The sequence below is a fragment of the Phyllobates terribilis genome, unplaced genomic scaffold (assembly GCF_046119375.1).
Source record: "Phyllobates terribilis strain yellow unplaced genomic scaffold, ASM4611937v1 Scaffold_7__3_contigs__length_470593459, whole genome shotgun sequence".
NCBI lineage: Eukaryota > Metazoa > Chordata > Amphibia > Anura > Dendrobatidae > Phyllobates > Phyllobates terribilis.
The window spans coordinates 418,026,434-418,098,522 of NW_027362767.1; the positions used below are offsets into that span (position 1 = coordinate 418,026,434).

Here is a 72,089-nt window from a genome sequence, read left to right on the forward strand (position 1 = left end):
GATGATGTCCTAGTATATATCACTCAATCACATATATCCATCCCTGCTGTTATGGATGAAATAGATCACTTTGTTACATGGTCAAATTTTAAAATCAATGCTGCGAAGTCTGAGGCCCTCGATGTCTCCCTCCCCAAATCCATGCAGGATACCATCCAGTCCAACATTCCCTTTGCCTGGCCCTCACAGGGTATCAAATACTTAGGAATTCCTATTCATAGAGACCTCTCCCATCTATGTTATCTTAATTTTGGGCCCTTTATTGAACAACTCCATACAGACCACGGTTGGCAAGTTAGAACTGTAAGATTCACTACGTGAACCACTGGTGTTTTGTGGAAAAGCACATGTACACTGTGTTCCAAATTATTATGCAAAAAGTGTTTAGGAGTGATAAGGGAAGAATTTGTTTGTTTATCAGTTAAACTCATTGATGGTGATGTGTGTCAGGGCTCTTTATATCACTGTAAGCAATTGCAGACACCTGTGCTAATTAGGGTGGCAGGTATGTCCAATGAAAGGCAAGACTACTTAAGAAGGCTGTCCCACATTATTAAGCAGCCTACATTTTCTGCCAAAATGGGAAAGAAAAAGGATGTGTCGGCTGCTGAGAAGCAACAAATTGTGGAGTGTTTAGGTCAAGGCATGACTACAATCAACATTGTGCGATGATCAGGATGAAGTGTCTTGGCAATCAAGAAGTATGTAGCTGATTCACAGTACACACGTGTGCGTGCTGATAAGGGCAAATTGAGGACTCTTTCCTACAGGCAATTACGTCAGGTTAAAAGAGCAGCGGCAAAAAAGCCTTGTCATAGCTGCAGACAAGTTTTTGAAGCTGCTGGTGCCTCCAACGTCCCCCGAACAACAAGATGCAGGGTCCTTCAGAGGTTTGCAGCTGTGCGTACGCCATCCTGTCAACCTCCTCTATCCACTTCACACAAGTAGAAACGGCTCCAGTGGTCCAAACATTGCATGAAGACTGATTTCAAAACTGTTTTGTTCACGGATGAGTGCCGTGCAACGCTCGATGGTCCAGATGGATGGAGTGGAGGATGGCTGGTTGATGGACACCCCACGCAAACACGGCTACAGCGCCAACAAGGAGGAGGTGGAGTAATGTTTTGGGCTGGAATCATGGGGAGAGAGATTGTCGGCCCCTTTAGGATCCCTGAAGGGGTAAAGATGAACTCCATAATGTATGTGGAGTTTCTCAAACAGCACTTCCTGCCATGGTTCAAGAAGAAGAACCGTGTATTCCACAGCAAGATCATTTTTATGCATGATAATGCACCGTCTCATGCTGCACATAGCACATCTGCATCTCTGGCTGATATGGGCATAAAAGGGGACAAGCTTATGGTGTGACCCCCATGCTCCCCTGACCTCTACCCCATTCAGAACCTCTGGAGCATCATCAAAAGGAGTGTCTATGATGGCGGGAGGCAGTTCACATCTAAGCAACAGCTCTGGGAGGGTATTCTGTCCTCATACAAAACAATTGAAGCAGAAACCATCCAAAACCTGACAAATTCAATGGACGAGAGAGTTCAGAAGCTCCTTTCGAACAAGGGGTCCTATGTGCAAATGTAACATCACCTAGAATAAAGTTTTGAGTTGAAAACTGTTTGATTTCAGTTTCTAATAACCTGCTAATGCTTATAATTTCAAAAATGACCATTTTTTTGGTCTTTATTAAAATGAAAAGGTTGATCGAAGAGTGTGGGGGATCTAAGATTGTGGGAACCCAGTAGTCAGAATTACTTCGAATTCTGACAATCTGAGGGTCATGTTGCAGGTAGTGCAGCAAGAAGGCACTTATGTGTCTTGCGCATCTCGGAGCCCCAAAATTATTTTCCGGGCTAGATGCAGCTAAAAATTATTATTAATTTTAAATTTGGTGGAGCTTAGTATAGATGGCATAATAGAATCAGTACTGCACACGGCTACAAAGCCCAAATTATTTTCCAGCCAAGATACAGATAAACATGATTAGTAATTTTCAATATGGTGGAGCTTAGTATAGATGGCCTATAGATAAACATGATTAGTAATTTGAAAGCTTAAAACGGTTGGTGAGGTGATTTTAACCAATCATCAAGCTTTTACTCTCCCCAGGATGACACAGGGGTAGAAAAGTCATTTCGGATCAATGATTTGTTCATCTTTATGAACGTGAGTCTGTCTACATTATCAGTGGAGTGCCGCGTGCGCTTATCTGTCAGCACACCACCAGCAGCGCTGAACACACGTTCAGACAGAACACTGGCTGCTGGGCATGACAAGATCTCCAAGGCGTAAGTGGCTAGCTCCGGCCATTTATCAAGATTGGAAGCCCAAAAAGAGCAAGGGTCCAGTGACACAGTCATGGCTTCAATGTTTACTTGGAGATACTCCTGTACCATCGTCTCTAGGCGTTGACTATTTGTCAGACTTCTTGTCTCCTGTGGCCTTGCAAAGGATGGGCTAAAGAAGTGGTAAAATGATTCCGCAAAATTGATGTAACCAGCAGATACTGTGTTTCTGTTACGGTTTGAGTGCTGAACACTCGACGGTCCCACGGTTGGCAAGTTGGAACTGTGAGATTATAATAATAATAATAGTTTATTTTTATAGCGCCAACATATTCCGCAGCACTTTACAAATTTTAGGGGGGACTTATACAGACAATACAGAATAAGCATATCTCATATCGAACGGAGTGAGGGCCCTGCTCGCGAGCTTACAGTCTATGAGGAAGTGGGGGAGACACAAAAGGTAAAAAGTACATATATTGTATAATGCAGCCTTGATATACTGAATAGGATAAATAATAATACATGGACTGGTCGCCAGCCAGTATGTGTGCAGTCCTGACAGAGGCTTTTATGTGCATGGTTGGTTTGAACCCGAAGTTGAAGAAGATTTTAATATGGGGGAAAGCTGGGATGGACAGAGTGTGTTTAGGTGATACGCCAGTCTAAAGAAATGTGTTTTTAGGGTTCGCTTGAAACTGTGGGTATTGGGAATTAATCGAACTGTCCTGGGTAGTGCATTCCAGAGAATTGGCGCAGCACGCGAGAAATCTTGGAGACGGGAGTGGGAAGTTCGGATTATGGAGGATTTTAGTTTCAAGTCATTTGCAGAACGGAGGGCACGTGTAGGGTGGTAGACTGAGACAAGGGAGGAGATGTAGGGGGGTACTGAAGCATGGAGCGCTTTGTGGGTAAGCGTGATAAGTTTAAAACGAACTCTATATTGGATGGGCAACCAATGCAATGACTGGCACAGGGAAGAGGCATCTGAGTAGCGGTTGGCGAGGAATATGATCCTGGCTGCTGCGTTCAGGACGGATTGGAGAGGGGAGAGTTTAGTAAGAGGGAGACCGATTAGTAGAGCGTTGCAATAGTCAAGACGAGAATGAATAAAAGCGACAGTAAGAGTTTTTGCCGAGTCAAAGGTGAGAAAAGTCCTGATTCTTGAGATGTTTTTGAGGTGTAGATGACATGAACGAGCGAGTGATTTGATGTGAGGAGTGAAAGAAAGATCTGAATCAAAAATGACCCCAAGACAGCGGGCTTGTAGCTGGGGAGTAATGGTTGAGCCACAAACGGAGATGGCAATATCGGGCACAGGTAGATTAATGGAGGGAGGAAAGACGAGTAGTTCAGTTTTTGACAGATTCAGTTTTAGGTAGAGTGAGGACATAATGTTAGACACAGCAGAAAGACAATCACTGGTCTTTTGTAGTAATGCAGGGGTGATGTCCGGAGCAGAGGTGTATAATTGGGTGTCATCAGGATAGAAATGGTACTGAAAACCGAATCTACTGATTGTTTGTCCAATAGGAGCGGTGTATAAGGAGAAAAGAAGGGGGCCTAGGACTGATCCTTGAGGAACCCCGACAGTAAGAGGAAGTAGGGAGGAGGAGGAGCCGGCAAAAGACACAGAGAAGGAGCGGTCAGAGAGATAAGAGGAGAACCAGGAGAGAACCGTGTCCTTGAGGCCAATAGTGCGGAGCATAGTGAGGAGGAGCTGGTGATCCACAGTGTCAAATGCTGCAGAGAGATCCAGGAGAATCAGCAGGGAGTAGTGACCATTAGATTTAGCTGTTAGTAGATCATTAGAGACTTTAGTGAGGGCAGTTTCAGTAGAATGTAAAGAGCGGAAACCAGATTGTAAAGGGTCAAGAAGAGAGTTGTCTGAGAGATAGCGGATTAGACGGGAGTGGACCAGGCGTTCCAGGAGTTTAGAGATAAAGGGAAGATTGGAAACAGGTCTGTAGTTGGCCGTGCAGTTCTGGTCGAGGGATGGTTTTTTAAGTAATGGTTGTATGCTGGCGTGTTTAAAAGAAGAGGTAAAGATACCAGATGAGAGGGAAAGGTTGAAAATTTTAGTTAGGTGAGAGGTGACAGCTGGAGCAAGGGACTGAAGGAGATGTGAGGGAATAGGGTCGCTGGTGCAGGTGGTAGGGCGAGAAGATGCAAGGAGCCTGATCACTTCATCTTCCGTGACTGGTTCGAAGTCAGAAAATGAGCAAGATACAATGTGGCGGGGGGGAGCATGCATAACATTTGGGGATTGGGAGAAAATTTCCTGTCGGATATGGTCAATTTTTTCTTTGAAATAGTTAGCCAGATCGTCAGCGCTGAGGTCGGTGGTCGGGGCCTGTGCTCTTTGATTGAGGAGAGAATGAAACGTGTCAAAGAGTCGTTTAGGATTATTGGAAAGTGAGATGATGAGATTGTTAAAGTAGGTTTGTTTGGAGAGGTGAAGGGCAGAGTTATATGTTTTCAGCATAAATTTATAGTGGAGGAAATCTTCGGGCAGATTTGATTTTCTCCACAGCCGTTCAGCGCACCTGGAGTACCTCTGGAGAAGACGTGTTTGAGGCGTGTGCCAGGGTTGTCGCCGTCTATGCCGAATTGTTCTTTGTGTAGGAGGTGCGGCTTCATCCAGGGCGCATAGCATTATTTTGTTATAATGCTTCAATGCAGATTCGGGACATGAGAGGGAGGAGATTGGGGCCAATGATGATTGCAACCTTTTTATAAATTTCTGGGTGTTAATGGCGCGTAAATTTCTATAAGTGTGGACGGTGGGAGTGTCTTGAGTAAAGTCACAGTTCTTGACAGAGAATGAAAGAAGATTATGGTCAGAGAGTGGAAGGGGAGAGTTAGTAAAGTCATGTACTGAGCAAAGCCGGGAGAAGATCAGGTCCAATGTGTTCCCGTCCTCATGTGTAGGAGAATTAGCAAGCTGTGAAAGGCCGAAGGAGGAGGTTAATGATAAAAGATGCGTGGCAGATGGGGAAAGAGGATCGCCAATTGGGATGTTAAAGTCTCCCATGATTATCGTGGGGATGTCGCAGGATAGAAAATTTGTAAGCCAGGCAGCAAAGTGATCCAGGAATTGACGGGGGGGACCTGGGGGGCGATAGACAACCGCCACTCGCAGGGAGAAGGGCCGGTAGAGTCTGACTGTGTGGGCCTCAAAGGACGGGAAGATAAGGGAGGGTACAGGGGGGATAACCTGAAAAGTACATTTTGTTGAAAGAAGCAGACCAACACCTCCACCTGATCTGTTGTCAGGTCGCGGGGTATGAGAGAAATGTAGGCCACCATAGGAGAGAGCTGCAGCGGCGGTGGTGTCCGACTGCTGGATCCAGGTTTCAGTGAGAGCCAGAAGGTTGAGGGAATTAGAGAGGAAAAAGTCATGGATGTAAGAGAGTTTATTACAAGCTGAGCGTGCATTCCAAAGGGCACAGTTGAATGAGACAGAAGATATGCAGGGAATATTAATGAGATTAGCAGGGTTTCTGAATGTAACAGGGAAAGAGTTAGTGTTATTATTACTGGAGGGTCCTGGGTTGGGAGAAATATCACCTGCGACTAATAGAAGGAAGATACAGAGAGTGAGCAGATGATTGAGTGATTTGTGAGAGCGTTTCCTGCGTTGTATGGTGGGAATGAATGGATCTGCGTGGTATAACATTGTGAAGAGAGCATGACAACTGTACATAGGAGAAGAGAGGAGTGAGGGATTAATATGGATGAAGTGTGCCGCATTTGTGGGTGAACGGTGAATGTGGATGATTGTAGCAACCAGAGTATAAATGGCACAGATACAAATGGTGAATACTGTTTGCCAAAAAGATGACCTGGAAGCAAGTTTGTTTAATTGTCTTGCATGTCTTACCTGTCTCCTGCCCTGTCCAACTGCCATTTTCTAACTGCCAGGGCACTTTGCTAAATTATGGCACTTCGATAAAGTATGCATAAATGCTATATGCATAAATGCCCCCGCATAAATGCCTCCCCTTAACTAAGTCTCAATATATAGGGACGTATCTGCTTAGATCTGCACAGATTTAACTCATTAACAATCAATCACTAGCTTAAAAGACAACAGGAGACCATAAAGTGCAGGGAAAAAAAAAAAAAAAAAAAAAAAAAAAAAAAAAAAAGACAGACTAGTAAACTCTGCATGGATCATAAACTCTTAAAGTAAGTGTGATGACCTTTAAGTATCATGGAATAAAAAAGCTAGAGGAGTGAAAAAATATATACCAGAAATTGATAGGCTGCAGAGCATTGCATGGAGATATAATGCAGTTTTCAGGACAGATCACACAAGCAGTGAAAAATATATACCAGAAATTGATAGGCTGCAGAGCATTGCATGGAGATATAATGCAGTTTTCAGGACAGATCACACAAGCAGTGAAAAATATATACCAGAAATTGATAGGCTGCAGAGCATTGCATGGAGATATAATGCAGTTTTCAGGACAGATCACACAAGCAGTGAAAAATATATACCTGTAAGAAGAGAAGAAAGATGAATATTAGCAATGCCATTTTCTAACTGCCAGGGCACTTTGCTAAATTATGGCACTTCGATAAAGTATGCATAAATGCTATATGCATAAATGCCCCCGCATATTCACTACGTGCACCACTGGTGTTTTGTGGAAAAGCACACGTAAGATTCTGCAACAGTCTCTGCTGATACTCCTGCATGCTTCCTTCCTCTGTCCTCTCCCCCCCAACCTCGCACAACAGAAATGTGATCAAGGTCTCCCTCATCTGATGAGTCTTCCATCAGTTCGTCCTCCACTTCTTCCTGGGCTCCTGCACCTTCCTCACTAGTTTGGCTGCTACCATGCGCCCTGGTAAAACCATCTCCCCCACCCTCACATGCCTGCCGCCTTGGTGCTGCCGACCGTCTGGACCTTGCAGATGTTAGCCCTTCCGCATACAACTCCTCCTCCTCTACTTCCTCCACCTCCTCTTGTGCCACCACCTGACTCCGAATTCTGTTTAACATGTGCTCCAGCATGTAAATCACCAGAATAGTCATGCTGATAATGGCATCGTCAGCACTAAACATCTTCGTCGCCATTTCAAAACTGTGCAGAAGGGTGCATAGGTCCCTGATCTGAGACCACTCCTCCAGCGTGATTTGCCCCACCTCTGGATCTCATTGGCCCAGGCTATACGTCAGAACGTATTGCTCCAGGACTTGTCGGTGCTGCCACAGTCGCTGCAACATGTGCAGAGTTGAATTCCACCGGGTAGGCACATCGCATTTTAGCCGGTGAAGTGGCAGGCCCAACGACTTCTGTAGAGATGTAAGTCGCTGAGCTGCGGGATGCGAACGGCGGAAGTGAGCACACAGCGACCGTGCCCTCTGCAGAAGGCCATCTAGTCCGGGATAGTGGGCTAAGAATTGCTGAACAACCAGGTTCAACACGTGAGCCATACAAGGCACGTGTGTGACATTGCCCCGGCGAAGGGCCGCACCCAGGTTTGCAGCATTGTCGCACACGGCCTTCCCTGGTTTCAGGTCCAGTGGAGACAACCATTCATGAAATTGGTTCACCAGAGCTGACCACAACTCCTCAGCTGTGTGACTCACATTTCCCAGACATTTCAAAGTAAAAACCTCCTGATGACGTTGAGCCCTACTGCCAGCATAGTAAGGAGGTGTGCAGGATCCCTTCTGCGCAGTTAGAAAGCTTGTGGCATGACCAGACAGGCTTTGGGTGCAGGTGGAGGACCGAGAGGAGGTTGAGGAGGCAGAAGCAGTGGAGGAACTTTGAGATAAAGAGGATTGACGCACAACTCTTGGGGACGGCAAGACTTGGACAGCAGCCCCTTGTCCTGCTGTCACCATAGTTACCCAGTGCCCAGTCAGCGACATGTAACGCCCCTGTCCATGCCTACTCATCCAAGTGTCTGTGGTGAAATGCACCCTGTCACACACAGAGTTTCTCAAAGAAGCGGTGATGTTGTGTGCGACATGCTGGTGGAGCGCAGGCACACCTTTCTTTGAGAAGTAGTGCCAACTGGGCATCTGGTACTGGGGCACTGCGACGGACATAAGGTCTCTAAAATCCTCTGTGTCCACCAGGAGGAAAGGCAGCATTTCTGTAGCCAAGAGCTTGCAGATGGTGAAATTCAACCTCTTAGCTTTCTCATGGCTAGGAGGAAATGGTCTTTTACTTGTTCACATCTGAGGGACCGAGGGCTGGCTGTTATGCTTAGACGGGGTTGATAAGGGGGTCCCCGGCAAACTGCCGGTCTGTGAGGAAGATGCAGGCGGACATGTTAGGTTTGCTTGATCCAAAGGTGGTGCTATCGATGTCGGACAGCGCTCAACACCAGCTGGTGTTACCACCTCCAAAAAAAATGATGACCTGCCAATCACGCTGGCTGTTGCAGGTAAAGAGGTGGCAGGTCTGTGTCCCAAAACAGGTGTGACTGCTGTCCCCCCAGTCACAGAGGATGAAGAGGCCGCGGATGCACTAGATATGGCAGATGGTGGTTGGCCTGGCCGGCTAGGCCGCATTGTAGCACAGTGAGCTTCCCACTGCAACTTATGCTTTATTTCCATGTGCCGGTTCATGCATGAAGTACTCAAACTATGTATTTTTTGGCCTCTACTTAGCTTTTGCTGACAAATGTTACAGATAACACGAGTTGGGTCATCTCTATCGATCTGAAAAAATGCCCAGGCTATGCAAGGCTTAGCACCCATGCGACCTGAAGAGCCACCACGACTTGTGGTGAGAGGCAGAATTGTGTTTGAGGATGCAGTTGTTGACGTGCTTCCAGTACTACGTTTCTGTCCAGGAAGGCGCAACCTGACCTCGTCGTCACTAGCATTCTCCTCCACCTCCTCTGCTGACCTCATCTCTTGGCTGACTGTGGGTTGACAGTAAGTGGGATCTCCAACCTTATCATCATCACCCTGTGCGTTATCACACCCGTCGTCCTCAGAGCCAACCTGTTCCTGCCCTGACAAAAAACTAAAGTTGTCGCTCCAATCAGGTATTTGAGTCTCATCATCGTCTTCCTCATTGTCTCCACCAACAGGAGTTACAGTTTGGGAATGAGGGTCTACATTATGGTCAGAACCTTCTGCGTCTGGTCCTGGATCCGATTCATAAAGATTCTGGGCATCAGTGCAGATCATTTCCTCGTCTGGATTCACAGAAGCGCTGGAGTCGACCTCTGATTCCCAGGCTATAGTATGAGTAAACAGCTCTGCAGACTCAACCATCTGTTCTACCTCATACTCAGACGGGCAGCTGGAGATTTGGGAGCTGTGAGGAAGCAAGTGCGATTGGGGTGACACCTTTGAGGACTGGAGTATTTGTGATGTTGAAGTTGATGTGGAGGAGAGCCCACTTAAAGGAGCACTTGATATCCGTTGAAGTACCTGCTGTTTTTGTGCCTCATCTGGAATTTGTAGCGATTGGCGTGGCCGTAAGAAAGGGATCTTATCACATTGTCCGCTAAAAGAAGTAGACATTTTAGTTTGGCTGGAAGATGGTCTTTCTTCTGCAGATGTTACTGTTGCTTTAACACTTACCCCACGGACACAACCTTTTTTCCCCTTCCCAACACGCCTATTCCCCTTTCCACAAGCAGCAGGCCTTTTTCCACTCATTTTGGTGGTTAACTAATTCAGAACTCTGGAGTTGTTTGCACAAAAAAACAATGGATGGGAACCGAGCAGAGCTGAGTGGCCAAACTGTGGTATTAGGCCAAAACTATTGGCTGGGTAAGATGCAGAAAAAAATTAAATTCAATTTGCAACCTGATGGAGGTCAGTATAGATGGACTAATAGACCAAGTCCCACACACTGCTAGAAGCCCAAATATTTTTTCAGAGCTAGATGCAGAAAAAAATTATATTCAATTTGCAACCTGATGGAGGTCAGTATAGATGGACTAATAGACCAAGTCCCACACACTGCTAGAAGCCCATTAATTTTTTCAGAGCTAGATGCAGAAAAAAATTATTTTTAATTTGCAACCTGATGGAGGTCAGTATAGATGGACTAATAGACCAAGTCCCACACACTGCTAGAAGCCCAAATATTTTTCCAGAGCTAGATGCAGAAAAAAAAAAATTTTAATTTGCAACCTGATGGAGGTCAGTATAGATAGACTAATAGACCAAGTCCCACACACTGCTAGAAGCCCAAATATTTTTTCAGAGCTAGATGCAGAAAAAAATTATATTCAATTTGCAACCTGATGGAGGTCAGTATAGATGGACTAATAGAACAAGTCCCACACACTGCTAGAAGCCCAAATATTTTTTCAGAGCTAGATGCAGAAAAAAATTATTTTTAATTTGCAACCTGATGGAGGTCAGTATAGATGGACTAATAGACCAAGTCCCACACACTGCTAGAAGCCCAAATATTTTTTCAGAGCTAGATGCAGAAAAAAATTACATTCAATTTGCAACCTGATGGAGGTCATTATAGATGGACTAATAGAACAAATCCCACACACTGCTAGAAGCCCAAATATTTTTTCAGAGCTAGAAGCAGAAAAAAATATTTTTAATTTGCAACCTGACGGAGGTCAGTATAGATGGACTAATAGACCAAGTCCCACACACTGCTAGAAGCCCAAATATTTTTTCAGAGCTAGATGCAGAAAAAAATTATATTCAATTTGCAACCTGATGGAAGTCAGTGTAGATGGACTAATAGACCAAGTCCCACACACTGCTAGAAGCCCAAATATTTTTTCAGAGCAAGATGCAGAAAAAAATTATTTTTAATTTGCAACCTGATGGAGGTCAGTATAGATCGACTAATAGACCAATTCCCACACACTGCTAGAAGACCAAATATTTTTTCAGAGCTAGATGCAGAAAAAAATATATTCAATTTGCAACCTGATGGAGGTCAGTATAGATGGACTAATAGAATGATGCTATGCCCAAAAGTTTTGACTTCACTAGGTGCAGTAAAAAAATTGGTATTCTATACACAGGTGGTGTAGCTTGCAACACAAATAGGCTACTCCACTGAGTAACACACTCTGCAAGGAATGGGGGAGGTACAATTGAACACTGCCCTGGGACAAGAACTTGCACGAGGATAGTTGCAAGTTTGCATCTTCTGAAGCGGCAAGGATCACTTCTGATGGGCACACTTTTAGGCAGTGACCTGGGTGTTAGAGATACTTCTAGGGGTCTTCCCCATGCTATTCCCATGTCTTTTCAGCACTGTATGCATCTGTCACAGAGCACATGGCCAGATAAGGTTGTAAAATGTTAAAATGACATTTCCCGGTGAATGCATTTGTCATGGTTGAAATCAATACAAAAGTGCAAAAACGCATAAAAAATGCTACTTGTGAACATAGCCCAAGGTGTGGAGGAGTATTGTTTTTTTGGTTATTTATTTTACCTTATACACAAGTCTTTACCCTGGAAAGGAACTTCCTTAACATATTTCACAGGAAATCACTTTCAGTTTTGTTTTTGAACATTTTATTGTGAGCCCTTAACAGTGGCTTAATACCTCTGACCACGTTTTTGACAGCAGTGACCTGGGGGTCAGAAATGCTTCCTGGGGCGATGCCCATGCTGTCCCCATGTCATTTGAGCACTGTCACTATCGTTTTGGGCACTTGTTAGGCTTTTAAAAGACTGCCGGGGGTGCCGCCGCAAAAATGCTCGGGTCTCCCATAGACTAACATTTGGCTCGTTGCTCGGGTCGAGCATCCGAGTATCACGGCGAGCTCAGCCTGAGCTTCGAGCACCCGAGCATTTTAGTGTTCGCTCAACACTAATCCCCGCATGTTTTTTTGGAGTGTCTAATAACCGTGAAACATGCAGGTAGGGACTCGAGCATTTCACTTGAGCACCCGTGATACATGGTGCATACCCGAGTACCCGATGCAAACTTAAGTAGCGAGAACTTGCGCTCAAGACTAATGACAACTTATTCAATATGATGACCTAATGTCATAAAATTCTGTGTCGTACCTCTGGGTTCAAAATGTTCACTATACCCCTTGATAAAAACCTTGAGGGGTGTAGTTTCCAAAATGGGGTCACTTGTGGGGGGTTTCAACTATTTAGGCACATCAGGGGCTCTCCAAACGCAACATGGCGTCCGCTCTCGATTCCAGCCGATTTTGCGTTCAAAAAGTAACACAGTGCTCCTTCCCTTCTGAACTTTGCCGTGTGCCCAAACACTGTATTTTCCCCGCATATGGGGTATTGGCGTACTCAGGAGAAATTGAACAAATCTTTTTGGGGTCCATTTTCTCCTCTTACCCTTGTGAAAATAAAAAAATTGGGGCTAAAACATCATTTTTGTGGAAAAAGTTTGATTTTTTTATTTTCACGGCTCCATGTTATAAACTTCTGTAGAGGACTTGGGGGTTCAAGGTGCTCACCACACATCTAGATAAGTTCCCTGAGGGGTCTAGTTTCCAAAATGGTGTCACTTGTGGGGGGTTTCCACTGTTTAGGCACATCAGGGGCACATCCGCTAATTATTCAAGCAAATTTTACAATCAAAAAGTCAAATGGCGCTCCTTCCCTTCCAAACCCTGACGCGTGCCCAAACAGTGGTTTTCCCCCACATATGGGGTATCTCCTTACTCTGTCACAGAGCACATGGCCAGATAAGATTGTAAAATGTTAAAATGACATTTCCCGGTGAATGCATTTGTCATGGTTGAAATCAATACAAAAGTGCAAAAACGCATAAAAAAATGCTACTTGTGAACATAGCCCAAGGTGTGGAGGAGTATTGTTTTTTTGGTTATTTATTTTACCTTATACACAAGTCTTTACCCTGGAAAGGAACTTCCTTAACATATTTCACAGGAAAGCACTTTCAGTTTCGTTTTTGAACGTTTTATTGTGAGCCCTTAACAGTGGCTTAATACCTCTGACCACGTTTTTGACAGCAGTGACCTGGGGGTCAGAAATGCTTCCTAGGGCGATGCCCATGCTGTCCCCATGTCATTTGAGCACTCTCACTATCGTTTTGGGCACTTGTTAGGCATTTAAAAGACTGCCGGGGGTGCCGCCGCAAAAATGCTCGGGTCTCCCATAGACTAACATTTGGCTCGTTGCTCGGGTCGAGCATCCGAGTATCACGGTGAGCTCAGCCTGAGCTTCGAGCACCCGAGCATTTTAGTGTTCGCTCAACACTAATCCCCGCATGTTTTTTTTTGGAGTGTCTAATAACCTTGAAACATGCAGGCAGGGACTCGAGCATTTCACTTCAGCACCTGTGATACATGGTGCATACCTGAGTACCCGATGCAAACTTAAGTAGTGAGAACTTGCGCTCAAGACTAATGACAACTTATTCAATATGATGACCTAATGTCATAAAATTCTGTGTCGTACCTCTGGGTTCAAAATGTTCACTATACCCCTTGATAAAAACCTTGAGGGGTGTAGTTTCCAAAATGGGGTCACTTGTGGGGGGTTTCAACTATTTAGGCACATCAGGGGCACATCCGCTAATTATTCAAGCAAATTTTACAATCAAAAAGTCAAATGACGCTCCTTCCCGTCCGCTCTCGATTCCAGACGATTTTGCGTTCAAAAAGTCACACAGTGCCCCTTCCCTTCTGAACTTTGCCGTGTGCCCAAACACTGTATTTTCCCCGCATATGGGGTATTGGCGTACTCAGGAGAAATTGCACAAATCTTTTTGGGGTCCATTTTCTCCTCTTACCCTTGTGAAAATAAAAAAATTGGGGCTAAAACATCATTTTTGTGGAAAAAGTTAGATTTTTTTATTTTCACGGCTCCATGTTATAAACTTCTGTAGAGGACTTGGGGGTTCAAGATGATCACCACACATCTAGATAAGTTCCCTGAGGGGTCTAGTTTCCAAAATGGTGTCACTTGTGGGGGGTTTCCACTGTTTAGGCACATCAGGGGCACATCCGCTAATTATTCAAGCAAATTTTACAATCAAAAAGTCAAATGGCGCTCCTTCCCTTCCAAACCCTGACGCGTGCCCAAACAGTGGTTTTCCCCCACATATGGGGTATCTCCTTACTCAGGAGAAATTGCACAACAAACTGCATAGTGCAATTTCTCCTGTTACCCTTATGAAAATGCAAAAGTGGGGGCTTAAAAACATTTTTGTGGGAAAAATTTGAAAATTTTATTTTTACGACTCAATGTTATAAACTTCTGTGAAGCACCTGGGGGTTCAAGGTGCTCACCACACATTTAGATAAGTTCCCTGAGGGGTCTAGTTTCCAAAATGGTGTCACTTGTGGGGGGTTTCCACTGTTTAGGCACATCAGGGGCACATCCGTTAATTCTTCAAGAAAATTTTACATTCAAAAAGTCAAATGGCGCTCCTTCCCTTCCGAACCCTGCCGTGCACCCAAACAGTGGTTTTCCCCCACATATGGGGTATCTGCTTACTCAGGAGAAATTGCACAACAAATTTTGGGGTCTATTTTTTCCGGTTACCCCTGCAAAAATAAAAAAAATTGGGTCTAAAGTAACATTTTTGTGAAAAAAGTTAAATGTTAATTTTTTTCTTTTACATTCCAAAGATTCATGTGAAGCACCTGAAGGGTTAATAAAGTTCTTGAATGTGATTTTGAGCACCTTGAGGGGTGCAGTTTTTATAATCGTGTCACTTTGGGGTATTTTCTGTCATAAAGACCCCTCAAAGTGACTTTAAATATGATGTGGTCCCTAAAAAAATGGTTTTGTAAATTTTATTGGAAAAATTAGAAATCGCTGGTCAACTTTTAACCCTTATATCTCCCCAATAAAAAAAATTATGGTTCCAAAATTGTGCTGATGTAAATTAGACATGAGGGAAATGTTATTTATTAACTATTTTGTGTGACATATCTCTCTGATTTAAGGGCATAAAAATTCAAATTTTGAAAATTGCTAAATTTGCTAAATTTTTACCAAATTTCCGTTTTTCTTTTCACAAATAAACGCAAGTGACATCGAAGAAATTTTACCACTATCATGAAGTACAATATGTCATGAAAAAACAATCTCAGAATCAGGGGGATCCGTTGAAGCGTTCCAGAGTAATTACCTCGTAAAATGACAGTGGTCAGAATTGTAAAAATTGGCCTGGTCATTAACGTGCAAACCACCTTGGGTTGTAAAGGGATTAAGGGTGCCACAAGACCTGAAATGCGTAGATGCTATAGCTAACCTTAGCATGAAAGTTTCACTACTTGTCCTCTGTTTTGTCTTTACCAAAATAAAAAAGATTGCATGGCTGTTGATTGGATTCTTCTTCCTTGTCCTCTCACTGTGCATAGTGAGCACAAAACGGCAGCTGCATTCCCTGCCTCTGCTTTTATACAGTCTGATAGTTTCTCCTTACTGGTTGTGCTATATAATGTAATGTGATAGTTGCAAGGCAATATGGGGAAGTTTACCTAAAGTCATGTGAACCTTATCTTCTGGCTGATGCTATCTTCTATTGTTTGAATTTACCAGCTTCATCGAATTCCTAAAAATTCAACAAGAATTTTATTTGCATCAAATCAATTTGCTCTTCTCTATTGTAAATAGTTTTTTTTATTTTTTTCATTTTTCACTCATGCACGGGTGAACACTGAAAAACTCAACATAATGCAATCCGTAAGCTCCCGCAGGTATGGCAATGGTAAGTCTAAGTTCAAAGGAAGTTCTAACAATAATTAAGAATTTCCTTAGAATTTAGATTCGCCATTGCCACTCCTGCGTGAGCTTACCACTGCAGTATGTTGAATTGTTCAATGTTCACCCATACATGAGTTACATTTAGAAATTAATATTTCTTCACTGCTAATTAAATACATGACTCAATAGCTGGTTATACGTGACAACAATTGGAGTTATCATTGCGTTAATTGGAATCAGCATATGAATAGCATTATAAAAAAAATTCCAGTAGTGACAAATTTCATCCACATTTTCTTGGAAGCCCAATTACCCGGTTTGGTTGGTTTTAATGCAAGTTCGTATCATTTTCTTATCTGTTGAAGTTTTTCCAAATCACATATTTTAATTTCAGAAGATTCTCTGTTTTGCCCCAAGACATAATATATTTTTGAAATGTCAAGTGATTTACAATGCTGTACCTACAGATCTTACCGATTGGGCATCAGAAGTCATTGGGCTGCTATATAATGATATTTGGAAGGCTTTTCATAAAAGTAACTCCTTAGAAAGGTTGTCAGATACTTGAATATTGAATACGTTTTTTGATTACCATGAATGTTTTTAAAATAATAAGCAGAGGAATACTCGCCCTTCAGCTCAGGCGTCTGAAGAGGTGATTGTCTGCAGTGGTAAGGTGACTAAAAAGTGAATCATCAGTGAAACCTCCAATGAGGCTCTCCTCTAGTCACCTGACTGCTGCATTACTAGATCTGCGAGGGTGCTGAAGGGAAAGTATAACATTATTGATTATTTTAAAATCATTCATGCATTGAAAAAATATATTCAATTGTTGGACAATCCCTTTAAATAAAGCTAGCACAGTGATAACAGATGCCATACTTTTTCTCTGTGGTGTTAATGTAGCATTTATTACATGTTGACTGACTATTCATTGCATACAGGCTTGGACTGGCCCATGGGTGAATAGGTGAATCTCCCGGTGGGCCACTGAACAAAAGTTGGCCTTCCTTGATCCTGTATGACTAGTAGTTGGCACAGTGCACTTGATTTTCTATCTTCAAACAAATGCTACATCTCATCATTCATTTAATAAACTACCCAATGTATTATTATATAGAAGCTTAGGTAAATTTTTGAATGAGGGTAATGCAATATTTGTATGTAGTTAAAGGAGTTGGCCACTACTTTTTATCATTGCCCCAATCTATGGACCTTGTGCCCCTAAGTGTTTTTCTAATTACCTCCTGCTGTCCTTCTTGCCTGTGAGCGGCGCTACCGCTGGCCGCTCGCAGGCATCACGTGACCCGCCACTGATGTCACGTCAAGTGAGGCGTGACATCAGTGACGCGGTCCCTGCGGTGGCTGATGGGCTGTGGGCGGGGTTACCCCGTGTGTCACACCCAACATCCACCACGTGCTTTCCCAATGAATGGGGAGAGGGAGAGCGCGCGGTGGATGCCGGGTGTAACGCGAGGGTAACCCTCCCCACAGCCCAGCATCCACTGTGGAACACAGAAGTAAGTCACCCCCGGATGCAGCCGGAACTTGACGTGACATCAGCGGATGTCAGACCCGGCTTCAGACGGGGGTCACGTGATGCCTGTGAGCGGCCAGCGGTAGCGCTGCTCACAGGCAAGAAGGACAGCAGGAGGTAATTAGAAAAACACTTAAGGGCACAAGGTCCATCGATTGGGGCAATCATAAAAAGTAGTGGCCAACTTCTTTAAATAGTGGACCCCCAAAGTCAATGTTTCCTATTGTCCCAAGATTGTTCCCAGAAGAGGGTCCCAATCCTCCGTATGATGTCTATATGTGCTAATAGGAGTTGTTAGCATATAATAGTTAAAACAATGTAAATTAAAATAATTTTCTGCTATTAAAAATCTGTAAAAAAAATCTGTAAATAACAGAAAAAAGGCAGGAAAGCAAACAAATTTTTTCAAAGTTTTTACAAATTGAAATATTAAAGAATGTGCATTCTTATAAACCCTATAATACAGATTAACAGAATAATGCTTTAAACCATATTAATGTTGTAAAAGAAAGCTTTAACATAATTTATGATAAATTACAATCGCTCTTTTCCCCATTTCATTCAAGACAAAATGTTATAGAAAAAAACCCCACTAAGCAATCATCTTATGTTTCACAGACTTGTACCATAAGTGTGACATCTTTATTGGTGCCTGCCCTTTCACCCTCGGCTTCTGTTGCCAAGTGGCACCGTGCTCTCGTGGGCGATTCGGAGTGACAGTTCTAGCTTTGTGTCTTCTGGGACCTGTAGTTCCATCCAGACTGGGCCATATAGAGTTCACTTCTGTCAGTGTTTGCTCTCTGCTGTGTGGCTGTGTGATCTTTGTGCTATTTAAGCTCCTGAAATCCTGCTGTCCACTGCCAGTTATAATCTGACTTGTTTCTGTTTAACTTATGCCAGTGGACATTTCTGATTTTTGACCTTGTCTCGCTTTTTGACTATTTTCCTTCTTTACAATTTTGTCCCTACATCATCCTCCTCGTTCTGACCTGGCTACTTGACTATCCTCTTGCCTCAGGTTCATTCCTCCGGATAATAAGTCTACCGTGGAAGCAATACAGTGGACCCCGTTTCAAGACCAGATCCTTGTTGAAGGTTGAAAGCCGGTGTTTCTCTGGAATCTGTCAAACGAAGTGGCTAGCTCCAAGTCTGTCCGAGGTAGTTTTTTTAAGCCTGCACCCTGTGACTGTAGCAATAACAAAGTACATGTCTTTCCACACAAAGCATTGCCTTACACAGTTAGGGCAACCGAAGAATGAAAAAAAAAATTAATGCACAGAGTATAGAAGTTAACAAAATAGAAAAAAATCTAGAGGTTAAAGGGATGTCCTATCATCATCGCAAACCTGAAAAACAGCAGCCAGAGTTGAATCCTTTTCCATCATGTTGAATTCATATGGGTCCAAGAAGATGACTTGTAGATAGTTTTTGGCATCAGCCCAACAGTAGAGACTTGGTGACTAATAATATATGCCCCTTTGCATAAACATGAAAAACGAAGATTTGTATCTTGAGTAGCATACAAGGACAAGTGCATATACATGCCTGGAATTCTAGCTTTCCTTCCAGATGAAGATAGCTGGGTTGTCTAAAGGGCATCAAGATTCCATTGAATATCCCATTGGGCATACAATGTTGGAGGCACTTGTGGGATTGTTACTAGTTTTATTAAAACACCTTACCAAAGTTTTATTATTACAGTGCTGGAGGGGTGCTACTAATATGTAAGGCCTCTCCACCTAGACTTATACTCACGTGTAGCCACCTTCATCTCTTCCCACACCTCCATCTTGTGATTGACCTTAAGTCAGAAGTAATGGTCACAAGCTCTCAAGGTACAGTGCATTGTGAAAGTATTTGGCCCCCTTGAACTTTTCTACCTTTTGCCACATTTTTGGCTTCAAACATAATGATATAAAATTCAAATTATTTTGAGGAAGAATCAACAACAAGTCTTGACAAACAAGGAAAGGGAGAAGGGGAGAAAAAAATCAGCTCACCCGATCGTTAACAGCTGGGACTATCATGTCTTGTGTCCTTGTATCCCGTGTATTGTCCTTGTGACATGGCTGCTTTGATATGTTCCTAATAAAAGTTTAATTTTATCGAAGATCCGCTGGAAGATCACATTTCTTTCTCCAATCAACAACAAGTGGGACATAATCGTGAAGTGGAACGAAATTCATTGGCTATTTTATACTGTTTTAACAAATTTAAAACTGAAAGTGGGGCGTGCAATATTATTCGGCCCCTTTACTTTCAGTGCAGCAAACTCACTCCAGAAGTTCAGTGAGGATCTCTGAATGATCCAATGTTTTCCTAAATGACTGGTAATGATAAATAGAATCTACCTGTGTGTAATCAAGTCTCTGTATAAATGCACCTGCTCTGTGATAGTCTCAGGGTTCTGTCTCAAGCAGAGAGCATCATGAAGACCAAGGAACACACCAGGCAGGTCCGAGATACTGTTGTGGTGAAGTTTAAAGCTGGATTTGGATACAAAAAGCTTTCCCAAGTTTTAAACATCTCAAGGAGCACTGTGCAAGCGATTAAATTGAAATGGAAGGAGTATCAGACCACTGCAAATCTACCAAGACCCGGCTGTCCCTCTAAACTTTCATCTGAAACAAGGAGAAGACTGAACAGAGATGCATCCAAAAGGCCCATGATCACTCTGGGTGAACTGCAGAGATCTACAGCTGAGGTGGTAGTCTGTCCATAGGACAACAATCAGTCGTACACTGCACAAATCTGGCCTTTATGGAAGAGTGGCAAGAAGAAAGCCATTTCTCAAAGATATCCATATAAAGTCTCGTTTGAAGTTTGCCGCAAGCCACCTGGGAGACACACCAAACATGTGGAATAAGGTGCTCTGGTCAGATGAAACCAAAATTGAACTTTTTGGCCACAATGCAAAATGATATGTTTGGCGTAAAAGCAACACAGCTCATCACCCTCAAAACACTATCCCCACTGTCAAACATGGTGGTGGCAGAATCATGGTTTGGGCCTGCTTTTCTTCAGCAGGGACAGGGAAGATGGTTAAAATTGATGGGAAGATGGATGGAGCCAAATACAGGACCATTCTGGAAGAAAAACTGTTGGAGTCTGCAAAAGACCTGAGACTGGGACGGAGATTTATCTTCCAACCAGAGAATGATCCCAAACATAAAGCAAAATCTACAATGGAATGGTTCAAAAATAAACGTATCCAGGTGTTAGAATGGCCAAGTCAAAGTCCAGACCTGAATCCAATCGAGAATCTGTGGAAAGAGCTGAAAACTGCTGTTCACAAACGCCCTCCATCCAACCTCAATGAGCTCGAGCTGTTTTGCAAGGAAGAATGGGAATGAATTTCAGCCTCTCGATGTGCAAAACTGATAGAGAGATACCCCAAGTGACTTGCAGCTGTAATCGCAGCAAAAGGTTGCGCTGCAAAGTATTAATTCAAAGGGGCTGAATAATATTGCACGCCCTTTTCAGTTTTTAATTTGTTAAAAAAGTTTAAAATATCCAATAAATTTCGTTCCACTTCACGATTGTGTCCCACTTGTTGTTGATTCTTCCCCAAAAAATTAGAATTTTATATCTTTATGTTTGAAGCCAGAAATGTGGCAAAAGGTAGAAAAGTTCAAGGGGGAAAAATACTTTCATAATGCACTGTAAGTGTATGAGAGCCTTGTTCTGGCTCTCATAGACCACATTGAAAGTGACCTGCTCACTCCAGCAAAAACTAGAACAATCCAGAAGGTCACAAACTGCTGGAGACCAACCGGAAAAACTGATAAAAGAAGATGGCATTACATTAGTAGCACCACTCCAGCGTTGCAATACAAAAAACTGCTGTAGTGGTGCTTTTACTCTGCCAATCCCCAATAATGTCAGAAATATTCTTGATATAAGTGTCTTTTGTGGAAATCGGGTGTTTGGTTCTAACAATGGCTTTGTGTTGTCCTACATTATCTTTTACATGATTTCATTGCTTTCAATAAAAATCTCATTTATGCTTTTGCAACTATCTTTTTTTTACTTAAAGTATATGGACATCTTCTGTCTCATTTTTAAATCTTAAATTCATGCATTTTTAGCTAAAAATCATTTTTGTAATAGTTTTTTATTACAAATGTTGAACTATTTCATCTCTATGTATCCCTGTATATACAGCGCTGCTCACCATTATTGCCACCCCTTCACTTTTTTCATAGACTGTACAATATTGTCAGAAATAATATCAAAGTGATATCCTCAGGATTTTTTAAATAGTGATCCAAAGTAATACAACAATAAAACATTGTTTTTCAACTTCCATGTTGCAATTTAAAAAAAGAAACAGAATAAACAGACTGTGCAGCAATAAAGGCACCCCTAACTAATACTTGGTTTCACACCCTTTGGCATTGCTGACAGCCTCCGAACATTTCTTGTAGCCATCTATAAGCTTCTTGCACTTTTCAGCTGGAATTTTCGCCCCCTCTTCCTTTGTAGTTTCTTCAAGCTCTTGAATGTTTGCAGGGTTCTTTTTTCCCAATGGCAGATTTCAGCTCACCCCAAAGATTTTCTATTGGATTGAGGTCAGGACTCATTGCTGGCCATTTTAAAACAGTTCATTTTTTCTTTTGCAACCATTCCTGTGTACTTTTGGATGTATGCTTTGGGTCATTGTCTTGCTGGAAGACCCATGATCTTCGACTCAAACCAAGTTTTCTTACACTGGGTAGGACATTTCGCTCTAAAATCTCTTGATAATTCTCTGATTTCATGATTTCTGTGATACGGTCAAGGCCTCCAGTACCAGACACAGCAAAGCAACCCCACAGCATTATGGATCCTCCACCATGTTTAACTGTTGGTAAGGTACTCTTTTCCTTAAAAGATTCTTTGTGCCATCTGTAAACAAATTGTTGCTTTGCATTGCCAAAAAGCTCTATTTTTGTCTCATCTGTCCACAGAACATTTTCCAAGAAGGATTGTGGTTTGTCAAGGTACTCTTTGGCATAGATCAGTGGTTCCTTTTTATGTCTTTTCTTCAGCAATGGTTTCTTCCTTGGACTTCGCCCATAAAACTCTGCTTAGTTTAGTGTGTGAAGTATGGTACTTGTTGAAACCATGACCTTAGACTGTTCTAGGTCAGCCTTTAGGTCTTTGGATGTTTGATGTGGTGTTTTTTCCACCATTCGCGTCAACCTTCAAACACCTCTCTTGTCAATTTTCCTCTTTCCCCCACATCCAGAGAGGTTCTTGACGGTTCCATACTTGGTAAACTTCTTAACAACATTGCACACCGTTGAAACTAAAATACAAAGGTCTTTGGAGATGGCTTTATACCCTTTGGTTTGCTAATAATAGCAGTTCTGATATCCTCGACAGCTCCTTTGTCTTCACCATTGTGACAAAGGATCAGGGCCTACTAAGTGGCTTTTTAAAACACTGAAGTCATCATTCATTGGCCAATTCATGTCACAAGGGCACTGACAATTAATCACAGGAGAATCTCTTTTGTGATTTACCACAGGCGAGTCAAAATGTGTTTCCATACTAAATTAATGTAAAAGGTGCCAACACCAGTGACACAGCAAGCGTTAGGATTTTCTATTTTTCCCTCCCATTGTTTTTTGTTTTAAATTATTGTTTATCATTTGCTCTTTTGTCTTTAATACGAGGTCTCTATACAAAAAAACTGTTTCACTTGATTCATTTTCTTCAGGAGATATTCCACATGATGTACTTAAACTTCATGGGTGCCAATAACGATGAGCAGGACTGTAGCAGGATGTAAAATGATTTGCTGGTGCATTAATCAGCGAGTTAAGTGTCACGGTAGAGCTCTTTTGCCATCAGAACTATCTTCCTGACCTATAATGTCCTCAAACATTATATTCCCATGTTGTCCGGTTGCTTTACTGAAAGCACGGTTACTGGGAAAAAATTAACTTTATTCTTCCCAAGAGCTGCCGGTGTTCAGAGATAGAGGCATGGCGTAGAGTTTTCAGCCACTTCTCAGTACACAGTGAATAGCGGCTGTAAACAAGTCTTGGCACTTTGATTGACAGCTCGTAGTGCAGTACATCTGTACAGAATGAGCTGTCAATCAAAGTACTGGGGCGTGCTGATAAAATTACCGGTTGCTTTACTGAAAGCACGGTTACTGGGAAAAAATTAACTTTATTCTTCCCAAGAGCTGCCGGTGTTCAGAGATAGAGGCATGGCGTAGAGTTTTCAGCCACTTCTCAGTACACAGTGAATAGCGGCTGTAAACAAGTCTTGGCACTTTGATTGACAGCTCGTAGTGCAGTACATCTGTACAGAATGAGCTGTCAATCAAAGTACTGGGGCATGCTGATAAAATTAAACCCAATTGAAAAACTAATTTTTAGGCTGAAATGCATGCATCTAAGTAATAATAATATGTATGTATATATATCTGAAGCGTAAAAGTGATTACTTATTAAATATAATTAAAATTAAAGGAACAGGGAGCCCTGATGCTTTCCAACGGGATGAAGTAATGAGTCACACATGTAGAAGACAAATAACATAGTTTGTAAGGAGCTCATAATTGCTTTTAATATTTTGCTTAATTGAATTGAAGGTCAATTTTTTAAACATGATAGGGGTTGTCCGAGTGTGAGATTTTTGTAATGTGACACATCAGATGTTGTCAGTGAAGTCTATCAAGGCAAGGACTATATAAAGATGGTATTTCCTACTTCTAAGACTTTGGGATATTACCTACCAACATCTTCAAGACACAGGACTAAGTGATTGTCACCATGGGAAGCGGAACGAGGCCCAGTGGGCTTTTTCTCTTGTTCCTGTTACTGCTTAAAAGTAAGTACACTACAAGTTGAAATAATGTTATATATATTTTAAATTATTTTAGTTGATGATATAGATAAAAAAAAGTTTATATCACCTGTACAGTATATAGGTTTCTTCATCCAAATCTAAGACATGATTTTTTATAACTGATGTCAAATAACATAAGACCTGATGTAAAAAGCTAAAGGATTATTTCTGTAATACATTTATTAACATGAGACTTAATATAAATATAAATAAGAAATAAAAAATCAGAAAATTTAAAAAACAATATATACAATAATAAATCTACATAAATAGATGTAAATATTACAGTAAAGTATATAAATAAATAAAACTATATATATACATGTATATATATATATTTATATGTATCTATCTATATTTATATATATATATATATATACAGTGTGTATATATATATATATATATATATATATATATACTATAAATATATATATATATATATATATATATATATATATATATATATATATATATAAAAACATAAAAATAAATTATTGTAGTATAGTTCTTATAAATATACTCTAGGCTGTTAAACTCTAGCAGCTAAATACATTTCATAGTTTAAGAATTTTGGCATATAATGTATAATACATTATATGCCAAAATTATCATTTGTAAGTTTGGGGTGTTTTAGTTGCTTTCTTTTTTTTGTCTTGTCGAATTCATTGACTTTTTTGTGCTAAATTCTTCAAAACATTGCAAAATAAAAATGTAATTATTATTCAATTAAGATGAATTAAAAAAGGGAAGGAGACGGAAAAGATTTCTTATAGGGTCCAGATATTTTGCTAAGTCATGGAAATCTATGTGGATTAATCCTACAATATAAGAGGATTTTAAGATTCCAATTTATAAAGAAAAACATAATAAAAAAATTGATTACAAAAAATGAAGCACTGAATAGCAATGGCCAAAAAAACCCCAAAGAAGCAAACAGGCAAAAAGAAACCAGTGCTGAATAGGAGTCGGCAAAACTTTTTCTCATTTTTGTTTTAGATTTGATGTGTTTTTTTTGTATCTTGCTTTACAACATATTCAAGTTTATTCTACACAGTTAATTGCATTTATTATCATTAAAGTTTCTTCTACAAAAGCTACCAAATTGCTTCAAGTAGTCCGAGAACTATAGACTAGAAACAAATATATAACTATTTAATTACCATACCTTCTAATGTCATTAAATGGAAGAATGAAATGAACATGAAAATATTAAAAGTTGCCTCAGGTCCTTGTAATACTCACATTTCTGGATATCCTACTTCCTTACCAGAAAATTGTTTCTGCTTCATTGTAGGCATTTCTTTCATTAATTAGTTTTAATACTGCCTAAATATCTCATGATTAGTATTTATGATGTTTTAGTCATTTTGTAAATGTTTCCAATTTTATATTGCTATAACCATCAATGTCCTCTCTTGAAAAATTACAAAAATTTGCTTTGTTGAAAGTTAGACTCCAGCTTCATAAAACAACTTCTCACTGTAGATATGCTGATCGGGTGGGACTGGGAGGTGTTACCTTAATCTTGTACTTAGAAGGTGGTCCAATAAATTGAATCTTCAGCAATGATTTTTTTTAGTATGAGAGAGTAAAATAAAAGTTCAGTTTGCTATCCTTTTAATTTATTGAAATGTCTTGGCCAAGACAGAGTAGACTTGTTGGCAGCCTCTTGACGCCACATACCAGGGATGGATAAAATAATGGTCCTGCACTTTTATATGCTCTCAAAGATCCTAAACTTAACAAAAAAAATATATCCTCACAAATCTGAAGGCTGTGCCTCTTACCTGACACATGTTTCTGCTCTCAATATGACAGCGCTACCTTTGAAGATTCGTACATGATTCATAATATGTAATTAAGTTTACAAGGCACCAGCAGTGAATGAAATGCTAGAAATGTAAATTAGTGAATGCCTTCATCTCCTTTGGAAACACCTTACATGTAAGTAATGACAAGTAGTCAGACATGAAAAAGTGAAGCCGCGGCCACATTTCTTCTTGTAAGACTTTTCCCCCTTACAATGCCCCATACATAACTAGTGTCTTCTCCTGGGTCAGAACCTCCTTTGGCACCAGAGCTGTTGTGACTGCAACCTTTGTAGTTATAGTGTAACGGGTCCGGGAGGCGGAACCTCTGAGCTACTATACAAGGGGGCGGCCCTAGTAAGGGAGCGGGTGGCAGTCTCTGGGTGAACGGACAGGGAGTTACGGCAAGTGATCAGGGCAGTCTCTGGGTAAGGGGTAGGTACGACCTGTGATGGCAGAGCCTCCGGGTAGGCTAGCAGGCAGGTGGTAGATGTGTGCTCCCAGGTGAGCAAGCGAGAGTCTCTGGAATAGCAGGTGGTCACGGCACGTGACGGCGGAACCTCCGGGCTGGCAGGTAGGTAACGGAGAAGCGCTCCCAGGTGAGCGGGCAAGAGTCTCTGGAATAGCTGATGGTCACCGCACGTGACAACGGGACCTCCGGGCTGGCAAGCAGGCAGGTAACGGAGATGCGCTCCCAGGTGAGCGGGCAAGAGTCTGGAGTAGCTGGTGGTCACAGCACGTGACAACGGAGCCTCCGGGCTGGCAAGCAGGCAGATAACGGAGAAGCGCTCCCAGGTGAGCGGGCAAGCTGGTCCATAGACAGACTGACCGGAGTAGTAAGGCAGACCGTCGGACCTCAGGCAAGCAGGCAGGTAGCTGATATGCGCTCCCAGGTGAGCGGGCAGGCTGGTCCTTTAGACAGACTGACAGGAGTAGTAAGGCAGACCATCGGACCTCAGACTGGCAGACAGGTAACAAGTATTCAGGCAGGAATCAGGCAGGTAACTGGCAGGTACTGGCAGGTAACTAGCAGGAAACTGGCAGGAAACTGGCAGGTAACTGGCAACGGGACCTGAGGGCTGAAGCACAGGTAAGACACAGGTGCAAACAACATTGCTCGGGCACCTCCATTTTGGAGGAGGTGCCTTTTATATGATGAAGTCCTCCGGCCATTGGCCGGGGACTCTTTAGGGCGGCGCGCGCGGCCCCTTTAAGAGGAGGGGAGCGCGCGCGCGCGCGCCCTAAGCACAGGGGCCGGGAAGGAGCGCGCGCCGAGAGCAGAGCAGGAGGAGGACGCCGGGACGGAGCGCGCGCTGACAGCAGAGCGGGGAGAGGACGCCGGGCAGGAGCACGCGCTGACAGCAGAGCGGGGAGAGGACGCCGGGCACGGAGCAGAGCGGTGAGGGGAGCAGCGTCCCTGCCTAGCAGAGGACAGGGACGCCAGCGCTACAGTACCCCCCCCTTTAGGCCCCCCCTTTTTTAGGCCAGACAGAAATTTAGCTAGGATGAGAGGGGCATGGATGTTCTCCCGGGACTCCCACGTTCTCTCCTCAGGACCAAACCCCCTCCAATCTACCAGAAAAAAGGTCTTTCCTCTTACCCTTTTGCTGGCAAGAATGTTCTCTACCTCAAACTTGTCCTCAGCAGAAACCAGAGCAGGAGGCGTACCTGTAGACTTAGAAAAAGAGTTAAGTACCACAGGTTTGAGGAGAGATACATGGAAGGAGTTAGGGATCCGTAAGTTGGCCGGGAGTTTCAATTTATAGGCTACCGGGTTGATCTGACCGATGACCACCAGTGGGCCGATGAACCGAGACCCTAACTTATAGGAAGGGATCTTGAGTCGGACATATTTGGACGAGAGCCAGACTTTATCCCCAGGACGGAATTGAGGAGGGTCCATCGCTAAATGCTGCCAGGGGGCAGCAGGTACTGGCAGAGGAAGAAGGCGGCCGGCCGACAGGTGTCTCGGAACTTTGTTGCGGGCGCAGGACACACAGGCAGAAACAAAGTCCATAACATCCTTGTGCAGGTTAGGCCACCAGTAGTGTCGGGTAATAAGCTGGAGGGTCTTTTTCCGACCGGCGTGGTCAGCTAGTTTAGACGAATGACCCCAGTGTAGGATTCTCTCCCGATCAGGTACCGATACGAACGTCTTACCAGGAGGGAGACAATTTAGACTCACGGGAGCCACCTGCATTACTCTGGCGGGATCGATGGGGCAGTCACATGGTCTATGAGGTGGTGATGTCTCTGCCTCCTCCTTAACAAAGACATCAGTACTAGACCAATAAGGAATCGGAAGTCCAGGTAGATTAGCTGGGATAGGAGAGGGACGGACGGAATGGACGGGAACCAGGCAGGTTTTATGACAGGCCTGTCCCCAGTGAAGGACTTCTCCGGTTTGCCAGTCAAGCACGGGTGCATGTCTCTGGAGCCAAGGCAGACCTAGCAAGAGGGCGTGAGGGAGACCAGGCAGAACGTGAAAGGAGATACTCTCCGAATGCAGCATTCCCACCTGCAGAGTAATGGATTCGGTGATGAATTGGATGGGGCGAGGTAAGAGGCCCCCATCCACGGCAACAACAGACAAGGGTACAGCCAGAGGTTTGGTGGGGATGCGGAATTTCTCCACCAGGGACTGTGAAATAAGATTTCCGGCTGCTCCAGAGTCAAGTTGGGCTAGTTCGGAATAATGATTCTCCCCGCAGATGATTGAGACTGACAACAGCAGGGATGGAGAGGATTTATTTTTGTCTAGATCAACCCCTCTGAGTGAACCTAGATACAGGCGTTCTCCCGACCTCTCCGGGCAGGCACGGATCAGATGCTCCTTACTGCCACAGTAGAAGCAGCTCCCCTCGGCACGGCGGAAATCCTGACGGGATTTGACCATCTTGGTCTGGTCGACCTGCATAGGCTCAGGAGAGTGTACCTGTGGAGAAACGGAAGGAATGACGGGTTCCTGGAAAGTAGGAGCTAGACGTGGAATCCTTCTCTCACGGGTGACCTCTTTGGCACGCTCCTGGAACCGTAGGTCAATCCGGGTGGCAAGGGTTATTAGATCATCGAGAGTGGTAGGAATGTCCCGACCAGCAAGTTCATCTTTAATACGGCCGGACAGACCCTCCCAGAAGACGGATACCAGGGCTTCGTTATCCCAGGCCAGCTCCGAGGCAAGGGTACGGAACCGTATGGCATATTGGCCCACGGTGAGGCTTCCCTGACGGAGGCGAAGCAGAGAAGATGCGGATGAGGTCCTCCGTCCGGGTTCGTCGAAGGCTTTCCGGAAAGCCATGAGAAAGGCAGGCAAGTCGGACACCAGGGGATCTCCTCTCTCCCATAGAGGATTTAGCCAGGCCAGGGCCTCCCCGGTGAGATGGGACATGATAAAGGCAATTTTGGCTCGGTCGGAGTTAAACTGGTGGGATAATAGTTCAAAATGCAGGGTGCACTGATTTATGAAGCCCCGAGCCAGGACGGAGTCGCCTCCGAAGCGAGGAGGTGCAGAGAGCCGGGGTCCGGAAAAGGATACCATGGTACTGGCGGAGGTTGTTGGTGGATCAGACAGAGTGTTCAGGCGAGTATTAACATTCCGCAGGTGATCCAGGATGGTCTCCTGTTGGGACCTCTGACGGGACAGTTCAAGACAGAGGTCCGAGAGCGAGGGAGCTTGGGTGCCACCGGGTTCCATGGCCCGAGCAAACTGTAACGGGTCCGGGAGGCGGAACCTCTGAGCTACTATACAAGGGGGCGGCCCTAGTAAGGGAGCGGGTGGCAGTCTCTGGGTGAACGGACAGGGAGTTACGGCAAGTGATCAGGGCAGTCTCTGGGTAAGGGGTAGGTACGACCTGTGATGGCAGAGCCTCCGGGTAGGCTAGCAGGCAGGTGGTAGATGTGTGCTCCCAGGTGAGCAAGCGAGAGTCTCTGGAATAGCAGGTGGTCACGGCACGTGACGGCGGAACCTCCGGGCTGGCAGGTAGGTAACGGAGAAGCGCTCCCAGGTGAGCGGGCAAGAGTCTCTGGAATAGCTGATGGTCACCGCACGTGACAACGGGACCTCCGGGCTGGCAAGCAGGCAGGTAACGGAGATGCGCTCCCAGGTGAGCGGGCAAGAGTCTGGAGTAGCTGGTGGTCACAGCACGTGACAACGGAGCCTCCGGGCTGGCAAGCAGGCAGATAACGGAGAAGCGCTCCCAGGTGAGCGGGCAAGCTGGTCCATAGACAGACTGACCGGAGTAGTAAGGCAGACCGTCGGACCTCAGGCAAGCAGGCAGGTAGCTGATATGCGCTCCCAGGTGAGCGGGCAGGCTGGTCCTTTAGACAGACTGACAGGAGTAGTAAGGCAGACCATCGGACCTCAGACTGGCAGACAGGTAACAAGTATTCAGGCAGGAATCAGGCAGGTAACTGGCAGGTACTGGCAGGTAACTAGCAGGAAACTGGCAGGAAACTGGCAGGTAACTGGCAACGGGACCTGAGGGCTGAAGCACAGGTGAGACACAGGTGCAAACAACATTGCTCGGGCACCTCCATTTTGGAGGAGGTGCCTTTTATATGATGAAGTCCTCCGGCCATTGGCCGGGGACTCTTTAGGGCGGCGCGCGCGGCCCCTTTAAGAGGAGGGGAGCGCGCGCGCGCGCGCCCTAAGCACAGGGGCCGGGAAGGAGCGCGCGCCGAGAGCAGAGCAGGAGGAGGACGCCGGGACGGAGCGCGCGCTGACAGCAGAGCGGGGAGAGGACGCCGGGCAGGAGCACGCGCTGACAGCAGAGCGGGGAGAGGACGCCGGGCACGGAGCAGAGCGGTGAGGGGAGCAGCGTCCCTGCCTAGCAGAGGACAGGGACGCCAGCGCTACATATAGAAGTTATTGACTCACTCATTCCCCTATGTGACATTATTCATCAATATCAGTTCCATCATTCCTTGAAGAAATGGTTGAAATGTTCGACTTGGAGAGCAAAGTAATGTTTTTTAAAATGACCCCTCACCACCCTAAGTCCCTAGGGTTCAACATGGTACAGATGTCACCAAATGTGACCTTCCTTATATTTCTGCTTGACTCAACATATAGTATGAGTACTGTAGAGGGCTAGGTATGAAAAAGAAACATGATTTCACATTTCTCTATGGGGAGATGTTTAAAGACACCAAGTCAATTGGCAGGAATCGTGTAATTGTAGATATATTTTATCCAGTGTTCTCCTGAATTCAGCAATGTTTTTCATTTTTTTCCTGCATCTCTCAGTTCCAGAGATATGGCCCTCTCTTCTCTATATGTATTTTTTTTAACCAATTAGGCATGATCCTAAACAAGATGCTTATAAAAAAAAGTTGCTGACCACGCCTTCTTGGCTTAAAAGACTAGATTTTCATACATGGAAGTGAGGGAAATATCTCAGGAATGTAGAGACGCAGAAACAAACGAAAAACATTCAGGAGAACAGCGGCATTTACATCAGTGAAAATAACTACATGTTTGTAGAAAATGACAGGTCCTCTTTAAGCTATATGTCTCTATATATGGCCATCTAGTAGTTGAGATTGCTAATATATCCCCATATTGTATTTAATTTGTCTTTTACAATATCTGCGAAAGTTGATGGTGGACGCATCTACAACAGTCAGTCAAAACCCCTGAGAAGTAGAAAAGGATTGATTCCAGCTCCACATAAAAAATATAATAAATAGAAAAAAATAAAAAAAATAGAAACTTCATGACAGTCGCACATAAGACATAACAAAATACAGCTATGCATCTCAGACGCACTCCGGAGTCCTTTGTCTGAGCTGGAATCATTATTTTTCTACTGGATATCCCTTTGGAGACCAACATATCTGTGCATTTGGTTTTTCCTTCCTTCCATAAGGCATGAGAGACACCCACCAATCTTGACAATAAAGGATCTGAAGAGATGGAAGAGTGTGATGATTCCTTCATGGTCTTTCCCTGCACTTTGACAATATTAGTTCGGTGGCCAGAGCTACAGTATGTTGTTTAAGAAAAACTTTGAAGGGAATGCAACAATAAATTTAAATTCGGAGATGGCCTCTTCATTTTCGAGATTGGTCGGGGTCCCAATAATGGAATCCAAACTCATCACAAAGTCATAACATATCTATGAGATCCTTATTTTGCTGTTCCTCTTTCCCAAATACTCTTTAGGTTTGATTTCAAGAGCAATAAAGAAATATTATATCTCTTCAGAACTGGTTAAACATCACACCGACAACAAAGCCTGGGGCATTGTGTGGCTAAAATAGACTAAATGATGCTGGAATAAAATACAAGTGCAGGGCACAGCTATACTTGGCTCCATTGCCAAAAGAAAAACAAAAATAATGTATGTTCTCCAAGCAGACAATTAGTGCTTACATACAATATCAGAGCATATGGATATCATTCTGAAAGGACTCCCCTCTACTAGTGAGAGATAGCCACTCCAAAGAAAAACGCTGGAGTACAAAGACTCAATGCTGCTACTTGCTATCTTAGTTTCACCCCTTAAGTATTGAGCCACTTTGTATGTTAATGTACGATCCTCATTTTTAAAATATGACCAGCATGAATTTATGAAGTAATAACTCTGGAATACTTTAACATATCCCAGTGATTCTAAGAGTGTTTTTTCATGACATGTTGTACTTCATGTTAGTGGTAAATTTTGGTCGATGATTTGCGTTTATCTATGAAAATATAAAAAAAATTGACAAACAAATTCGAAAATTTTGCAATTTTCAAACGTTGAAGTTTTATGCCCTTAAATTAGATACCACAGAAAATGGTTAATAAATAACATTTCCTATATGTCTACTTTACATTGCATAATTATTGAAACATAATATTTTTTAGTTAAGAAGTTGGAAGGGTTAAAAGTTGGTCAGCAATTTTCCATTTTTCCAACAAAATTTACAAAACTTATTGTTTTAGGGACCACATCAGAATTGAAGTGACTTTAAGGGCCTATATGACAGAAAATACCCAAAGGTGACACCATTTAAAGAACTGCATTCCTCAAGGTGTTCAAAATCACATTCAAGAAGTATATTAACCCCTTAGGTGCACCAAAGAGAAGTAAAACAACATGTAAGGAAAAAATGAAGTTTTACTTTTTCCCACAAAAATGTTCATTTAGCCCCAAATTTTTCATTTTCACAAGGGTAACAGGAAAAAATGGACCATGCAATTTGTTGGCCAAATTCTTCTAAGTACACAGAAACTACTGGGGGAAACTACTGTTTTCTGCACACAACAGGGCTCGGAAGGGAAGGAGCACCATTTGACTTTTGGAGTGCAAAATTGTCTGGATTAGATAGCAGATGCCATGTCATGTTTACAGAGCCCGTGATGTGCCTAAACAGTGGAAACCCTCCCCAAGTTACCCCATTTTTTAAACTAAACCTCTCAAGGAATTTGTTTGGAGGGGTGGTGTGAACCTTGAACACACAGGTGCTTCACATTATTTTATAACGTTGAGTCGTGAAAATGGAAAAATAAATTTTTCCCATTAAAATGTTGCTTTAGCCCAAAATTTTTCATTTTCACAAGAGTAACGGGAGAAAACGGACCATACAATTTGGTATTCAATTTCTCCTGAGTACACTGATACCCCACATGTGACGGAAAACTACTATTTGGGCGAACGACAGGGCTCAGAAGGGAAGGAGCATCATTTGACTTTTGGAGTCTAAAATTGTCTGGAATAGATAATGATGGCATGTTGTCTTTTCAGAGCCCTTGATGTGCCTAAACAGTGGAACCTCCCCACAAGTGACCTTATTTTGGAGACTATACCCCTCAAGGGATTTGTCTAAAAGTGTGGTGAGAATCTTGAACACACAGGTGCTTCATAGAATTTTAAAACATTTGAGCACGAAAATTTAGTTTTGTTTTTGCTTCAAATGTTTCAATTTCACAAAAGTAACAGGAGAAAATGGACCACATAATTTGTTGTGCAATTTCTCCTGAGTACAGGGATACCCCATATGTGGTCAGAAACTCTTGTTTGGGCTCCCGACAGGGCTTGGAAGCAAAGGAGCACTATTTGCCCCACAAGCGACCCCATTTTGGAAACTACACCTCTTGAAGAATTCCTATAGACATATTGGAGTGCATATTTGCCTGGAATAGTTTGCATGTGCCATGTCACATTGACAGAGCTTCTTAGGTGTCATGACAGCAGGATTCCCCCACAAAGTGACACTATTTTACAAACTACACCTCTTCCTGAAATCATCTCGCGGTTCAGTGATTATATTGACACCACATGTGTTCCACAAAATTTTATACCATTGAGGGGTGAAAAAGCATTTTTATCACTTTAATGTTTTTTTAGCCCCAGATTTAAAATTTTCACAAAAGGAAATAAGTAAAAATTACCACATAATGTATTATACAATTTCTCATGAATGTGGCAATACCTCATATGTGGCTGTACAATGCTGCTTAGCTACACAGCGAGATTCGGGAGAGACTTTTGGAGAACATATTTTTGTAGAATAGTTCTACAGGTGTAGTGACAATATTGACTCTATGGGTGTTTCCCAGAAACAAGCAGCAATAGATGTTACTGAGTGAAAATACAAATCTGCCATTGTAGTGCCCGTCCATTGTAGTGCCCATACATTGTGTCCAGCTTGTACTTCTGGAGATATGCACCTCGTAAATAGAGTAGGCTCTCCTCAGTATGTTAGTACCAAACATGTGGATGCTAACTGCAGTTTAGGCACACTGTGGGGCCCAGGAGGAGGTGGTATTTGGATTTGGGAGCACAGATTTTGCTTGATTTCTTTTGGTGCAAGCAATGTCCCTTTTTCAGAGCCTTTGTGCTACCAGTAATATTTCTGTTAACAAATGATGAACCTGAGTGGTTTTTTTTGTGAGTTGAGTAGAAGCTTTTATTGGTGGCATTTTGGGGAACAGAAAATTTTGGATCAGTTCACAATTAGCCTGTTATCCACGCTGAGCACTTACATCAGGGTTTCCATCTAAATCTACAAAATACGTGATTTGGATGAAACTCCAGAGAGATCCAAATAACTAATAAAGCAGAATATATAACTTCTGTTCATTCGTATCCAGCTTTTAAGAGATGCACAAAACTTTGGCCAACCACACTTTTATGCACTCTTAAAAAGAGGGACACATCTGGATCATAGGCCAGATGACGTCCACAGTGTCTCAATCTGCCTCACTATAGGGAATCTTCCTCCGGGAGTTCCATCTGAATCATTTATTTCAGAGATTTACATGGAAACCCCGGTATAAGCACAGGAAAAATGTGAGCCGGGCTATACTGCGTTCTTTGGGAGGCAGAATCAACAAATCAACAGCAGGTGAAGAATTGTTTTTATTTATTTTTTATGACATTCCTCGTGTGATATAAGTGGTTAGATAGCGATTACAGTGATACCAGATTTATTAATTTTTTTGTGTTTGGCTGCTGTCAGACACTAAAAAACACTTTTTTTTTTACAAAACCAAGTTTTGCATCACCAGATTTTGAGAGCTATAATTGTTTTATATTTCTGCAGACAAAGTTATGTGAGGGCTTGTTTTATTGCGGGCAAGTTAATGCTTTTATTGGTACCATTTCCAGCACATAACATTTTTTGATTGCTCAATATTCTGATTTCTGGAAGGCAGAATGAACAAAAAACAACAATTCAGGAATTGTTTTCTTTTTTATTTAATTTTATGCAGTTCACCGTGTGGTAAAAGTCTTGACAGCTTTATGCTTCTGATCAATACTATTTAAACGTTATCCCATTTATGTCTTTGTTTTCTGTTTCACCATTCCTACACATTAAAAACAATTTCATAGAAAAAATATTATTTTTGTATCTCTATAAGCTCTATAGCTGTGTAAGAGCTATAGCTTTATAGCTTTTTTATTTCACCGCTGATTGAGCTGTATGGCGACTTGTTTTTTGCTGGACAAGATGACGTTTTCAGGTTTTCAGCAGTACAATTTTTATTTACATTCGTCTTTATGATCGTGTTTTTTTCCAGCCGTATGATGAAAAACCATATTTTTTTTCTACAGTTTTTTATTCTCATTTGCGACATTCACTGTAGGGGTTAACTAATTTGCCAGTTTTATAGATTGGGGTCTCGGAATCGGTGAGACCAAATATGTGAACCTTTTTGTTTATTTTTCTTTTTACAGAATTATGTGTATTTATTGGTGTAACATTTTCTGTTCTTTATTTTGTGTTTTTTATTGTTTTTTTAATATCTTTTTCAATCTTCTTCTTAACTTTTTTTTACATTTTATTAAGTCCCTCTATGGAATTTCAACTTTTATTACTTTGATGACTGGTCTCATGCAATGCAATGTATCAGTACTTCAAAGCATGAGACCAATGATATTACACAGGCAGAACGCCTGCTACACACTGCTGATAGCTGTGTCTCACAGACCACATACCTGAGGCACCAGAAGGTCATTGTTTGACCTTCGGGTGCCATGACAAACTTTGGCTCCCCATGATTTTGTCGCAGGTGTGCCCATGGGGGTTAGAGAGGTAGCCCCTTCCATCTAATAACGTTCCAAATGTCACGATTGCTATAGATTGTTATATCAGGAGGGTGAATAAACCAGGAGTGGTGCGGGAACTGGCCCTGGCTGATACAGCCGGAGCTCAGTTGTCAGCTGAGCAGAGCTCCTGACAGTGATCGTGCAAGGAAGTGCTGATATTTCAGCAGTTCCCGGTGATACATGCTGCGATCGGTCAGTGAGATTGACTGACCCACTGCAGCAATCAGAGAGAGGGCACCATTGAAATGGGTCCCTGCATTTCTGGCCACACCGCTCAGATGTCAGTGACCACTGTCAGCACAGAGCGATCACTGTGTGTTTTCACACAGTGACAGTATTAATCCATGACGGACATACTGTAGCATGTCATGATTGGAAAACTGATACCTGCTCATGACGTGCTATGTCTGTTATTGGTCGATAAGGGGTTAAGTAGGCATAAAGTACATGTAAATATTGTACCAATCTAGTGGGGTACAGATTTTAACTCTAGTGGAGCAGTGAACTAGTGATAATCTGACCCGAGGTAATAAAACACAATCTGTGGATCCATTCTCCATCAGTAGTGCGGGGTGCTTGTGACAGCAAAATCTATAAAAAAAGAAAATAGCAATACTGTATATTAATATAATACTTTTGCAATTTTGAGTAACATGAACCTCTTCTACTGTCTTTTGCTAAATTACTGCGACAGATCTATCCATTTGTGAAGCACAGACAACCACTGCAGCTCCAACTACGACTCCAGCTCAAACTAAGACTCCAGCTACAACTATTACTCCAGCACCAACAACTCCTCCAGCCGCAACCACTACTACGACTCCGGCCCCAACTACGACTCCGGCCCCAACTACGACTCCGGCCCCAACTACGACTCCAGCTGGAACTACGACTACAGCCGCAACCACTACTATGGCTCCGGTCACAACTATGACTCCGGCACCAACTACGACTCCGGCTCCAACTACGACTCCAGCTCCAACAACAACTTCAGCCACAACCACTACTACAACTCCAGTACCAACTACAACTGCGGCTCCAACTATGACTCCAACTCCAACAACAACTACAGCCGCAATCACTACTACGACTCTGGCCACAACTACGACTCCAGCCATAACTACTACTCCGGCCACTACTACAAGTCCAGCTACTACTACGACTCCGGCCACTACTACGACTCCGGCCACTACTACGACTCCGGCCACTACAACGACTATGGCCACAACAACCACTCCAGCCACAACTACCACTCAAGCCACAACTACGAATCCTGCCACAACTACGACTCTGGCCACAACTACAAGTCCAGAAACAACTACGACTCAGGCCACAACTACGAATCTGGCCCCAACTACGACTCCGGCCCCAACTACAACTCCAACCACTACTGCGACTCCGGCCCCAACTACGACTTTTGCCACAACTACGACTCCGACCACAACTACGACTCTGGCCACTACTACCACTCCAGCCATTACTACCACTCCAGCCACAACAACCACTTCAGCCACAACTACCACTCCAGCTACAACTACCACTCCAGCCACAACTACCACTCTGGCCACAACTACCACGCCAGCCACAACTACCACTCTGGCCACAACTACCACTTTGGCCACAGCAACGACTCCAGCTCCAACTACGACTGCAGCTCCAACTACGACTCCAGCTCCAACAACTACAGCTGCAATCACTACTATGATTCCAGCCACAATTACGACTCTGGCCACAACTACAACTCTGGCCACAACTACCACTCCAATCAAAACTACCACTCCGGCACCAACTACAACTATGGCGCCAACTACAACTCCAACTACGACTCCGGCGCCAACTATGACTTCGGTGCCAACTACATCTATGGCGGCAACTACGACTCCAACTACCACTCTAACACCAACTACGACTCCGGCCACAACTACCACTCCTGCCACAACTACCACTCCAGCTGCAACTAGCACCCCAGCTGCAACTACGACTCCAGCTCCAACTACGACTACAGCTCCAACAACAACTACAGACTCAACCACTACTACGACTCCGGCCACAACTACGACTCCAGTCACAACTACGGCTTCAGTCATAACTACGACTTCGGTCACAACTACGACTCCGGCCAGAACTACGACTACGGCCCGAACTACGACTCCGGCTCCAACTACAACTCCAGCTTCAACCACTAATATGACTCCAGGACCAACTACAACTACGGCTCCAAATATGACTCCTGCTCCAACAACAACTACAGCCGCAATCACTACCACTCCATCCACAACTATGACTTCAGCCACAACGAAGACTCCGGACACTACAAGTCCAACTACTACTACAACTCCAGCCACAACTACGACTCCGGCCACTACAACGACTATGGCCACAACTACCACTCAGGCCACAACTACCACTCAGGCCACAACTACCACTCCAGCCACAACTACCACTCCAGCCACAACTACGACTCTGGCCACAACTATGAGTCCAGAAACAACTACGACTCAGGCCACAACTATGACTCTGACCCCAACTACGACTCCGGCCACAACTGCCACTCTGGCCACAACTACCACTCCGGCCACAACTACCACTCTGGCCACAACTACCACTCCGGCCACAACTACCAGTCCAGCCACAACTACCACTCCGGCCACAACTACCACTCCGGCCACAACTATGACTCTGCCAACTAATGCGAGTCCGGCCACTACTACGACTCCGGCCACAACTACCACTCCGGCCACGACTACCACTCCAGCCACAACTACCACAACTTCCACTCCGGCCACAACTACCACTCCGGCCACAACTACAACTCCGGCCACAACAATGACTACGGACACAACTATGACTATGGACACAACTACGACTACAGCCACAACTACGACTCAGGCCACAACTACCACTCCGGCAACAACTACCACTCTGGCAACAACTACCACTCCGGCCACAACTACCACTCTGGCAACAACTACCACAACTACCACTCAGGTCACAACTACCAGTCTGGCCACAACTACCACTCCAGCCACAAATACCACTCCGGCAACAACTACGACTCCAGCCACAACTACGACTCCGGCAACTAATACGAGTCTGGCTACTTCCACGACTCCGGCCACTTCTACGACTCCGGCCACAACTACCACTCCAGCCACAACTACCTCTCCGGCCACAACTACAACCCTGGCCCCAACTACGACTCCGGCCCCAACTACGACTCCGGTCACTACTACGACTCCTGTCACTACTACGACTCCGGCCACTGCTAATACTCCAGCCACAACTACCACTCCGGCCACAACTACAACTCCGACTACAACTACCACTCCAGCCACAACTACCATTCTGACCACAACTACCACAACTACCACTCCAGCCACAACTACCACTCCCACCACAACTACCACTCCCACCACAACTATGACAACTACCACTCTGGCCACAACTACCACTCTGGCCACAACTACCACTCCCACCACAACTACGACCCTGGCCCCAACTACGACTCCGGCCCCAACTACGACTCCGGTCACTACTACGACTCCGGTCACTACTACGACTCCGGCCACTACTAATACTCCAGCCACAACTACCACAACTACCACTCCAGCCACAACTACCACTCCCACCACAACTACCACTCCCACCACAACTACCACTCCTGCCACAACTTTCACAACTACCACTCCGGACACAACTATGACTCTGGCCACAACTACCACTCCGGCAACAACTACCACTCCGGCCTCAACTACCACTCCGGCCACAACTACCACACCGGCTACAACTACCACAATTACCACTCTGGCCACAACTACCAGTCCGGCCACGACTACCACTCCAGCCACAACTACGACTACGGCCACAACTACTACTCCGGCCACAACTGCAACTCCAGCAAGTAATATGAGTTCGGCCACTACTACGACTCCGCCCACTTCTACGACTCCGGCCAACAGTACCACTCCGGCCACAACTACCACTCCAGCCACAACTACGACTCCGGCCCCAACCACAACTCCGGCCACTACTAAGACTCCGGTCGCAACTACCACTCCGGCCACAACTACCACTCCGGCCACATCTACCACTCCGGCCACAACTACCACTCCAGCCACAACTACCACTCTGGCCACAACTACCACAACTACCTCTCCGGCCACAACTACCACTCCCGCCACAACTACCATTCCAGCCACAACTACCACAACTACCACTACGGCCTCAACTACAACTCCGGCCACAACAACGACTCTGGCCAAAACTACGACTACGGACACAACTACGACTCCGGCCACAACTACCACTCCCACCACAACTACCACTCCTGCCACAACTATCACAACTACCACTCCAGACACAACTATGACTCTGGCCACAACTACCACTCCGGCAACAACTACCACTCCGGCAGCAACTACTACTCCGGCCACAACTACCACACCAGCTACAATTACCACAATTACCACTCTGGCCACAACTACCAGTCCGGCCACGACTACCACTCCAGCCACAACTACGACTACGGCCACAACTACGACTCCGGCCACAACTGCAACTCCAGCAACTAATATGAGTTCGGCCACTACTACGACTCTGGCCACTTCTACGACTCCGGCCAACAGTACCACTCCAGCCACAACTACCACTCCAGCCACAACTATGACTCCGGCCCCAATCACAACTCCGGCCACTACTATGACTCCGGCCACTACTAAGACTCCGGTCACAACTACCACTCCGGCCACAACTACCACTCCAGCCACAACTACCACTCTGGCCACAACTACCACAAATACCTCTTCGGCCACAACTACCACTCCCTCCACAACTATCATTCCCGCCATAACTACCACAACTACCACTACGGCCACAACTACAACTCCGGCCACAACAACGACTCTGGCCACAACTCTGACTACGGACACAACTTTGACTCCGGCCACAACTACAACTCCGGCCACAACGACCTCTCCGGACACAACTACGACTCCGGCAACAACTACCACTCTGGCCACAACTACCACTCCGGCTACAACTACCACTCCGGTCACAACTACAACTCCAGCCACAACTACAACTCCAGCCACAACTACGACTCCGGCCACAACTACCACTCTGGCAAAAACTACCACTCTGGCAACAACTACCACTCTGGCAACAACTACCACTCCGGCCACAACTACCACACCGGCTACAACTACCACAATTACCACTCCGGCTACAACTACCACTCCGGACACAGCTACAACTCCGGCTACAACTACCACTCCAGCCACAACTGCCATTCTGACCACAACTACAACAAGTACCACTCCAGCCACAATTACCACTCCCACCACAACAATGACATCTACCACTCTGGCCACAACTACCACTCCCGCCACAACTACCACTCCCACCACAACTACCACTCCTGCCACAACTATCACAACTACCACTCCGGACACAACTACGACTCCGGCCACAACTACCACTCCGGCAACAACTACCACTCCGGCATCAACTACCACTCCGGCCACAACTACCACACTGGCTACAACTACCACAATTACCACTATGGCCACAACTACCAGTCCGGCCACGACTACCACTCCAGCCACAACTACAACTACGGCCACAACTACGACTCTGGCTACAACTGAAACTCCAGCAACTAATATGAGTTCGGCCACTACTACGACTCTGGCCACTTCTACGACTCTGGCCAACAGTACCACTCCGGCCACAACTATGACTCCAGCCACAACTACGACTCCGGCCCCAACCACAACTCCGGACACTACTAAGACTCCGGTCACAACTACCACTCCGGCCACAACTACCACTCTGGCCACAACTACCACTTCAGCCACAACAACCACTCTGGCCACAACTACCACAACTACCTCTCTGGCCATAACTACCACTCCCGCCACAACTACCATTCCCGCCACAACTACCACTCCGGTCACAACTACAACTCTGGCCACAACAACGACTCTGGCCACAACTACGACTACGGACACAACTACGACTCCGGCCACAACTACAACTCCGGCCACAACTACCTCTCCGGACACAACTACGACTCCGGCAACAGGTACCACTCTGGCAACAACTACCACTCCGTCCACAACTACCACTCCGGCTACAACTACCACAACTACCACTCTGGTCACAACTACAACTCCGGCCACAACTACAGCTCCGGCCACAACTACGACTCCGGCCACAAATACGACTCCGGCCACAACTACCACTCTGGCAACAACTACCACTCTGGCAACAACTACCACTCCGGCATCAAATACCACTCCAGCCACAACTACCACTCCGGCTACAACTACCACAATTACCACTCCGGCCACAACTACAACTCCGGCCACAAATGCAACTCCAGCAACTAATATGAGTTCGGCCACTACTACGACTCTGGCCACTTCTACGACTCCGGCCAACAGTACCACTCCGGCCACAACTACCACTCCAGCCACAACTATGACTCCGGCCCCAACCACAACTCCGGCCACTACTAAGACTCCGGTCACAACTACCACTCCGGCCACAACTACCACTCCGGCAACAACTACCACTCCGGCCACAACTACCACTCTGGCCACAACTACCACTCCAGCCACAACAACCACTCTGGCCACAACTACCACAACTACCTCTCCGGCCACAACTACCACTCCCGCCACAACTACCATTCCCACCACAACTAACACTCCGGCCACAACTACAACTCCGGCCACAACAACGACTCTGGCCACAACTAAGACTACGGACACAACTACGACTCCGGCCACAACTATAACTCCGGCAACAACTACCACTCCCGCCACAACTACCACTCCCGCCACAACTACCACAACTACCACTCCCGCCACAACTACCACTCCCGCCACAACTACCACAACTAACACTCTGGCCACAACTACGACTACGGACACAACTACGACTCCGGCCACAACTACCTCTCCGGACACCACTACGACTCTGGCCACAACTACCACTCTGGCCACAACTACCACTCCGTCCACAACTACCACTCCGGCTACAACTACCACAACTACCACTCCGGCCACAACTACCACTCCGGCCACAACTACAACTTTGGCCACAACTACGACTCCAGCCACAACTACCACTCCGGTTACAACTACCACTCTGGCCACAACTACCACTCCGGCTACAGCTACCATAACTAACACTCCGGCCACAACTGCCACTCCGGCCACAACTACAACTCCAGCCACAACTACGACTCTGGACACAACTATGACTCCGGCTACAACTACCACTCCAGACACAACTACCACTCCGGCTACAACTACCACAACTACCACTCCGGCCACAACTACAACTCTGGCCACAACTACAACTCTGGCCACATCTACGACTCTGGCCACAGCTACGACTCCGGCCACAACTACGACTTCGGACACAACTACAACTCTTGCCATAATTAAGACTCTGGCCACAACTACCACTCCGGTTACAACTACCACAACTACCACTCTGGCCACAACTACCGGTCAGGCTACAACTACCATAACTACCACTCCAGCCACAACTGCCACGCCGGCCACAACTACAACTCCAGCCACAACTATGACTCCGGCCACAACTACAACTCTGGCCACAACTACGCCTCCGGACACAACTACGACTCTAGCAACTAATATGAGTCCGCCAACAACTACGTCTCCGACCACAACTACTACTTCGGCCACAACTCTGACTCCGGCCACATCTACGACTCCGACCACAACCATGACTCCGGCTCCAAATACGGTTCCAGCTTTAACAACTCCTATGGCTCCAACAACAACTACAGCCACAAACACTACTATGACTCCGGCCACAACTACGACTCCGGCCACAACTACTTCTCCGGCCACAACAGCCACTCCGGCCCACACTGCCACTACGGCCACAACTATCACTACGGCTACAACTACAACTCCTGCCACAACTACAACTCCTGCCACAACTACCACTCCTGCCACAACTACAACTCCTGCTACAACTACCACTCCGGCCACAACTACCACTCCAGCCACAACTACCACTCCAGCCACAACTACCACTTCAGCCACAGCTACCACTCCGGCCACAACTACGACTCAAGCCACAACTATGACTCCGGCTACAGTATCAACAAATAGTGCCACTCTTAATAGCACTATAACCAAAACCACCACTGCCACTTCAGTCACCAGTAAGTGAAATATTTAATCCATTTAGTGAGTATATGCATGCTTGTTAAGCAGTGATGAGCGAGCATGCTCGCTACTGCTCGGTGCTCATCCGAGCATCTCACTGCCCGAGTTGCTTGGCGCTCGCTGAATATTTTCGGGGTTGCTATGCGGGAGCTCGGGTCCCCTCCTGGCATGTTTGTCACTCTTTACAGAGCCAATGAACATGCAAGGTTTGCCTGCCACTCACTGTAATGCCGCAGACATGTTGGCTGTGTCATTACAGTGATTGGCTTGCTGCACGTGCTCGTCACAGTCACTCCGGAATCAGACAGGGTAGGGAGAGGTGCTGCTGAGCTAGAGAGAGATTTGCTTGTTTATTAGGTAGTGTAGGTAGAAGAGAAGTATATTACACATATCCATTTCAACAAACCGTCCTTCCGAGGGCTAATCCATCCACTGAGATATCAGGCAGGCAGGGTATATAGCAGACTGCAGTGCATATAGCACAAGATGCTCCATTCCAGTTCTGCCTGCTGCTACTAGACATTTTTAGACATAAGCCTAGGTCTCAGGGGCCAGGAATATTTTTTTTTGGATCTTAATCCTCATTATTTGCTTAAAAAGCAATCCAGAGAACACCGTTTATCTGTGCCATTTGCTTGTTGGCACTGCAGAATACAGCCAGGTCCTTTCCATATTACAGCGCTAAAAATCCAGCTATTTAAAACTGGGGTTTGTCCGTCACATGGATCACATATAATTACACTGAAAATACTGCCACTTCTGTCCTCCACTGAAATTTTGTTGCAGTGTGTCAGTGAAGCTGTTGACACCAGTTTGCTGTTAGGAATAGATACCTACAGGCCAGGTATTTAAAACTGTGGTTTGTCCGTCACACAGATCATATATAATTGCGCAGAAAATACTGCCATTTCTGGCCTCCATTGAAATTTTGTTTCAGTGTGTCAGTGAAGCTATTGACACCAGTTTGCTGTTCACAATAGTTACCTACTGGCCAGGTATTTAAAACCGTGTTTTCTCCGCCACACAGATCACATATACGTTTTCAGAAAATACTGCCATTTCTGGCCTCCATTAAAAATGTGTTTCAGTGTGTCAGTGAAGCTATTGACACTAGTTTGCTGTTCAAAATAGTTACCTACAGGCCAGGTATTTAAAACTATGTTTTCTCCGTCACACAGATCACATGTACGTTTTCAGAAAATACTGCAATTTCTGGCCTCCATTAAAAATTTGTTTCAGTGTGTCAGTAAAGTTATTGACATCAGTTTGCTGTTCAAAATAGTTACCTACAGGCCAGGTATTTAAAACTGTGTTTTCTCCATCACACGGATCACATATACGTTTTCAGAAAATACTGCCATTTCTGACCTCCATTAAAAATTTTTTCAGTGTGTCAGTAAAACTATTGACACCAGTTTGCTGTTCATAATAGTTACACAGAGGCCAGGTATTTAAAACTGTGGTTTGTACATCACACGGATCAAATATCCAAGCGGCAACAGGCTGTGCTAAAGTTAATATGCTAAGTTGACAAAATGCACAATGCTGAAGAGTTGTGGACAGCGCTGAAAGAGCAGGCAGATCTGTGGCTCACACCGCTGAACCTACAGCCAGGCATGGTCGTGTGTGACAATGGCTGAAACCTAGTGGCTGCTCTGAGGTGAGGCGAGCTCACACATGTACCATACCTGGCCCATGTGCTTAACCTCAAGGTTCAGCAGTTTCTCAAATCCTACCCGGAGCTGCCGGATCTGCTTGTTAAAGTATGCCGCCTGTGTGCACACTTTAGAAAGTCACCTACAGCTTCCGCCGCCCTTGACGTATTTCAGCGGTGTTTGCAGCTTCCGGCTCACAGACTGGTGTGTGATGTCCGAACACGTTGGAACTATACACTGCAGATGTTGGGAAGGATTTGTGAGTAGAAGAGGGCAGATGTTGAGTACCAGCATCAACAAGGCCATCAGTATTGAGTTCAGACTCCACACATAAGACTTTATCAGTGAACATGGTTGTCAGACATATGTACCATATTCCAAAACTTTGAGGACTCCACCAAGATGGTGAGCGGCAATGATGCCACAATTAGCTTCACCATCCCGCTTCTCTGTCTTCTGAAATACTCTCTGCTCACAATCAAAGAGGATGCATTGCAGGCAGAGCACAATGAGATGGAGCAAGGAACCAAAAAGGGTGATTACACACAGCCCAGCCTCATCTCATCCCAACGTGGATTGGGTGACAATGAGAAAGAGGAGGAGGAGGAAGAACTGGAGCTAGATTCCTGTTCTATAGACGGTACATCTTGCACAACTGTCATACCATCTGTTCAGCTTAGATGGCCTGAGGATAGAGAGGAGGAGGCGGAAGAGGAGAGCATGGTCAGTCGTCCTCTTTGTGAGGAAACGGAAGTCTGCCTGTTAGCAGTCTGGCATTCATGGCTGAGTTTATGTTACGCTGCCTTTCCCATGACCCTCGCGTTCTCAAAATTTTGGGTGACAGTCATTACTTGTTGGTGACACTTCTAGACCCATGCTACAAGGAGAACTTTATATCTCTTATTCCTGAGGAGGACAGGTCTACAAAAATGGGGCAGTACCAGAAGGCTCTTGTTGCGGAACTACTAAAAAAAATTCCCATCTGAAAACGCTGGCGGCAGAGGGCACAGTTTGTTGGACAACCAAAGACTACAGGTGAGAAAGGCACAACTTCAATCCAGCAGAGGCAGGGGAACACTGTCAAAGTTCTGGGAGAATTTTCTCAGCCCCTCCCATCGCACAGGCACTGAGGTGTGGAGTACTCTCACAAGGAGTGCAAAGTTTGGAAAGATGCTGAGGGAGTATCTTGCCGACGGTGCCAATGTCCTCCGTAATTCCTCTGTGCCTTATAATTATTGGGTATCCAAGCTGGACACGTGGCATGAACTGGCTCTCTGCGCCTTGGAGGTCCTGGCCTGTCTTGCCGCCAGTGTTCTAGCAGAGCAGGTTTTTAGTGCCGCTGGTGGAATTTTAACTGATAAGCGCCTCCGCCTGTCAACTTAAAATGTTGACAAGCTGACTCTTATAAAAATGAATAAAGGCTGGATTAGGCCAGACTTCTCAACACCACTGAATGATAGCAGCGTAACATAAGCTCAAATCCAGTGTCTTTTTGTGGGGAGGTGTATTCCCATGCACCTTTTCACACCCAGACATGGGTATACGCTTCCAGATTGTGGCTATTTGCTCTTGTCCTCCTCCTTCTCCTCATCCTCATCCTCCACCACGCATATCACCAGGGTAACCATGGTCCGTGATGCAACACCCACATCATTTTTTTAAAGGGTGTTTATGATGCCCGTAAAAAAAATTTTTTATACAGTATGTTCATGTATACCCCCCAGGAGTAAATGTTTGTCAGCCCATACACTTAGTGGATGGGCAATACAAGTATAGGAGGCCCGCTGCATAAGCAAACACAATGAGAGACCCACTTCCTAATAATGGGAACATTGTTTTAAAGAGGCCCTCTGACCTCCACGTCACTTCCAAGGGGCATTGGAGTGCCTCCAAATTTTTGGCAACCCTTGCATTCACTGCATAGGCAAACAGTATGGAAGACCCACTTCCTAATAATGAGAACATTATTTTCAGGAGGCCCTCCTCTAAGTCTCTTCAAAGGGGTATTGGGGTGCGTCCAAATTTTCAAAGGGGTATTGGGGTGCATCCAAATTTTGGGCAGTCCTGCCACTCACTGCATATGCAATAACAGTATAGGAGACCCACTCTTTAGTAATGGGAACAGCAAAGCACAGTCGGCTGATGGATCTCTAAGAATAGTGAGGGCTGACTGCTGGCCCTTTAAGAATAGTAAAGGCTGCCTGATGGCCCTATCAAAATAGGCTTTGTGACTTTCAGAGTCCCTCCTTCATAAATGAAACAGGATGTGTCTGATCATGTCTCACACACCACATGGTCAGATAAGGTTGTAAAATGTTAAAATTACATTTTCCGGTGAATGGATTTGTCACGGTTGAAAGCAATGCAAAAGTGCAAAAACGCATCAAAAACGCTAAGTATGAACATAGCCCAAGGTGTGGAGGAGTATTTTTATTTTTGGTTATTTATTTTGCCTTATATACAAGTCATTACCCTGGAAAGGAAGTTCCTTAACATATTTCTCAGGAAAATCCATTTTGGCTTCGTTTTTGTATGTTTTATTGTGAGTCCGTAAAAGTGGCGTAATACCTCTGACAACATTGTTGACAACGGTGACCTGGGAGTCAGAAATGTTTCCAGGGGTCTTGTCCATGCTGATCCTATGTCATTTGAGCACTGTTCCCATCGATTTGGGCAATTTTTAGGCCCTCTGCAGACCGCCGGGGGGAGCCGCCTGAAAAATTCTCGAGTTTCCCACAGACTTTCATTGGGCTCGTTACTCGGGTACAGCACCCGAGTATTCCAATGTGCTCGACCCAAGCAATGAGCATTTTATTGCTCGCCCATCACTATTTTTAAACATCAAAGAGGACATGCCTTTATTTACCGCATGCTTTTGTAAAGAGGTCCTTTCACCAGGTTAAAAATATCCAGCTTTTCCACTTAGTATATTCCTGCTGCTCCCATGATTTTTTTTCTTATTAAATCATCCATACATTTCTAGAGATATGGGCTTTTTTTATTTAGTCCTCATTGTTATGGTCTTTACCAAGGGGGTGTAGCTGACACAGTAAGAATTCAGAACAGTCTAAAGACACGCCCCAGAGGATCCTGCGGGTCATGTCCTTTTTGGGTGTGTGAACAATAAGAACAATATCTTGCTACTTTTGACCTGGTTACTTATTCTCTTTAAGCAAATATTTTTTTATTTTGATATGTTATTATAACAATGTTCGAGTTTTCTTAGAAATTGACATGTGCCATTCCTTTGTTACTATTTCTAAAAATTAATGTATGAATTGACATTTGGGTATTACCACTTGGAAGGTGTACCTGCACACTCTAACGTTGTGTAATCAGGATTGCGAGTGTCAGATTGGTCAGAGTCACACACCTTTGACCCATTGACAAAGGGGGATGGAAACACCTAGTTGTTAAATTATTCTGAAGTATTTAGGAATGGTAGAATTTTGCGGCATAATTAGATGCCATAGTTCGTGACTTTTTAGAGGTTTTTGTAGGGTAGTAAAAATATCTAGGTATAGTACTAGCCCTTAAATATGTATAGTCATTAAAGAGGATGTCTCACAAGGCCAACACCCATCCATATGCTCTGTGAGACCATATAAACATAGTATGGGACCCTCTGATCATGACACCACTCATGAGTGACAAGAGAGGGGGCTCTATAAGAATAGTTTCCCCTGGTTGATGAAGTTAAAGTCTAACTACAGTTTGTGTTATACAGTGAAATATGTGAGATCTATAGGTTGACACATAATGGCTAAGTCAACTAATATTGTTTACTTAAAGGGCTTGTCCACAGGTTAGGTGATAACTTGTTGACTGTGGGGGTCTGACCATTTAGACTTGCACTGATTAGCAAAATGTGGAAATTTCATCATCTTCATCATCATCAGAGCAGAGCAGCAGTGCACATTTTTGACCTGCACTCAAATGACTCCTTACGGCACTCCTGAGTGCAGCGCTCGTCTTCTTCCGGCACCCTCATACAGAATAAATGGAGTCGGCATCCAATCAGACACTTAATTTTATAGAAAGGATAAACGTTTCCAGTTGGCAATAAAAATTCCCTATTCTGCTGGTCGGTACGAGTCCCTGTGTTGGGACACCTGACAAGTTATCGCCTATCCTGTCTGTCGATAGGTTATAACTCGCTTAAATTGGATAATCATTTATATAAAAAAGGCAAATAAAAAGTAGAAAAAATATAAAAAGACAAACAAGATATCAAAGGATATAATAAAAAATGACATTCAAGGCAAATCAAAATATGCATGTAGGATATACTGTATAAAATGTAAAAAAAAAATGCAGTATGTAATTTTACCTGTGGAAGCCCAGAAAAAGTGTGTATAAGGTAATATTGGTTGACCAGTACTTTAAATCTATTGCCTATCCTTAGAATAGGTCAACAATACCAGATTGATGGGTGTGACACCTGTTACTCTAGTAGATTTGCTCATTTCAGTGCTGGCGGTAGCAAGATGTGCTTAACTGCAAAGTGGAGAAGCACAACTCTGGTAACAGCATAGTGGCCACAGTGGGGTACTGCAGATCCACCCCTATTCATTTGAACAGTATCTGGTCGCAGCCATTATTCAGTTGATGGAGCTGTGCTGTGCAGCTTAAGCAGCTGATCACATCCATCCTCTGCCGGCATCGGGCACAGAGATCAGGTGTCACATTCTCATTAGCTTGGTACTCATGACCTATCCTAAGGATAAGCCATAAATATTAAAGTACTGGACAACCTATTTAAGTCTACTCTTGGTGGATAAAATCTTGGTGTTGTAAAATATAATTCAGATGAGACCAAAGAGGATGTGTATATTACATATTTATTCTTCCGCATCATGTTGATTTTCTATTTGTATATCTTGTATATATCTTTAAATTTCTTACATGCTTTAGATTACATATTTTATATATATGTTCAATGTTTTGTAAGTTTTCGTGCTTTTCACATAACTAAACTATATTTTTTTTCTCAGTCATTGTGTGGTAACCTATTTATTTCTCAAACACTTAGCATCCTCTGTTTCTCATGAGCTGATTTTCTTTGCTTTTGCAGCTGCTGCTTGGCATTGAGTGCCTATGCTTGGCTTGTATTTGACCCCTAGAGTTAAGTTATTTTACGATCGATGGAGCAATGCTAGTTGTCATTATATTTGCTAATGGTCGTGACTTCTTTTCCACAGACATGTCCTCTAATTAAAGCTGTTGTTAAGCTGCTTAAACCGTTATTTATGATTCTAGTTATGTTGGATTTATAGATACCGGCACTGGAGGACTTCCATACTGGGCTGTGATTCTCATTGCTTTAGCTGCAGCGGCTGGCCTCATTTTAGGAATACTGGGCATATTTTATGTAAGTATCAATTCATTTCTGGATTACAGTTAAAAAAAAAGGATTATTTCTTGAAACTGCAGAAATTATAGGGAGAGGACACTGCTGCAATTCTCTCTGTCTGCATTGATCTGTATGATCAGGAAAAAAAGAAAGCTGTTTATGATGTGCACATCATGTTCAGCTTCACGACAGGCAGAACACCCAGACAGGTCACAACTTTGAAGCCTGGTGAAGTGAGTAAATTACTGGACTACTGCTCTAAGGAATAGATATTAGCCAATACTTTTCAGCTCATGATTCCTTTTAATGGCAGAGTTGTACATACAGGGTTTACATCATAAAAACAGTGAAGAACCATTAATTTTGAGAAACAATGACTATGCATGTTCTACCTGTTTAAGATTCTTTGAATACATAAAAATTTAAACCAATAAAACCAATGTTGGACCATGCTATAAATGAAGAGCAAGAACAAGAAGAATGAAAGACACTTCTGGTTTGGATAATATAGTGAAGTCCCTGGTGAGGAACTTAACAGAACATATTCAAAGGGTTGGACTTCATGAAAAAACTATTTTAAAATTTAGAAGTAAAAATGTAAACATCGATGTCCTACTATGTTCTACTGGACGCAAGGATATGGCCCAGCACCACCATATACCTAAACATACACTCGTGCCAAGGTCCCAAAAGAGACAATGAAGAAAGAAAGGAAGTGGAGGGAGAACAGGCACCAAGCGTAATGAATAATCAAGTATAGAGGCAGTATATTGAAAACATAGTGTAAATTTTATTATAGTCAGGACATACAGCACCACTTGTTAAAAAACATAGTTAAAAGGACATATAGAACAGAAAAACAAACATCTGGACAAAGATAACCCCTTAAAAAAGTTTTAGCATATATCCAAAAAGTACTGAATACACCTAAATTCATATATCAAAAAATGCACCACCGATATGGTATAAGTATAAATAATTCTAATAATGTAGACATATGGCTAAAATGTATCCCCAAAATAAATTATACATTATACAGATATAGAATAAATAAATAATTTAAACAGGAGAAAAGAAGATATGTCTATGCTCTCCCTCAAGCGGACAGTACCCAATAGGTCATAGTGGGAAAGGGAGAATAGATAAATAAATAAAGTATACCAACCATGTAAGGTCACAATGGAGAAAAAGGGGGATGTCAACAATGCATAACCCTACGCGAGACGCCATTGGGTTCTGGCTTCTTATATCTGTATAATGTATAATTTATAATCTATGTTTTCAATATACTGCCTCTATACTTGATTATTCATTACGCTTGGTGCCTGTTCTCCCTCCACTTCCTTTCTTTCTTCATCTACTATGTTCTACTGTCACTCTGAAGGTCTCATTCAGTATTGCGTGTTAACGTTTTATCAAGAATATTGATGAGTAGACTATAACTGAGTTTTGTCTTTGCAGGTCTTGTCTTTAATAAATCCTGCAGGTTTTCTGGCTATAAGCTCAGGCCTTGGTCCAGGTGTCTCCAGTGTTCTACCAGGTACTACAAGCACTTTGGCTGGACCTTCTACCTACACGCCACACTTTACTAACTTTTGGAACGATAACCATGAGCTTCTGCAGTTTAACCAAGGACGTCATCTTGACCCACAGCTACCAAGACATCCACCAACACAGTCTCCTCAGAATTCCTCACCACAACCACCATGTCGTGAGCACCATGATAAAGGACTGCACTCAGATCATGTCCATATTAATCCATAAAATATTCACACCCATCCAACCCATAGAGAAGAACAAGAACATTACAGAAAATAGGCACAAACGCTATTGTAATATATATTTATTTTGCATTAAATTAACTTTTAGAGAAAATTAAGAAATGTTGATAACAATTTGCCAAGACAAATGTTCACGTACCTCTTGTTGAAAGGACTATTTATTTCAACAGTGGAGGATAAGCATCATCCATTTCTGCAATATGGGACAATGGATGATAAAAACAAATCCATCTATCTAAAGTTGATATCCAAAGAGCTTCCCTCACTTGCAAAGTTTTCCTTCAGTCTCCAACACATTTTACTTTCCCTGACCTTTGTTATGAGCATGACTTGAAAATGATGTTTCTTGAAGATGGCGTGATCTGAACTTTGGATACCTGAAAGGTCTTCATCTAACTTTTTGTTTATTAGCATTGACATATATTGCATTAGACAAGTAGTTCAAGGGCATAATCACCAGATTGAATGTACTGTACTTGCAAGGAAAGTGATATTTTTAAACCAGGAACCAATTAAATATCATTTCACGTTGATGATAACTCCACTTTGTTCTTGATACTTCCATCGATGTGTTGCCATATAGTGATGAAAGGAGTTCTGGTGTGTTCGCTCTTAACATCTACTTCTATTACAATAATTAGAACCTGCAGGAGACTTAAGGTTGGTTATTGACCATGGTGGATGATTGTTTGTTGGACAGCAATTTCACACACTCCCTTATAAATGTTCATGCTTGGTTGAAAATACATATTTATATAAATGAAGATTAAAGAATAAGCAGCAGCTTATCTCCAGCTGAAAGAAAGGATCATGCACACGGAGATCCTACATGCCTGGTCTTACTTTTCATCTTTCATGGAGGGATGGTCTGGAGATCCTTGTATATATTAAATTGTTGGCCAGTTCACACAAAATATTGTATGGTCTGCAGAGATTAGCTTTAATTTGCTTTGATTGGTCAGCTTTGATTAAGTTGGATATGCAGTAAAGTTATTCTACGGAAATTGAATGTCATTTAATTTGCTCTGGGGTCTCTTCAGAACCCAAAGCAGAATAAACATAAAGTATAAAAAAACAAAAAAATTCTTATACTCATTTTATCACTCACTCCTCTGGCCACTCTGATCCTCATCGTCCCAAGTCCGGTCAATGTCCCACATCGAGTATGTTCTTATCACTTATCACTGCCATTGGACGCTGAATTCCCGGTGTTTGTCATGCTAGGCCTGGACTTTCAGGTCTGATGAGGCCCTGGACATTTCTGTGCTAGCGTATGTAAGGTCATAACATCATGTTGTCACAACGTGCACCATGGTCCTATGTGCGCATGTGTGGAAACATTACGGGTCTCATGAAAGCTGTATGTTATGGTCTAATGTGAAGAGGCCCGGTAGATTCAGCGCTGTGCGGTGGTGATAATAAGATGTGCTGAGTAAAGGACAGAGGTTGATGCAGAGCAGAGGTACTGGAGAGTTGAGTTGTAAGTAGAGTATAATATTTTTTTTTCGCTTTTAACCTTTTGAAGGGCCTTTATAATTCAGCAAAATTGCAACGATCCGCCATCTTGCACAGAAGCCAATTGCAAAAACTCTGCATTTTGGCTAAAATGGATTTTTATATTATTCGAATAGAAATCAATTCCCCTTGAATATATTTGCTCATTTCTAATGGCCAACTTAGAAAAAAAAGCAGTTTTGGACTTCATCCATACCGAGTGTCAAAAAGTAAGTAAACACATTAAATTTTAATCAAACAAAAGCTGTAAATCTCCATTCTGGGGTTGCCTACTTTTGGAAACATATTTTCTAATGCCCTATAGATTTAAAGGGGCTTTCCAATGAAGATGGTACATTCATTCAATAGATCTTGGAATAATAATAAGTTCCGTAATTAGATTTGTTAAATTTTTTTTCCTGTGCTGAAATAATCTTATAAATGTGCCCCTGATATGTACTGTGGAAAGGCTGTGTCTTATCATGCAGGAACATGGTCGGATATACCTTAACTTCTGGGCAGGGAAGGAAGCAAAGAGAGAATACAGATATTAAAGCTGGGATCACAGCTGATTCCTACTGTGAGGTAAAACATTTCACTGCCTGTTGTTAAATATGTTTCACCTCACAGAAAGCAGCAGGTCCAATCCTATGCTGTAGGATTTTTTCCATGCACCCATAGACATAAATGGCCATGTACTATTTTAGAATCAGAGGCAAATCGTGCTGCGCCATTCTGAGGAAAAAAATCATACATGTGTATTGAACCATAGAATAACATAGGAACTAGTGCTAACCTTCAAAACAAGGGATGGCACTCGTCCAATTTTTAGAGTGGTATGCACGAGCCCTAAGGGTTTACAGTGGGTACGGAAAGTATTCAGACTCCTTTAAACTTTTCACTCTTTGTTTCATTGCAGCCATTTCTTAAATTCTAAAAAGTTCATTTTTTTCTCATTAAAATACTCTCTGCACCCCATCTTGACTGAAAAAAACCCAGAAATGTAGAAATTTTTGCAAATTTATTAAAAAAGAAAAGCTGAAATATCACATGGTCATAACTATTCAGACCCTTTGCTCAGACACTCATATTTAAGTCACATGCTGTCCATTTCCTTGTGATCCTCCTTGAGATGGTTCTACTCCTTCATTGGAGTCCAGCTGTGTTTAATTAAACTGATAGGACTTGATTTGGAAAGGCACACACCTGTCTATATAAGACCTCACAGCTCACAGTACATGTCAGACCAAATGAGAATCATGAGCTCAAAGGAACTGCCCAAGGAGCTCAGAGACAGAATTGTGGCAAGGCACAGATCTGGCCAAGGTTGCAAAAGAATTTTCGCATTACTCAAGGTTCCTAAGAGCACAGTGGCCTCCGTAATCCTTAAATGGAATACGTTTGGGACCACCATAAGTCTTCCTAGACCTGGCCATCCAGCCAAACTGAGCAATCATGGGAGAAGAGTCTTGGTGAGAGAGGTGAGAGAGGTAAAGAAGAACCCAAAGATCACTGTGGCTGAGCTCCAGAGATGCAGTAGGGAGATGGGAGAAAGTTCCACAAAGTCAACTATCACTGCAGCCCTCCACCAGTCGGGCCTTTATGGCAGAGTGGCCTGACGGAAGACTCTCCTCAGTGCAAGACATATGAAAGCCTGCATAGAGTTTGCTCAAAAACACATGAAGGACTCCCAGACTATGAGAAATAAGATTCTCTGGTCTGATGAGACGAATATAGAACTTTTTAGTGATAATTTTAAGCGGTATGTGTGGAGAAAACCAGGCACTGCTCATCACCTGCCCAATACAATCCCAACAGTGAAACATGGTGGTGGCAGCATCATGCTATGGGGGTGTATTTCAGCTGCAGGGACAGGACGACTGGTTGCAATTGAAGGAAACATGAAAGCAGCCAAGTGCAGAGATATCCTGGATAAAAACCTCTTCCAGAATACCCTGGACCTTAGACTTGGCCGAAGGTTCACCTTCCAAACAAGACAATGACCCTAAGCACACAGCTAAAATAACAAAGGAGTGGCTTCAGAATAACTCTGTCACCATTCCTGACAGGCCCAGCCAGAGCCCTGACCTAAACCCAGTTGAGTATCTCTTGAGAGACCTGAACATGGCTGTCCACCAATGTTCACCATCCAACCTGACGGAACTGGAGAAGATCTGCAAGGAAGAATGGCAGAGGATCCCCAAATCCAGGTGTGAAAAACTTGTTGCATCATTCCCAAGAAGACTCATGGCTGTACTAGCTCAAAAGGGTGCTTCTACTCAATACTGAGCAAAGGGTCTGAATACTTATGACCATGTGATATTTCAGTTTTTCTTTTTTAATAAATTTGCAAAAAATTCTACATTTCTGTTTTATTTTCAGTCAAGATAGGGTGCAGAGTGTACTTTAATGAGAAACAATGTACCAAATGGCTTCAATGAAACAAAGAGTGAAAAATGTAAATACTTTCCGTATCCACTGTATATATACTGTATATATATATATATATATATATATATATATATATATATATATATATATATATATATATATATATGGTGTACTGTTGTTATCTGTATGTGAATACACACATACATACTGTTAGGAGGGTGGTTGAAGACAACTTTAATATAATGGAATGCAACCGACCCCAGGGTCCGCGGTGCAGCCTGGTGGGCTGCTGCCGAACACTTTCCGGGTGGAAAGGAAAGCAACCAACTTAAATGTAAAACCCTTCCGTGTTTCTGCACACTGGAACGGGTATAGCGAATCGCACTATCTCCGTTAGCAGCGCAAGACATAGGCAGAGAAAAACTATCTGTAGTCCTGTTACAGCACAGGGACTACAGTGGCGGCGCTAGGATGCGCGTGTGACTACGCCGACGGGTACACGTGCCTCCAGCCGGCGTGCTACCGGACTGAAGGGTACTACTCCACGTCGCTGACAGGCGATAGCCGTGGACAGGACATCTGCAGGCTCCACGGGGTGACAGGTGACCCCTTTGGCTGAGCCAGGCTGCAAGACGAAGCTACCTGCCTAAGCACATCTAAGCCTGCCTAAGCGACCTGTGCTAATCAGCCGAGCGAACTCTGGCATCGGCAGGTCACGGAGTGAACAGCTAAGGAGCACGTGGAACACAGCTGTCCACACAACAGCATCACTTGCTCAAATGATCAAAATGCGCCGCCATGTTTGTGGGCGGGCCTTTTAAAGACTAAGCCCTGCCCACCAATGCGCCATTGGTAACGCCACCCGTGGACCAATCAGGTGGTCCCAGGTCACTGGGTCAGGTGGGTGCCAAACCACCAATCACGATCCGCCAGGTCACGGGCATGCTCAGTGCGGCGAATCCTGGACTTAGACTCCAAGCACCCTGTCTCCCTCTGCAACCTATGCTTAACCTTGCTTGGTACCAATACACAGGAGACAATCTGTATGTCTCGTGGACCAGCTAAGCGTTGGGGCTGATGATGATGCTGAGCAGCATCAGCCCTGGCTGGACTGAAATGGGAGACCACAGAAGGTCCTGGACCCATTACGAATCCAGCCACAGAGCGACACCTAACATTATCCCCCCTCTAACATCCCCATCCACTTGATGCTCATTTTCCTCCATGAGCAGGGGGGCAAAAATGTGGTCCACTGGGTCACAGAGGAGATTCACAGAACCGTGACCTCTCGCGTGTACAGGGTACCCTTTTTTAAAGCGGGGGGCAAACCTCGCAGAGTCCCCAGCGTACTTTAGTATTACGGGCCATGAGCCACTCTCTGTCGCCTGGATAGAATACGGGCGCAGGACGACGAGAAGTGACAACCGACTCTCTATGTGTGGAGTCCGTCATGGGTGACAGCTTGGGAAAACCAGCCGGACTTTGGCGGAAAGATTTATCTCTCGCTCAGACGGGACATGAGAGAACAAAGTCCTTGACATCCTGGCGCCACCGAGGCCACCAATAGGACCTTTGAAGGAACTTAGTGGTACGTTTGACCCCCAGATGAGCTCCGATCTTAAGGGCATGAGCCCAGGAGAGCACCTCATTTTGTAACTTAGGGGAAACAAACGTCCTCCCCGACGGAACCTGGTTGGAGGACACTGGAGCCACCCACTCTACCTGAGAGTTCTTTTTGGCATAATTTGACAAGACCCGGGTCTTGGGGACAGACAAAGAATTTGTACCGGAAGCCACTACGGTAGAGGGATCAGAAACTACCCTCCGGGTGACAGTAACCATAAACTGAGACACACAATTCTCACTCCAGGAAAAAATTCTCCCCGTATTCCAGTCAATGTGTGGAGTATGACAAAGTAACTAGAGATGAGCGGTGTTCGACTCGAACTGTTCGCCAATCTCAAATTCGAGCTGTTTTGGGCGGTGTTCGAGCCGTTCGGCGAACACGAACGATTTGAAAAGAATTCGGCTGTTCGAGGTTATGTTCGATAACTGTTCGTGCACCAAAATCATAACTGGATTTTTTCTCAGTAATGCTGAAAATTAATGTTAATACGCAGTTTGAGTGTACAGCGGGGCGGGGGGAGGGGCAGGGGATGGATCTCTGCAGGAATAATGAAGATCTTCATTTTTTTTTCTCTTTCCCGCATTTACAGTGGGGAGGTGCAGTCTGTCAGCGTATCAGCAGCGCACACACGGAGCGAACTGCTTTTTTTCACACAAGCAAGGGCATGTGTCATTGGCAGTGTACAGTTATATGAAAAAGTTTGGCCACCACTATTAATCTTAAGCTTAATGTTTTTTAAAAATTGGTGTTTTTGCAACAGCTATTTCAGTTTGATATATCTAATAACTGTTGGACACAGTAATGTTTCTGCCTTGAAATGAGGTTTATTGTACTAACAGAAAATGTGCAATCTGCATTCAAACAAAATTTGACAGGTGCATAAGTATGGGCACCTCACCAGAAAAGTGACATTAATATTTAATAGATCCTCCTTTTGCAAAAATAACAGCCTCTAGTCGCTTCCTGTAGCTTTTAATGAGTTCCTGGATCCTGGATGAAGGTATTTTAGACCATTCCTCTTTACAAAACAATTCCAGTTCAGTTAAGTTTGATGGTCTCCGAGCATGGACAGCCCTCTTCAAATGATCCCACAGATGTTCAATGATATTCAGGTCTGGGGACTGGGATGGCCATTCCAGAACATTGTAATTGTTCCTCTGCATGAATGCCTGAGTAGATTTGGAGCAGTGTTTTGGATCATCGTCTTGCTGAAGGATCCATCCCCTGCGTAACTTCAACTTTATCACTGAATCTTGAACATTATTGTCAAGAATCTGCTGATACTGAGTGGAATCCATGCGTCCCTCAACTTTAACAAGATTCCCGGTGCCGGCATTGGCCACACAGCCCCAAAGCATGATGGAACCTCCACCAAATTTTACTGTGGGTAGCAAGTGTTTTTCTTGGAATGCTGTGTTTTTTTGACGCCATGCATAACGCCTTTTTGTATGACCAAACAACTCAATCTTGGTTTCATCAGTCCACAGGACCTTCCAAAAAGAAATTGGCTTCTCCAAATGTGCTTTTGCATACCTCAGCCGACTCGGTTTGTGGCGTGCTTGCAGAAACGGCTTCTTTTGCATCACTCTCCCATACAGCTTCTCCTTGTGCAAAGTGCGTTGTATAGTTGACCGATGCACAGTGACACCATCTGCAGCAAGTTGATGCTGCAGCTCTCTGGAGGTGGTCTGAGGATTGTCCTTGACTGATCTCACCATTCTTCTTCTCTGCCTTTCTGATGTTTTTATTGGCCTGCCACTTCTGGCCTTAACAAGAACTGTCCCTGTGTTCTTCCATTTCCTTACTATGTTCCTCACAGTGGAAACTGACAGGTTAAATCTCTGAGACAGCTTTTTGTATCCTTCCCCTGAACAACTATGTTGAATAATCTTTGTTTTCAGATCATTTGACACTTGTTTTGAGGAGCCCATGATGCCACTCTTCAGAGGAGATTCAAACAGGAGAACAACTTGCAAGTGGCCACTTTAAGTAGCTTTTCTCATGATTGCATACACCTGGCTATGAAGTTCAAAGCTCAATGAGGTTACAAAACCCAAAAAAGTGCTTTAGTAAGTCAGTAAAAAGTAGGTAGGATAATTAAAACAAGAAAATGATAAGGGTGCCCATACTTATGCACCTGTCAAATTTTGTTTGAATGCAGATTGCACATTTTCTGTTAGTACAATAAACCTCATTTCAAGGCAGAAACATTACTGTGTCCAACAGTTATTACATATGTCAAACTGAAATAGCGGTTGCATAAACACCAATTTTAAGAAAACATTAAGCTTAAGATTAATAGGGGTGCCCAAACTTTTTCATATAACTGTATGTCACATGTCCTTGCCCTATAAGACCCAGCCATTTTCCCCGTCGCCACCATTTTCTCACTGCTGCAGCTGCATGTTAGACGGCACCGCTGTTGCTGTGTGCGCTATACTTTGTTAATTTCAAGCCAATTTTCGCACAAATCTACAGATAGCTTGGGAGTAGGGAATAGTTGAGATTGCAGTCCTTTTAAGGACTAGGTTACATCATTATATATGACTTTTATCAGGCAGGTCTGTGCGCTTAAATAGATAGGTTGGGAGTAAAGACTAATTGTAATTGCAGTCCTTTTCAGGGCTAGGTTACATCAGTTCCTATCAGTTTTTGCCAGGCAGGTCTGTGCCTGTGCTGTGCAAGTTTTTTTCACAGCATTTGGCTAAATCTAGCAAAGCAAATCCTTTTTGGCCTATTGCAGAGTGTGTTAGTCAGTGGAGTAGCCTATCTGTGTTGCAAGCTACACCACCTGTGTATAGAATACAATTTTTTTTACTGCTCCTAGTGAAGTAAAACCTTTTGGGCATAGCATCATTCTATTAGTCCATCTATACTGACCTCCATCAGGTTGCAAATTAAAAATAATTTTTATCTGCATCTAGCTCTGAAAAAATATTTAGGCTTCTAGCAGTGTGTGGGACTTGTTCTATTAGTCCATCTATACTGACCTCCATCAGGTCACAAATTCAATATAATTTTATTCTGCATCTAGCTCTGAAAAAAGATTTAGGCTTCTAGCAGTGTGTGGGACTTGTTCTATTAGTCCATCTATACTGACCTCCATCAGGTTGCAAATTCAATATAATTTTTTTCTGCATCTAGCTGTGAAAAAATATTTAGGCTTCTAGCAGTGTGTGGGACTTGGTCTATTGGTCCATCTATACTAACCTCCACCAGGTTGGAAATTAAAAATAATTTTTATCTGCATCTAGCTCTGAAAAAATATTTAGGCTTCTAGCAGTGTGTGGGACTTGTTCTATTAGTCCATCTATACTGACCTCCATCAGGTCGCAAATTCAATATAATTTTATTCTGCATCTAGCTCTGAAAAAAGATTTAGGCTTCTAGCAGTGTGTGGGACTTGGTCTGTTAGTCCATCTATATTAACCTCCACCAGGTTGCAAATTAAAAATAATTTTTATCTGCATCTAGCTCTGAAAAAATATTTAGGCTTCTAGCAGTGTGTGGGACTTGTTCTATTAGTCCATCTATACTGACCTCCATCAGGTTGCAAAGTCAATATAATTTTCTTCTGCATCTAGCTCTGAAAAAATATTTCGGCTTCTAGCAGTGTGTGGGACTTGGTCTATTGGTCAATCTATACTAACCTCCACCAGGTTGCAAATTAAAAATTAAAAATAATTTTTATCTGCATAGAGCTCTGAAAAAATATTCAGCTTCTAGCAGTGTGTGGGACTTGTTCTATTAGTCCATCTATACTGAGCTCCATCAGGTTGCAAATTTAAAATAACTTTTATCTGCATCTAGCTCTGAAAAAATATTTCGGCTTGTAGCAGTGTGTGGGACTTGTTCTATTAGTCCATCTATACTGACCTCCATCAGGTTGCAAATTCAATATATATTTTTTCTGCATCTAGCTCTGAAAAAATATTTGGGCTTGTAGCAGTGTGTGGGACTTGTTCTATTAGTCCATCTATACTAACCTCCATCAGGTTGCAAATTCAATATAATTTTTTTCTGCATCTAGCTCTGAAAAAATAATTCAGCTTCTAGCAGTGTGTGGGACTTGTTCTATTAGTCCATCTATACTGACCTCCATCAGGTTGCAAATTAAAAATAATTTTTAGCTGCATCTAGCTCTGAAAAAATATTTCGGCTTGTAGCAGTGTGGGGACTTGGTCTATTAGTCCATCTATAATAACCTCCATCAGGTTGCAAATTCAATATAATTTTTTTCTGCATCTAGCTCTGAAAAAATATTTAGGCTTCTAGCAGTGTGTGGGACTTGGTCTATTAATCCGTCTATACTGACCTCAATCAGGTTGCAAATTCAATATAATTTTTTTCTGCATCTAGCTCTGAAAAAAATATTTAGGCTTCTAGCAGTGTGTGGGACTTGTTCTATTAGTCCATCTATACTGACCTCCATCAGGTTGCAAATTAAAAATAACTTTTATCTGCATCTAGCTCTGAAAAAAAATTTAGGCTTCTAGCAGTGTGTGGGACTTGGTCTATTAGTCCATCTATACTGACCTCCATCAGGTTGCAAATTCAATATATTTTTTTTCTGCATCTAGCTCTGAAAAAATATTTAGGCTTCTAGCAGTGTGTGGGACTTGTTCTATTAGTCCATCTATACTGACCTACATCAGGTTGCAAATTCAAAATAATTTTTTTCAGCATCTAGCTCTGAAGAAATATTTAGGCTTCTAGCAGTGTGTGGGACTTGGTCTATTAGTCCATCTATACTAACCTCCCCCAGGTTGCAAATGAAAAATAATTTTTATCTGCATCTAGCTCTGAAAAAATATTTAGGCTTGCAGCAGTGTGTGGTACTCATTGTATTAGGCCATCTATACCAAGCTCCACCAGCTTTGAAATTAATTATAGTTTTTAGCTGCATCTAGCCCTGAAAATAATTTTTCTTCCCATTAGTGGTAGCAATAGAAATATGGGGCGCGCGCCTGGCTAACAAAAATATACGCTTCATAACAAAAAACACCAGCCTAGTGCATTGTATTAATAAGATGGCATCATCGTCTCTCCCAGTGCTAGGCCTACTACACCGGCTAGCATTCCTGTGCCTAAAACACAATGTATAGGTCCGCGCTAGCCACTGTGCTGAGGGGTCTAAAGCTGCTGCTAAAGCTTTATAACAATTCAATTGGCAGATTTTCACAGAGCTCTTCCCCAACGCCCACCAATGGGGCAACAGTTGCCCACCCTCCCTATGGGATCTAGTGGCGAATAGTTGATGCCATTAATCAGAGCGTCAGTTGCCCCGTCGACGTGGCAAGCATACAGTAAGGCATGGGAAGAGTGGACACGACTAGTAGCAGGCAGACGGGTTGACCAATGTGAACAAGCCAGATCACAAGTCACCATAGAATTTCTCCACCAGCTAATGATTAGGGGCATGTCAGGGGCATCAGCGCAGCGGTGTCTGACCGGAGTAGCATTTCACTTCCAACTACTGAATTGGGGAGATGTGACAAAGATTCATCATCAGACAATCCATAAAAGAGTGGAAAAGTGGTCAGCCAAGTCAGGAGTGTAGACGTCCGGTCCCGTGTCACTAAAACTGATTTCTCACATCATATCCCTAACACCATTAACATGACACTCACAATTTGAAGCAACACTACTGTCTACTGCATTTGTGATCGCCTTCTTCGGGGTGCTATGCATAAGCGAATTAGTCCCTCAATCCAAAATTACCACCAGTGGAGGCTTATTATACCAGGATGTAGTCATAGCCAATAATGCAATACGTCTACGCATACGCCAATCGAAAACGGTTCCAGCGGGCAGGGGCACTTGGGTACTTCTACAACCCACAAACGGTACACTGAGTCGGGTAAAAATAGTAAAAACATATCTAACCATCAGATCACAAAGTAATTTCTTCCTATCACACATTGATGGAACGCCATTATCAAGATACCAGTTCCAAGCTATATTTAATAAATGCATAACATCGGCAGGGAACCACCCCAAAGATTACGGGACACACTCACTACGCATAGGCGCGGCCACGGAAGCAGCAAGAGCAGGACTGTCAGAAACGGAAGTTCAGAGGATAGGGAGATGGCGATCCACGTGTTTGGCAAGATACATAAGACCGGACTTGTTATCCTAACGTGGTTTGTTTCTTTTACAGGTGACGCTAAGCCAACAGTGTGGGTGATAGGCCACTCGTATATATATTGGGTAGAAAAAAGGGCGAAAGTCCGCCCAGGCGGGAGGAAATTAGAGTTTCATAACACATATTTCAACTGGAGAGGTATTAGAGGCCTGCTATGGCCACAGGTACCAATGGAGGTAGTCAAGGTAGGGAGAGCGGCAAGATGTCTGGTCATCTTAGTTATACTGGCCGGAGGAAACAACCTAGGTCATCACAAGAGCGCATAACTAATGGCAATAATGAAACTAGACACTGAGCGCTTCAGAGAATTTTTCACAAAACTAGCTATATTATGGTCAGAGATTGTGCCAATAGTGGTATGGGAAGGTGCGCGAGACATCACGGCCATCGAACGGACAAGGCGGGTAATAAATATTCGGATGGCAAAATTTAGAAGAGACAGAGGCGGTGTAATGATACGACACCGACAACTGGAAGGAGATAAAGCAGGCCTCATACGGCCCGACGGTGTTCACTTAATGGATATTGGACTGGACATATTCCTGTCAGGACTCCAGGACGGAGTGGAACAAGCATTAAGAGTCATGGGTGGGGGTTAGAGTCCTGCATACGAGTACGCAGTATCCTCCGTGGCCTGGAAATAGAAAGCACATGTTGGAGAGTTACACTTGATGGCGAACTTGCCGGAGTGGAGACCCAGGGCATGCTGCCACAAGCTGAATTATTTTAGAAATAAAATGCCTTTCTAATGGAATGAGTATAAAGAGTTAACAAAGCTGTGACCGATCCTCACCCATCCAGTTGTAAGAGTTACATTATTGTATTGTCAAGGAAAGGAGGGCGGTAAGGGGACTGAGCGTCTGGGTTTGGTTGGGGGACCCTACAGTCTGCCTAGGCTAGATGCATTTAAAAATTCTTATTAGATACACAGGCGGTGCAGCTTGCTTCGCAGCTGGGCTTCTACGCCCAAAGTATTGCCTAGGCTAGATGCAGTTAAAAATTCTACGCTGATTAGCATACACTGAAGCTTTGGAGCAGACCTCTGAGTAAACAGCTCTTCAGACTCAACTATATGTGTTACCCCAAGCCATAGTGTATGTAGTTTCTTACAGTTAAAAGGGGGGGGGGGAGCGACCCAATCCACCTCGAATTGACGATGCCAACGTCACGTGAGACACAGCAAGGGGACTCCAAAAAGAGTCTCCATTTTTTCCCAAAATTGTGGCACAGACACCACTTAACCCTAGAACGCATACCTGGGGCCTCGCAGGCCCGCCCTGTTAATTGTTTTCTGTTATATGCAAGATTACTTTAGTTAGAATTTTGAAACTCTAGGCATTCTTCATGTATATAGTTGTTTGTCATTTGAGTTTGAGTTATTCCATGTTATTTGCACCCGGGCCTAAAAGGCCCCAGGTATGTGAAAGTGTAGATTTTTATGGTCATGCGTTCTAGGGTTAAGTGGCATCAATTGCCCCACAGTTGCTTAAAACGGTTGGTGAGGTGATTTTACCAAATCCTCAAGCTTTTAGTCTCCCCAGGATGACACAGGGGTAGAATAGTCCTTGCGAATCCATGATTTGTTCATCTTTATGAACATGAGTCTGTCTACATTCTCAGTGGACAGCCGTGTGCGCTTATCTGTCAGCACACCACCAGCAGCGCTGAACACACGTTCAGACAGAACGCTGGCTGCAGGGCATGACAAGATCTCCAAGGCGTGAGTGGCGAGCTCCGGCCATTTTTCCAGATTGGAAGCCCAAAATGAGCAAGGGTCCAGTGACATAGTCATGGCTTCGATGTTCACTTGGGGATACTCCTGTACCATCCTCTCTAGGCGTTGACTATGTGTCAGACTTCTTGTCTCCTGTGGCCTTGCAAAGGATGGTCTAAAAAAGAGGTGGAACGATTCCATAAAATTGCTGTTACCAGCAGATACTGTGTTACTGTTACGGTTTGAGTGATGAAGACTCGACAGTCCCACGGTTGGCAAGTTAGAACTGTGAGATTCACTATGTGCACCACTGGTGTTTTGTGGAAAAGCACATGTAAGATTCAGCAACAGCGTCTGCAGATACTCCTGCATGCGTAAATCCCTTTTTATGGCAGGAATTATTTCGGCAAATTTACTTTTGTACCGGTGATCTAAGAGTGTGGCAACCCAGTAGTCGGGATTACTTCGAATTCTGACAATCCGAGGGTCATGTTGCAGGTAGTGCAGCAAGAAGGCACTCATGTGTCTTGCGCATCCAGGAGGACCAAGTCCTTGTTGTGTTGGTAGCGAGGTAAGAATCATGCTTCCTTCCTCTGCCCTCTCCCCCCAACCTCGCACAACAGAAATGTGATCAAGGTCTCCCTCATCTGATGAGTCTTCCATGCCCATCGCCAGTTCGTCCTCCACTTCTTCCTCGGCTCCTGCACCTTCCTCAACAGTTTGGCTGCTACCATGCGCCCTGGTTAATCCCTCTCCCCCACCCTCCCATGCCTGCCGCCTTGGTGCTGCCGACCATCTGGACCTTGGAGATGTTATCCCTTCCGCATACGACTCCTCCTCTACTTCCTCCACCTCCTGTTGTCCCACCACCTGACTCTGAATTCTGTTTAATGTGTGCTCCAGCATGTAAATCACCGGAATAGTCATGCTGATAATGGCATCGTCGTCAGCACTAAACATCTTCGTCGCCATTTCAAAACTGTGCAGAAGGGTGTGTGGCGCCCCTGAGGGTTCAGTCGCCACAGAGTTACTGCATCTCACCCAGAGATGTGGTATCTCACCCTCAGGTAAGGAAGGCGTATGGCTCGGGGCCCTAACACCTGCATCCAACACATACACGCAGTGGGGGTAGGGCGAGATTGCTCCTAAGGGAGAGCACAGTCCCAGGTCCCTAGCTGGCGGGAGGGTCCTATGTAGTGGGTGCTTAGGGGAGCAGCTTAGGGGAGCACATGACAGGGAGAGTATAAATAGGAAGCCATCTTAGAAAGAGCAAGCCAGTCAGAGGAGGAAAAGTGACAGGAGCAGAGGCTCTGCATGAGCTCTGCTCCGGAGGCGGGCCTAGCCTGGGAGCCCCAGGACTGAAGGAGAGAAGAGAGGAGTGGGAGCAGGAAGGCTCCAGGAACCGAAGGTACACTAGGGCTACGGGCCGTGCAGAAGGCCACTCGTACTCCCGCTGCTACCAGGAGGTAGAGGGGTCAGGCCAGATAAGGGGAACCAGTCCCCCAACTAGCGGAGAAACAGCAAGGCTCAACTAGAAACCGGAGGCTGCAGCATTTCATGTACTGCAGGCAAAAGTCCACAACAGTCTCACTAAGAAGGTAGCCACATAGGACCCAGGGGACGGAACACACGTCGCCCGCCATGGCCCGAGGATACCAGATAGAAGTGTCACTGGGTGTGAGGTGCAGGGAGAAGGCCAGAGAAAGGACACACAGAAGGGGGTACTGCTAAGTTCTCCGGAGCTATCTGGGGGTGGACTGAGCCCCTCGCTGAGTACACACAGCACGACGGGGGAGATTGCTCTGGTACCTGTAATCTGGACTGCAACAACTGTGAGTAAAGATCTTGGGACTGCATCACACGGACTCTGTGTTCATTACTGACTCCCTGCACTACAACCACCATCATCCACCCACACTGCCCTGAAGCTACACTCTTCCTGTGGGGAGTAATAATACCATTGCTGCAAAACCACCAGCTTCAGAGGACTGTTCCGCAGCGGCGGCCCCTTTGGCTGCACTCCAGAGGTGGCGTAGTCGGACATTATAAAACCCATAGATACAAATTACTCTTGGATTGACCGCCCTGGGTCACGGACCGGGTCACCGCCACAGTAACTGCAACCCCCAACATCTACCGGCCCGGCTCCGGGTACCCCACGGCCCAGGGGGGCGCGTCAACTTCATAGGTTCCCGATCTGAGACCATGCCTGCAGCGTGATTTGCCCCACCTCTGGATCTCATTGGCCCAGGCTATACGTCAGAACGTATTGCACCAGGGCTTGTCGGTGCTGCCACAGTCGCTGCAACATGTGCAGAGTTGAATTCCACCGTGTCAACACATCGCATTTCAGCCAGTGAACTGGCAGGCCCAACGACTTCTGTAGAGATGTAAGTCGTTGAGCTGTGGGATGCGAACGGCGGAAGTGAGCACACAGCGACCGTGCCCTCTGCAGAAGGACATCTAGTCCGGCATAGTGGGCTAAAAATTGCTGGAATACCAGGTTCAACACGTGAGCCATAAAAGGCAAGTGTGTGACATTGCCCCGGCGAAGGGCCGCACCCAGGTTTGCAGCATGGTCGCACACGGCCTTCCCTGGTTGCAGGTCCAGTGGAGACAACCATTCATGAAACTGGTTCTCCAGAGCTGACCACAACTCCTCAGCTGTGTGACTCACATTTCCCAGACATTTCAAAGCAAAAACCGCCTGATGACGTTGAGCCCTGCTGCCAGCATAGTAAGGAGGTGTGCAGGATTCTTTCTGCGCAGTTAGAAAGCAGGTGGCATTACCAGACAGGCTTTGGGTGCAGGTGGAGAACCGAGAGGAGGTTGAGGAGGCAGAAGCAGTGGAGGAATTTCGAGATAAAGAGGATTGACGCACAAGTCGTGGGGACGGCAAGACTTGGACAGGAGCCCCTTGTCCTGCTGTCACCATAGTTACCCAGTGCCCAGTCAGCGACATGTAACGCCCCTGTCCATGCCTACTCGTCCAAGTGTCTGTGGTGAAATGCACCCAGTCACACACAGAGTTTCTCAAAGAAGCGGTGATGTTGTGTGCGACATGCTGGTGGAGCGCAGGCACACCTTTCTTTGAGAAGTAGTGCCAACTGGGCATCTGGTGCTGGAGCACTGCGACGGACATAAGGTCTCGAAAATCCTCTGTGTCCTCCAGGCGGAAAGGCAGCATTTCTGTAGCCAACAGCTTGCAGATGGTGAAATTCAACCTCTTAGTAGTGTTGAGCCACCCCCGTAGTGTTCGAGTTCGGTTCGGTTCGTCGAACACCCGTGTGTTCGCCGAACTGTTCGTCGAACTGTTCGTCGAACACCTTCGAACACCGTTAAAACCAATGGCAGGCAAACAAAAACACATAGAAACACATAGAAAACACCTTCAAAGGTGTCCAAAAGCTGACAAACTGCTCAGAAGACATAACTAACACATGGAAAAGTGACAAGTACATATAGTCATGCGAAAATAAAAGAGTTGGAGGAGTAAAAGGAGGGGGAGACACAGATATAGGCATGTCATGCCCTTCTAAAATCCAAAAAGTGAGAAGCCGACACGGCCAGTCCGCTCCTGCCCGTGCCACCTCCGTGTCGCCGGGTTTGTGCCAGAGCCGCGGTGAACCCTGACGGCCAGCCCCCCTCTCCCAATACTGGTGCCTGTCCGCTGGTGGGTCGAGCGAGCCCCCCTGTGGTGGAGGCAGCTCTAAGCTTTTTAATTTAAATTGTCTCTCTAATTTGAATGAATACACTTTAAATCCATTTACAAGGATCTATTGGAGGGCAAGTCTCATGCCAGCAGCCACGGTTGCAGGAGGAGGAAGAGGTGGAGCCTGCCGTGTGCTGCTGTGTTTGGTGTGTGGAGAGAGCTCCTGGGAAGGGAGGTTTTGCCTTTACCATCTGGGACTTTTTGTCTGCCCCCTTCCCAGGAAAGGAGGCTTGCTGTGGGATTGGCCTCCGGGGCTGGGCCCCCAGCTCCTGCCCCCCGGTCCAAGCCGACGGGGGGCAGGAGGAATACCATCGTGGCTGGGATGACCAGGTCCGGAAAAGGCAAGGCGTCCGGCATGAAGACCAGAGGGACCCCCGAGGCCACGGCCGCAGCAGCTCCTCCCCCCGGAGGTAGGCCGAGTACGTGCAGGGGTGCTGCAGCGGTGCCCCCTGATTGGGGCACCAAGGTGGCGAAGGAGTCCACTGTCATCTATGGCTCCCGCATCCATGCGCACCTCTGCGAGTATGAGGACGCCTCTAGGAAGCTAAAATCCCTCTGGGGGGAGTTGAGGGTAGCTCAGGAGAGGTCCGACAGGGCCTCTAGCAGCAAGAAGCCTGAGCTATCTGCCGCGGTCAGGAGGATTAAGAAGGCCATCCAGGAGGTGGAGAACCGGCGGTGTACCATCCTGGCCGGCAGCGGGCCATTCAGAGAAAAGTTGGAGAACGACGACCGGTTCAGAGCCATGGCCGGTGGATCTCTGGAGGGGTCACGGAGCTCCAGCCAGGTGGTGGCGGTGGAGGATGAGGAGGAAGAGGACTGTGAGGAGGAGGTTGCACCCTACCCGCCATCTGGTGGCCTGGTAAGTGATCTCCAGGCATCGCATAGCGGGATAGCCCCTCAGCAGATGGCTCTCCCGTCTGACTCTAGCCCTTCAGAGGGCAGCGGGAGCGAAGGGGAGGATGAGGATGGTGGTAGTACTAGTGAGGGGGGCTGCCTCGTCATGAAGCAGATCAGGCAGATTGAGTCCCCGGTACGTTTTAACCAGCTGACGTTCGGGGATGAGATCTGCGAGGATGAGGCAACCGGGAGGGGGATGAAGAGGAAAGCGAAGAGAGCTATGAAAAAGAAAACATCGGTAACACATAAATTTGTGTATGTCCCCCTCTCTGGGGCCCCCCGGTCCCGTTGTGCGGCACCCGCCACCCACCCCGGCTCGGGCCCTGATGTGGGTCTGCAGCGAGGGGGCGGGGAGACTATAGGCCATGGTACGCAGAGCGCCGCCTCTGTTTGTAGTAATGAAGGTGGTGTGTCGGATGTGTCTGACATGGAGCATGGCACGGAGGGCGGCCCG

General features: G+C 44.6%; 1 protein-coding gene across 1 annotated transcript; it reads left to right on the forward strand.

The window, feature by feature from the left end:
- The first annotated feature begins 19,277 nt into the window (after nt 1-19,277).
- Nucleotides 19,278-44,806, forward strand: LOC141155580 (uncharacterized). Its single transcript, XM_073642450.1, has 3 exons — nt 19,278-19,296; nt 37,348-44,341; nt 44,440-44,806. Exons 1-3 carry the CDS (start codon nt 19,278-19,280, stop codon nt 44,804-44,806), a joined length of 7,380 nt encoding a protein of 2,459 aa, XP_073498551.1.
- The last annotated feature ends 27,283 nt before the right edge of the window (nt 44,807-72,089 follow it).

Coding starts and splice junctions, on each gene's coding strand:
- LOC141155580 (XM_073642450.1), top strand. Junction 44,342..44,439: donor ATGAGTCCGCCAACAACTAC/GTCTCCGACCAC, acceptor ATACGGTTCCAG/CTTTAACAACTCCTATGGCT.